This window comes from Xiphophorus hellerii, chromosome 12, assembly GCF_003331165.1.
Source record: "Xiphophorus hellerii strain 12219 chromosome 12, Xiphophorus_hellerii-4.1, whole genome shotgun sequence".
Classification (NCBI taxonomy): domain Eukaryota; kingdom Metazoa; phylum Chordata; class Actinopteri; order Cyprinodontiformes; family Poeciliidae; genus Xiphophorus; species Xiphophorus hellerii.
The window spans coordinates 34,403,200-34,475,288 of record NC_045683.1 but is presented as its reverse complement, the minus strand read 5'-3'; the positions used below and the strand labels follow the sequence as shown (position 1 = coordinate 34,475,288).

The window sequence follows — 72,089 nt, the reverse complement described above, 5'->3', positions numbered from 1 at the left end:
CCTATATCCTAACCCTTACCCTAACCCTAACCCTACCCTACCCTCACTCGGGACACTCCAAAACACACTCTGGTAAGGTTCCCACAAGTACCTATTTTCACAACACTTTGGGCAATTTTCAGGATTTTCACCAACACTGGCCGCACTCAGGGCTACGCCCTGAGCACGGACGAGGCACCTGCCGCACTCAGGGCTTCGCCCTGAGCACGGAAGACACTCCAACAACTCCAATTTTACTACACCCAGGAACACTCTCCAGGCACTCGGGACACTCCAAAACACACTCTGGTAAGGTTCCCCCAAGTACATATTTTCACAACACTTTGTGCAATTTTCAGGATTTTCACCAACACTGGCCGCACTCAGGGCTACGCCCTGAGCACGGACGAGGCACCTGCCGCACTCAGGGCTACGCCCTGAGCACGGACGAGGCACCTGCCGCACTCAGGGCTTCGCCCTGAGCACGGAAGACACTCCAACAACTCCAATTTTACTACACCCAGGAACACTCTCCAGGCACTCGGGACACTCCAAAACACACTCTGGTAAGGTTCCCCAAAGTACATATTTTCACAACACTTTGTGCAATTTTCAGGATTTTCACCAACACTGGCCGCACTCAGGGCTTCGCCCTGAGCACGGACAACGCACACTGGCCGCACTCAGGGCTTCGCCCTGAGCACGGACAACGCACGGACAATGCACCCTGGCCGCACTCAGGGCTACGCCCTGAGCACGGACGAGGCACCTGCCGCACTCAGGGCTTCGCCCTGAGCACGGAAGACACTCCAACAACTCCAATTTTACTTCACCCAGGAACACTCTCCACGCACTCGGGACACTCCAAAACACACTCTGGTAAGGTTCCCACAAGTACCTATTTTCACAACACTTAGTGCGATTTTCACCATTTTTCACACATCCACCAACCCTGGCATATCACACATCCCCGCACTCAGGGCTACGCCCTGAGCACGGAAAACCGACTCCCAGCTCGATCCGACGCTCCTAGCGAAACTTGAAAAATCAATGGGAGTCTATGGCAGCTATAGGAAGGGGAGGGGCCAGGGCCACCAAACTTTCAGGGAAGGTGGGTGGGGTCGAGACATGTATACACACCAAGTTTCAGCCCAAGAACCCTTACCGTTCGGGACTTACAGAGAGTGAACCGTTTTTTTTTTATATGGGTGTCAATGGCAGCTAGGTCAAGGGAATGAGCTACAGCCACCAAACTTACAGGGTACCTGGGTACCCTCCACGAGTACCTCGAGGCCAAGTATGGGCCCCATAAGTATTTTACTTTTTGACTTACAGAGAGTGAACCACTGACTTTTCTGGTTTTCATCCTATATCCTAACCCAAACACAAGATTCTTCACTTAACCTAACCAAACACAAGATTCTTCACTTAACCTAACCTCACAGGAGTAAGAACGTCTCACAAAAACCTCTCCCAGGACCACTCTCAATGCACTCAGGAGACTCCAAAACATACTCTGGTAAGGTTCCCACAAGTACCCCAAACTACAACACTTGGAGCAATTTTTACACTTTTTGCAAACTCCACCAACCATGGCAAATGACATGTCTGCGGACTCAGGGGGACCGGCTGAGCACGGAAAACACAACCCCACCTCGATCCGACGCTCCTATACAACCTGAAAAATCAATGGGAGTCTATGGCAGCTATAGGAAGGGGAGGGGCTAGGCCCACCAAACTTTCAGGGAAGGTGGGTGGGGGAAAGGGGTGTATACACACCGAGTTTGGTAACTGTACACCTTATGGTTCGGGAGTTATAGAGAGTGTACCCTTTTTTCAAATGCATGGGAGTCAATGGCAGCTATGTCAACGGAAGGGGCTACGGCCACCAAACTTACAGGGTACCTGGGTACCCTCCGTGAGTACCTCGAGGCCAACTATGGGCCCCATAAGTCTTTTACTTTTTCACTTACAGAGAGTGTACCATCGACTTTTCTGGTTTTCATCCTATATCCTAACCAAACACAAGATTCTTCACTTAACCTAACCTCACAGGAGTAAGAACGTCTCACAAAAACCTCTCCCAGGAACACTCTCCAGGCACTCGGGACACTCCAAAACACACTCTGGTAAGGTTCCCACAAGTACCTATTTTCACAACACTTAGTGCGATTTTCACCATTTTCACACATCCACCAACCCTGGCATATCACACATCCCCGCACTCAGGGCTACGCCCTGAGCACGGAAAACCGACTCCCAGCTCGATCCGACGCTCCTAGCGAAACTTGAAAAATCAATGGGAGTCTATGGCAGCTATAGGAAGGGGAGGGGCCAGGGCCACCAAACTCGGTGGAGACCTGGAGGGGGTCGAGACATGTATACACACCGAGTTTGGGGAGGATGGCACTTACGGCTTGGGAGCTAAATACGATGAGACGATTTTTCAAATGAATGGGAGTCAATGGCAGCTATGTCAAGGGAATGAGCTACAGCCACCAAACTTACAGGGTACCTGGGCACCCTCCATGGGTCTCTCGAGGCCAAGTATGGGCCCCATACCTCTTTTACTTTTTCAGCCAAATACGATGAGACGACGACTTTTCTGGTTTTCATCCTATATCCTAACCCTTACCCTAACCCTAACCCTACCCTCCCACAAGTACCTATTTTCACAACACTTAGTGCGATTTTCACCATTTTCACACATCCACCAACCCTGGCATATCACACATCCCCGCACTCAGGGCTACGCCCTGAGCACGGAAAACCGACTCCCAGCTCGATCCGACGCTCCTATCGAAACTTGAAAAATCAATGGGAGTCTATGGCAGCTATAGGAAGGGGAGGGGCCAGGGCCACCAAACTCGGTGGAGACCTGGAGGGGGTCGAGACATGTATACACACCGAGTTTGGGGAGGATGGCACTTACGGCTTGGGAGCTAAATACGATGAGACGATTTTTCAAATGAATGGGAGTCAATGGCAGCTATGTCAAGGGAATGAGCTACAGCCACCAAACTTACAGGGTACCTGGGCACCCTCCATGGGTCTCTCGAGGCCAAGTATGGGCCCCATACCTCTTTTACTTTTTCAGCCAAATACGATGAGACGACGACTTTTCTGGTTTTCATCCTATATCCTTACCCTAACCCTACCCTTACCCTAACACAAGATTCTTCACTTAACCTAACCTCACCCAAGATTCTTCACTTACCCTAACCAAACACAAGATTCTTCACTTAACCTAACCTCACAGGAGTAAGAACGTCTCACAAAAACCTCTCCCAGGAACACTCTCCAGGCACTCGGGACACTCCAAAACACACTCTGGTAAGGTTCCCACAAGTACCTATTTTCACAACACTTTGGGCAATTTTCAGGATTTTCACCAACACTGGCCGCACTCAGGGCTACGCCCTGAGCACGGACGAGGCACCTGCCGCACTCAGGGCTTCGCCCTGAGCACGGAAGACACTCCAACAACTCCAATTTTACTTCACCCAGGAACACTCTCCACGCACTCGGGACACTCCAAAACACACTCTGGTAAGGTTCCCACAAGTACCTATTTTCACAACACTTAGTGCGATTTTCACCATTTTCACACATCCACCAACCCTGGCATATCACACATCCCCGCACTCAGGGCTACGCCCTGAGCACGGAAAACCGACTCCCAGCTCGATCCGACGCTCCTAGCGAAACTTGAAAAATCAATGGGAGTCTATGGCAGCTATAGGAAGGGGAGGGGCCAGGGCCACCAAACTCGGTGGAGACCTGGAGGGGGTCGAGACATGTATACACACCGAGTTTGGTCAGCTTGCCGCTTATACTTTGGAAGTTATCGAGCTTGTCCGAACTCGTCCGATGAATGGGAGTCAATGGCAGCTATGTCTTAGGAAGGGGCCACAGCCACCAAACTTGCAGGGTACGTGGGTCCCCTCAGACGATCTCTCGAGGCCAAGTATGGGCCCCATACCTCAAATACTTTTTGAGTTATCGAGCTTGTCCGAACGCGTTTTCTGGTTTTCATCCTATATCCTAACCCTAACCCTAACCCCCTAACCCTTACCCTTACCCTAACCCTAACCCTAACCCTAACCCTAACCCTTAACCCTAACCCTAACCCTAACCCTAACCCTTACCCTAACCCTAACCCTAACCCTAACCCTAACCCTAACCCTAACCCTACCCTAACCCTAACCCTAACCCTAACCCTAACCCTAACCCTAACCCTTACCCTAACCCTAACCCTACCCTAACCCTTACCCTAACCCTAACCCTAACCCTAACCCCTAACCCTAACCCTAACCCTAACCCTAACCCTAACCCTAACCCTTACCCTAACCCTAACCCTTACCCTAACCCTAACCCTACCCTAACCCTAACCCTAACCCTAACCCTTACCCTAACCCTAACCCTAACCCTAACCCTAACCCTAACCCTAACCCTAACCCTAACCCTAACCCTTACCCTCTACCCTAACCCCTTACCCTTACCCTAACCCTAACCCTTACCCCTAACCCTAACCCTAACCCTAACCCTACCCCTACCCTAACCCTAACCCTAACCCTTACCCTAACCCTAACCCTTACCCTACCCTAACCCTTACCCTAACCCTTACCCTAACCCTAACCCTAACCCTTACCCTAACCCCTAACCCTTACCCTACCCTTACCCTAACCCTTACCCTTACCCTAACCCTAACCCTAACCCTAACCCTAACCCTTACCCTTACCCACAAGATTCTTCACTTAACCTAACCAAACACCACTTACAAAGTCTCCCAAAAAACTCTCCGAGGAACACTCTCCAGGCACTCGGGACACTACAAAACACACTCTGGTAAGGTTCCCCCAAGTACATATTTTCACAACACTTTGTGCAATTTTCAGGATTTTCACCAACACTGGCCGCACTCAGGGCTTCGCCCTGAGCACGGACAATGCACCCTGGCCGCACTCAGGGCTACGCCCTGAGCACGGACGAGGCACCTGCCGCACTCAGGGCTTCGCCCTGAGCACGGAAGACACTCCAACAACTCCAATTTTACTTCACCCAGGACCACTTTCCAAGCACTCAGGACACTCCAAAACACACTCTGGTAAGGTTCCCCAAAGTACATATTTTCACAACACTTTGTGCAATTTTCAGGATTTTCACCAACACTGGCCGCACTCAGGGCTTCGCCCTGAGCACGGACAAGGCACACTGGCCGCACTCAGGGCTTCGCCCTGAGCACGGACAACGCACCTCCCGCCCGCACTCAGGGCTTCGCCCTGAGCACGGACAATGCACCCTGGCCGCACTCAGGGCTTCGCCCTGAGCACGGACAACGCACCTGCCGCACTCAGGGCTTCGCCCTGAGCACGGAAGACACTACAACAACTCCAATTTTACTTCACCCAGGACCACTTTCCAAGCACTCAGGACACTCCAAAACACACTCTGGTAAGGTTCCCACAAGTACCTATTTTCACAACACTTAGTGCGATTTTCACCATTTTCACACATCCACCAACCCTGTCATATCACACATCCCCGCACTCAGGGCTACGCCCTGAGCACGGAAAACCGACTCCCAGCTCGATCCGACGCTCCTATCGAAACTTGAAAAATCAATGGGAGTCTATGGCAGCTATAGGAAGGGGAGGGGCCAGGGCCACCAAACTCGGTGGAGACCTGGAGGGGGTCGAGACATGTATACACACCGAGTTTGGTAACTGTACACCTTACGGTTCGGGAGTTATAGAGAGTGTACCCTTTTTTCAAATGTATGGGAGTCAATGGCAGCTATGTCAACGGAAGGAGCCACACCCACCAAACTTTAATAGAATGTGGGTCCCCCCCATGGGCCCCTCTGGGCCCAGTATGGGCCCCCTACCTCAAATACTTTTTGAGTTATTGAGAGTGTACCATCGACTTTTCTGGTTTTCATCCTATATCCTTACCCTAACCCTTACCCTAACCCCTAACCCTTACCCTAACCCTAACCCTTACCCTAACCCTAACCCTAACCCTAAGCGACAGCATCTCCCTCAGAGCTCGGCTTTTTCTTTTTATAACTTTTTACTGCGCCCAGCCTGAAGAAGACCCGTTTCAGGGTCGAAACGTCGCGAAGGGCGCTTCCTTTTCTTCTTCTTTTTTTTGAAAAAAAATTTTTTTCTTAAAAATATTTTGGAAAAAAAATTAAAAATTTAAAAACTCCAAAAAAAAAAAAAAAAAAAAAAAAAAAAAAAAAAAAAAAAAAAAAAAAAAAAAAATATATAAATAAAAAAAACTACAAAACAGAAAAGTACAAAAACAATAACTTTTAGATTTTATTTTTTGGAAGTTTTCTCCTTTTTGAAAAGGAAATTTTATTTGTTTAATTTTTATCATTTTTATTTTTCCTTTTATGTTTTATTTTTTATTTTTAAGTATTGTTTCCACAATTGGAAACCCTCCCTTAGTTTTGTATTGTATTTTATTTAATTAAAAGCACAAAAAAACAGATTTTACACCACACATTACAAATAACACAGACACCACACCCAAAACAAAGGACACACAACAACATGGAAGACGGATGGACGATGGTGGGACGACGCCGTCGCCGTCCGGGACTTCGCCGTCCTTTCCGGGACTGGGACCGGGGTGGCTCTCCGGATTGGAGGGCCAGTGCACCTCCCTCCTATAGGAGGAATCAGTTCCCCTACCCTAACCCTACCCTTACCCTAACCCTGAGTTATCGAGCTTGTCCGAACGCGTTTTCTGGTTTTCATCCTATATCCCTAACCCTAACCCTAACCCTCTAACCCTAACCCTAACCCTTACCCTAACCCTTTCCATCCTATATCCCTAGTGTAACCCTAGCCGATTTTGCAAACTCCAACAAGCATGACATATCATAGCTTTTCTGACTCGGGGGGACCGGCTGAGCACGGGAAACCCACTCCCAGCTCGATCCCACCTTCCTGGCCAAACCTGAAAATGAATGGGAGTCTATGGCAGCTACAAGAAGGGAAGGGGCCAGGGACACCAAACTTGCAGGGAACGTGGGGGACCTCGAGGGGTGTCTACACACCGAGTTTAGGAAGGATGGCACTTACGGCTCGGGAGCTAAAGACGATGAGACGATTTTTCAAATGAATGGGAGTCTATGGCAGCTATGTCAAGGGAAGGAGCCACACCGACCAAACTTTAACAGAATGTGGGCACCCTCCATAGGTCTCTCGAGGCCGAGTATGGGCCCCATAAGTCTTTTACTTTTTCCGCTATATACGATGAGACCACCACTTTTCTGGTTTTCATCCTATATCATCTATAAGACAGGGTCCAGTCATTCAGGCTAGCTGTATGATCTCGAGTGAGAGTGCACTACCTTGTATGAGTCAAGATGACCGTGGGCCGGATTATGGGCGTAAGAGATCGGTTCAGACAAGGGTCAAACGCCATCCTATATCCCTCCCAAGGAATGAGAACCTGAACCAGCCACAGCAAGCTGCTGCCTTCCAGGTCTCCACACACTTCATGGGATTCAAACCATCACTCCTGAAATGAGAGCAAAGAGCCATTCTAGTGCCATCATACACCGCAAGACCTCTAGAAAGCTCAGTATATGTGGTCCAAGAATGCATGACCACATTAACAAAGTGATGAGACTTACCCAAAGCTCCCAGCAGGAGAGTTTTCTATGATCAAGCAGGCAGCAGTTCAACAATTGACACCTCATTCTGACTCATGGTGCCGATTTTCTACATGTTTAAAAGCTCATTCTAATTCATCTGGTTAAACAGAGGAGCTCATGCTGATCGCAACAGTATATGGTTTTGTAGAGTTTGCAGCACAAACAGAAAAACTAGAAGCTACAATCTGAAACCTCACCATGCAATGCATTCTGGGAAATGCATTTTAAGGTCAATTTCTGACTTCTGAATGACATTAACACACATTTCTGGCACCTAGCAGAAGCTCAGAGATTACATTTGAATCTGAGCTGTGGTTTATGTCTTAAAAACGGAGTTTGAAGAAAAATCAAATCAAATAAAACATGGTTAAAAGAGTAGACGCTTAAAACCAAAGTCCAGTCGTCCGAGCAGCAACTCCTTCATCCAACAGAGGCTCAGAGATGGCATTTTAAAAGTGTGATTTATTTACAAAAGAAAGCTCAAAATAAATAAAAATGGAATAAAATCTGGTGAAGTTGAAGTAAGAGGCAACTGTGGTTAGGGTTAAATCCCAGCTTGATGGGATGTTCCTAGCCATACTGACTAGGCAGATAAATGAATGGGAGTCACTGTCATAACAGGAGTAGGCTCGGACCACCAAACGTGGTAGGCACCTGCAGAGGGTTGGAGAGAGCATACACACCAAGTTTGGTTAAAACAACTTATACTTTTGGAGTTGTTTTGAGTGAGCAATTCTTCAAATGAATGGAGGTCAATGGCCGCTATGTCAAAGGAATGAGCCACACCCACCAAACTTGGAGGGTATGTGAGGCCCCTTCCACATATTCTCTGTGCCAAGATTGTCTCCCCTACCACTTTTAGTTTACTTTGTTTGCTCAAATGTGCAAGTGGGTTTCATACTATATCCCTAACCCTCCACTAGATGGCAGCATAGGACTGTCATTGAAAATGGAGCTCTCCAAACAAGCCCAACCCAGATCAAAACCTAATCAAATGAAACTGACAAATATTCATAATTTTAAAAAAAGACATTTATTTTATAACAAATTAAAAATTTTATTATATTACAACACTGTGCATGACATTAAGAAAACAAGATATTAATATATATATATATATATATATATATATATATATATATATATATATATATATATATATATATATATATACATATATATATATATATATATATATATATATATATATCATGTTATTGGAATACACTGTAAGGCCAATCACAGCAAATCTTTTTTTAGAAATATTTTTCATTTCTTTATTCACGTATTTATATATTTTCTAAGTGTATCGTTCCATGTTGTTTTATGGTGCTATGCATGGGGCTGCCAGTAGGGGGAGTGCCACTCTGAACCCTAAAACCCTTTCACTCACCCCTCTGCCCTCTCTCTCCTCTGGGATGCGCCTGGCACGCCTTCCAGGATCCATCTGTCTTTTTCTGTTTGTTTATAATCTTTATTGAGGTACAAAATATATAATATTACAAAAACAGCATACAGTGTGGCATTATGATGTGGCAGTTACAATCATTGAGGAAGTACATCAGCCTTGTATTACATAAATACATTACAGAGAACATAAAGTGCAAATTTTAATAGCTTTAGTATTGGTGGAATTTCCAATAGTTTGACCTCATTGCAAATAATGGAAAGAATTTTTTTTTTTTTATTAGTGTACCGGCGTTTGTGCATGTGCCATTTGGCTAAGAATATAATAAGATTAATAATATAAAAATGTTTTCTTAGCTATTGGATAGTTAATGAAGCAAAACAATACATGTCAAAACAAATGGAGACATACAAATCAATAGAAGCAGAAATCACAATGAAAATACTTTTCCAAAATTGAACAGAGAAGAGGCCAAAATAAATCAAACATCTTCTGTTTCCTTCACAAAAGAGCAAATAATATCCATGTTATTGTTGAAACATTGCAGAAAGTGTTTCTGTGAATAATTTTAAGACACTCCTTTTACTTTATTAGTTATATATTTGTCAAAGTAAAAAATCCTTTTCCAGTTAAAGTTATGAATAAAGATGTTCCAATAAAATATCACATATGGAGTTGACACGTCTTTCTGAAATAATGAGCGTTTATTATTCTTATATGTTTGTTCCTTTTACAGGTTGAGCAGAAACAGATTTGGAAAAATTTCAAGTTTGGTTGGATAAAAATGAAACAGTATTGGATTCAGTCCTATTAAACTTTTAAATAAAAATAACTACTCCAGCAGGGATTGCATTTATTACAATAAGTTAATTACTAGGAATTATAGCACCGTATTTTGTAGCAAAATCTTGATATGTCATTAAAGATCAATCGCGGTTGAGCAACTCATGAACTAAAACTGTTCTGAGTGACCAAGGGGAGTAAAATAAAGATTTATTTAAATCAGACCAAAAGTTTGGACACACTTTCTCAATGAGAAAGTGTGTCCAAACTTTTGGTCTGAACTGAGTACAGACCAAAGGTTTGGACACACAGCTGTGTCCAAACTTTTGGTCTGTACTGTACGTGCTGCAGCTGTAATTACACTAGGTGAGCGTGAGTCTGTAGATGTGGTATGTATGTAGGGGTGTATTGTCAGGTTCAGTGTATGTGTCATGTGCTTTTGGGGTTGGGCTGTTAAAATTTGTGCCCGCACCCCGCTGCGGTGCCATCCCCTTTGCCGCACGATCCCCTGTTAGTGAGTGTATCACAACAGGTGATGTAAAAGTGCCCCTGTTGGATAGGTACGCCAGTGCAGAGAAGTCTTTTTTAATGTAGAGTGGCTGTACTGTCAGCTCAAGCATATCACATCGTTTCCGTTGGTGTAGTCGAGGAGGTGAATCCAGATGGTGTCGGATGGAGCAACCTAGGTGCTGCGGCTATGATTACACAAACATGTTGTTCGACACCTGTGAAGAGACTCGCGGTGAGATGGCCTGTTTTCATTTCACACTTCGCCACAAACTCTCCCACTCCGGTGCGCAACGATGAAGACATATGGTTTCTTGATGCAGCTTGAGGAACATAGGGACAAAAACACAAAACAAAAATAAAAATAGTTGGCCAAAGATATAACATGTAGGTTGCAGCAAGTTTGTTGACGGACATCGTCGGCCTGTTGTGAGGCAACATTGTTGATAATCCACCAGAGACTACTAGTCTACCGAGCATGAATTGCATCTTACAATTGCAAGCAATCTACTGTATCTATATGTATATGTGTGTGTATTCTTCCTTACATATGAATAAAGATTTATTTTTTACCTCCCCACCAACCAAGAGCATTTGTGTTTTGTACAATTGCATATTTCTAAGAGCCACACTATGATATCCTGCATATGTGAAAAAAACAAAAGAATAAACACTGGGTCTATTTCACATCACTAGGTTTATTTCATGCTAAGTGATATATAGTGTCATGTTGCTGATCATCAGCGTCATCTTTCGACTTCATGTCATGCTACCGAGCCTCGATGGCACCTTCATCTACACCCCAACATGTTGAGGAACCGTACAATGTAGACAGAGCATCGATGTGTATGCGAGCAAGACGCTCCATCGTTTCCTTGAACGCAGAATACAATTCATCTACGCCATGGCAAAATATTGAACTCTAAATTTTCATACACTTGGTCAGACATCCGTTCCTGACCGGCATGTCTACTTGAAATAGGTGACAAATAGTCATAGTGCTGTTTGGTGACATGTTGTGTATCACACTGAATAACACTTGTTCTTCTCCCAACGGTCTGTTACGGAGAACACACGTGAAGAGAGTGGTGTTTGACATGTGAAGCTTTGCAGAGATTCAACCATAGTGACTGGTAGAATCAGCAGCTTTTTTACAAGCTACGTGACTTCGGTCACGATGGTATAACATCACTTGATAATTCATATCATGAAAATGTAGAATGTGTGGCTGTTGGTGTCATGTTCACTAACTGTTGCATCATACGTTGTGCCACGAGTTTGTTATGGTCCAATAAATGAGGATCTCGCACATCATCATTGTTCTTTGTTGTATCCTTCCTACCACCACACATCTCACAGCGTGCCGTCGTGACCTGAGTACTTATGGCTAATGCCTTAGCATTAGCAATAATGCTAAGTATGGCTAATGCTTAGCATTAGCCATACTTAGCATTATTGCTAAATAGAACTAGCAATGGAAAAACACAAGTTTACTTTGGTGCAGATGTGTCAGACCTAATCCTGTTTTTATGTACAGGATAAGTAATTTACAGAATATCTGTGTGACAAAAGGAGGCTTTATTATGGTTTTTATGCACGCACACAGACACACTAGGTGCCGTACGAAATGGTAAACGAGACGCACAATAACTCATGGCGATACTCGCACGTGCATAAAAGCATGCCCAGCAGGCCGTGTTGCACAAAGCGAGGTCTCACAGACCCCATCGTCCTAGGCCGTGTTGCACCAAGCGGGATATGAAAGACCCCATCGTTACACACAAGGGCTAGACTAATGAGCGATACAGCTTACCTTTTCAAAATGGGATGAGCTCCCAGATTGTCATCTTCCAGAATTCTGGAAACTTACCGTGAACCCATGTTGGCCCGCATAATTCGATATGACAGGATCCATAGAGGCAGGCATGTTGTCGAACTCCACAAATACAGTGGGCCTTGGCATGTTGTATGTCTTTCTGGCTCTGTTCACAACACGGGCTCGTCAAATTCCACATCAACAAGCCCATTTGGTCCTTTTAGTTGTCCTGACAATGTTCCTTTTTCACCCATACGGCTGTGCTGAGAAGGTGGAGTTGGGTAGCTCCATATAAATCTGTCCATGTTCCACTTTGGTCCAATTGGCTGATTGGAAGGTGTGTGTTTCCCCATCTGGGCGGGCACAAGTCTTCCCACACTTTGATCTTCCCATCTCAGTGGGCACACGTCTTCCCACTTTAGCTTTCAAAGTAAAAAAATGTCCCTTCCTATTCTGAGGGAGCAGGGATTGAATGACATCGGCTTGAAAATTGGAACTTCCATCCGAAATGTCCGACTTCCTATTTGGTGTACACCATGACATTAATAGACTTTACTGTGCATCTTGGGGAGATCTATAAATGTGCCAAGTTACATGTTTCTAGAATGAAGTAAGGTCAATGTGGAGGGTGTTTCAAAAGTTGCCAGGTGGTGCTGCGGAGCCGTTTCTTGTGCGATTTTTGCGACAACTTTAAAATACGTAATTTTCATACAGACTTCATGCGTCCGCCAAGTTTGGTTAGTTTTTGAATATGTTAAAGCCTCCAAAAACCCAATCAATTTGGCTGAAGCATAATAATAAACGGAGCAATTACAATAGGCCTTGACAATAGGCCTTCAAAGTGCTTTGCTACTCGGGCTTAATCTCATGTTTTAATATGTTTTTCTGGAATAAAGGAGCGTAGAATGTCTTGAAAACGTCTATACTTTTCCTATAGAGTTTCATGTAATATCTAATTAGGCATGATCTCAACCTTTTAAACTGGATGTTTGCTTTTTTTGTTCATCAGTGTGAATGTCTGAATAGAGAATATATAATACAAAATGTGTGATTGAAATTTCAAATGCATTGGCATATTATTTGTAGTAATATAAACAGGTTACACAGTTACCAAACTGTTGACAAAGCATTAGCTTGCTGGATATTTCCATGTAATCTCTCATTTTTGATAAACACCCTTGAAGCAGTTTCAGTGTGGCACAAAGCACAGCTGGATTTTACATGTGTTACAGTAGAAGTGCGTTTTTCCTGTGTATTATGGCTTCTTGCATCCGGTGGGCATTGACTTTTTTCCCAGATTTTTGGGTGGTACATACTGACAATTTCATCTAGTACTCCACCCACTGAATCAGTGGCTTGAACTCCTCTGGATGAGACAATTTGAAAAACTAGGACTGCTTCACTTCTCAATTTACCATCTAATTCCTATTCTCAGATGGCTTATTTCCCATATCCAAGTACTCAAGATCACATATCTCTCGATGTAAAATCAGTCCAAGAAAATCTGAGAGTTTATACTACATCATTGAAAAAATAAAACATAAAATCATTAACAAATCAATTGTTATAAAATGCTGGCTATAAAATGCTCATACGTGCTTCTTCTTTGCACGGTAACATTGAATAATTAGGCGTTGTACAACATACACAAAATCCTGATGTCCACTGGGATGGAAATTCAACTTTTAAAAAATCCTACGATTTTATGATAGAAAAGAAAATTCAAAATGCCTTCAAATATTATTACTGGAAATATTTAAAATTATACTGAGTATTTTTTTAGGCTGCTATGAACGTAAATTTATATTTTTGTTGGAAAACAGATGCTTACTCCTCCCCGTCTCTCGTTTCATACACATGCTCGTCTTGTCTGATGTCTGAAACTCACTAGTATCAAGTTAAGAGTATAATCTTCGTTGTTTTTGTTTAATAAGAAACCAATCTGTAAGATTCATCATGCAAATAAATTCCTTAAATTTTTTTATTGGTTTAACCCCAGAAAAATGTCATGTCCATTCCAGTGGACCAGGGGTCTGAATGAGTCTAAATTCAATGATTAATAAATTTCTATCTGACTGGGGGGTTTTGTGTGTGTGTGTGTGTGTGTGTATTTTTGTTTTGTCTATCAACTGATCACAGCCAAAACTAGGCAGGAATTTTTAGGCTAATGTGAGAGGGCTCTAGGAGAACTCTGAGAATGTTAGTTAAAATATAGTTTTGGGCCCGTATTTAGTTTTAAAGCTGCACACAGAGAAAATTAAACTGCTGCACTCCTTGCAAAACACAGACCAGATAAAATTAGCTCCTGCTTACATTATTTTTCTTATAGCTGAATATAAGTGTTAATAATTGAAATGTCTACTAAAAAATGCTCATTTATTTGGTAGAAATACATTTATTCTTCAAAAAAAAAGAGAACTCCAGGTTTTAGTTATGATCCTTTATCCATTGCTCAGTCCACTGAATTAGTTGCTGGAGGTTTTTCTCAAGGTCCTCAGGGGTGTTACTTGGTAACTGGTGGACAATCTCCTCAGAGTAGGCCTCCATGGCTTCCTCATAAATAGTTTGGAAGATCTCACACTGCACATTGTCCTGTAGTTTCTTTCCAGTATAACCCCTGTAAGCAAATGAAAAGACAAGAACATATCCAGTTTTAGAGGGTATATTTGGCATCTGTTGTAAAAAAAAATATTGGACTGATAATGTTGACTGACATCAACATTATCAGTGAATATGTCTATGGGTATGCAGTTTCATAGAGTGATATAAAAGCATCCAGACAGTGGTGCAGAAAATACTTTCAACAATAGGTAAAGGTAATTTTATTTATATAGCACATTTTCAGCAACAAGGAAGCTCAAAGTGCTTTAGGTGAATTAGACGAAAATACAAACAAAATAACAAACCTAAAAGAAAGAGAAAAAGGCAAGGGAAATAACAAAAAACTAAAGTGCTCCACAATTTATAAACTAATATTTTCTGTTTCCATGTTTGATTCTTGTTCTGGATTGCTATTAGTAAGTATTAGTAAGTTGGATGCGATCTTTCCTGAACTGCAAATCTCAGCAAGAATTGCATCCAACTTGCAGCTCTGATCCTACAGCATGTTAGTCTGAGCAGTAGCTAGTTGGCCCAATCCATCACACTGATCAGGCAGCTTGACAAGGGAGAAAATAGCTGCCGACGTCTTTTTATATTTGTTGACAAACGAGGTATCCCGCCAACTCCAAACAGCAGAAATCTTGTTATGAATCTAAATAAATATAGATCCTCCATGTCTTCCAGGTATAATGTGAACAGACAAGAATTTTTGTAAACATCCCAAGATTCCAAACTGTATCCTGCCGAATATGTCCTCACAGAACACTTTGCTCAGTCGTCTTGTTGAGAAAATTTGATCAATTGCATTGAGAGACCAGTTGACCAGATCCATAATTTGTAGATTCGGATGATGTGGAAAAAGAGGTTCTAAAGAGCAGTACAGAAACAGAGCAAGCAGAGCAAAGATGGGTATGGAGGGAGCAGAGGAAAAAAGCCCAATAAAAGCCTTTAACCTTTTGAGAGGGCATTGCAAGTGCCTCAGTGAGAAGTCGCATGGCATTTTCAGACTGTGTCCAGCAACCCTGAATACACACATGCAAGTCATTTTCCTGTCCCTTCCATCACCTTTCTGGGATATGTTTTCAAGAATGGTCGCTTGAAGACTGGTCCAGAACAAAATTCGATCTATTCGTAACTGGCCGGTCCCTTCTTCTCACAAACAGCTTCAGAGCTTTTTGGGCTTCGCCACCATTTCATTAAGAATTTCAGTCAGATTGTGTCCCCTGTCGCCCAACTGACCTCCCCCAAGAGAGAGTTCATTTGGTGCCCCCAAGCAGAACAGACCTTTTAACTTCTCAAAAGCAGATTCTCTGAGGCCCCCATTGACCTGACGCCTCGACCCAGTTTATATCGAAAGTGGATGCCTCCGATTCTGGTGTGGGTGCTGTGCTTTCCCAGATCTCTTCCATTGACAAGAAACTTCACCCATGTGCCTTCTCCAGACGACTCGCCTCCTTGGAGAAAAACTACGATGTCGGAGATAAGGAACCGCTAGAATTCAAGTTGGCCCTTGAAGAGTGGCGACACTAGCTAGACAGAGCTGAACATCCAGTGGAAGTCTGGATCAATCACAAGAATCTAGCGTATCTGCAACAAGCCAAACATCTCAATCCACATCAGTCCAGATGGTCCCCTTTCTTCTCACCATTTAATTTAGTCATTTCTTAGAGACCAGGCTCCAAATATACCAAACCTGATGCGCTGTCTCGCCAGTTTTCCCAAGACGATGATAGCCAGTACAATTGCCCCTTCCACATGTTTTGGGGGGGCCCTCCCCTGGAAGTTCATGGACTAGGTTGTAGCCACCCAACATGAACACAGAGGATGAAACAAGAACTTCAATCTACATTACGTTGTCTGTGTGCTTCCAACCCGTCGTACTGTAGTTCACATTTCATGTGGGTAGAATATGCACACAATGCTCACGCCTACTCAGCCATTGGCTCATCTTCTTTTGGCGCTTCTTTGGTGTATCTTTTTCATCAGCTTCCCGCTGATGAAAAAGTGTTGTCTGTCACCTCTGTTTGTCATTGCATCTGCAAATATAGGCACACCTGGAAGAACGTCTCTGCTGCCCTGGACTGCACTTCTGTTCAGAATCACTTTCTGGCTGACCACAAAAGGGCTCCTGCACCTGTGTATCAACCTGGACAAAAGGTTTGGCTCTCCATCAGGGACATTTATCTAAAGATGTCTTCTAGCAAGTTTTTTCTCAGGTTTATTGGTCCCTTTGAAATTCAATCTCTTCTCAGCCCCATCTCTGTTCACCTTAAATCTTAAACAACATATTCATATTGCATGTAATATGAAGATTGCAAATTAACCAAAGTACTCTAATGTGGTATAGATTTTGTTTATTAGTTACTTAACATCTAGCTACATGTAGTTTTTTTTTACTATGTACCGCATTAACCATTTTGTGAAATTTAATACATGTGATCTCTTGTAACTATATAAAATACTTGCAAGACACTGAAGATGCATGTGCTAACTTATTTAACAGCAGATGTATGAGGCCATGCAACTCCCTAAATTTGTGATAAGCACCGTTTAATACATAAAGTTTCAAACAGCAGCCCTCACAAACAGGTTGGCCAAATAATTTGAGATGATGGGGCATTCAGACTGAGAAACAACTACCTGAATGGTTTCAGTTTGACAGTACAGACTGACTAATGCAGTCTACTAATCCAAATTGCCCACACTGGCACCTGACTAACATACTGAAGAATAAGAACTACCCGCAAAGAGCAAGCTACGGTACCGAAGCGATTTTATTGACAGCTGACCGCATTCGTTGATTGGCTTGTGATTTATAACACTGAAAACTCCAGACAACATTGGAACATGCTGAGGACGGAGGAGCATAATTATGAGTTTAATCAGGAGAAGCGCCAGGAACGCATGCATTAAGTTTTGCAGAGAATGACCGTATCTTAGCAGGCCATTCTGCTGCTGCTAGCAGCACATCAATTTGAAGAATGGACAGCAGTAAAAGGAGAAATGGTCCAACTGTGGTCAGCTTTCTGACGGAGTAGTTGCAGTTTTGCACCAACAGTGTAAAACACCGGAACTACATAATATTAGCTTGTGATGTGAATTTTATTTTTCCTTTGGATGTAAAAAAAATACATAGTTCATGGGTGGCTATGTGGCTACATCCTTTAACTGTATTACCTAAACCGAAAAAGTGGCACAGTGTAATTATATTTATATGTATAGCAAAACAATCTACTGATCTGAGTCTTTATGTTTGGGACAGCAATGAATTTCTACGAGACATAATTAAATATCTGGGTTTATTTTAGTCCATCAGAACCTTGAGGTTCTCCATTGTTGAGTGTCTCTGCAAACATCAGCAGAGAGTTGACCACAGCTGTTGCTCACGGCCTGTCCACAATACTGAGGAACAAAGAGAATAATGGAAAAGCTCACTACCTGGGGTAAAACCGAACTGCACATTAACCTGCTAGTGTGCCACCTGCCAGTGGAAAACTACCTTAAAAAGAGCTGTGTTGGCACTGGAAATTTGCATTAAAATAAAATAACCAAGAAAAAAAACATCCAAAACATGCTTCAAAACAAAACAAAACTAATGACATGCTTGTCTGAATCCTCAAAAGGTTTTACAATGTTAAAAGGTTAACATAGGGGGAAAAAACTTTACCTGTCTTCAAGTCGGGTGTACAACTGGGTGTTGTCCGTGCGAAGTACAAAAACAATGTGGAACCATCGTTCAGGAAACAGGTCACAGCCATGATAATCTATGATTACACCACCTTCCACCATCTTTTGATCCAGTTCATCCACCACCTGTGCAATCCAGGAATCCAGATTATATTCATTAGCACCTATTCATCAAAGGTACCAATGTGGCCAATTTGGATTAATAGACAGCATTAGTCAGTCTGTACAGTCAAACTGAAACCACTCAGGCAGTTGTTTCTCAGTCTGAACACCCCCCATCTCAAATTATGTGGTCATCCTGGATGTGAGGGCTGATGTTTGAATCTTTATGTATTAAGGTGGCTTATCACAATCTGCTGGCATGGAGCAAAGCTCTAACTGAAAGACATCATTTCAAAAAGTGAAAATACAACAATTTGGATTTTAGATAAATTAGGTGTAAAGTTAGAGGACATGCTCATCTCAGCCTCCTGGTGGCGTTCAGTTTGTCACCTGAGGGTGCTACGAGGAAGCAGTGGCGTATCTAGGCCTGTTTTAGGGTGCTATATCACCCCTAAAACTGTATCTCAGCACCCCTGAATCAAGTTGCCACCCTTCCCGTAAAATACGGAGTCGTCCCATATTTGGCCGTTAAATGTGCGTCCTGTATTGAACCGATACATAACTGTCCGATAGAAACGCCTATCATACACACATCAACACTAAGTTTAACAATAATGACCAAAATAAAACACAGGAAATATTAAGGTCAGCTAAATTGTCGTGGCGGAGCTAAAGGACCCCAGGATGCTACGGACCAACGCTGAACGTCACCGTTGCCTAGAGACGGACACTACGCAGTTGCGGTGAGCTGCTATCAACCTGTGTCTTTTTAAAAAGTCCTCGACCTGATTCCATGTCCTTAGAAGCAAAAACTTTTTTAAAAATACAGACGTGAGTGAAAAGACGCGCATTACAAGTTGAACAATTTCAGAGAGGATGGATACTGTGGACATCAAAAGACAAAAAAAAAAAGTGTCTGTCGTGGCACAGTGTGCTGCTGTATATCGGACAGAATGGATCAGGAGAGGAACTGCAGACCCATCAGAACCTTAAGAACCAGAAATCTGCGTCTCTTCATCCTCAATCATCTCCTGAGGCTGACATGGTACAGAACATTTAGTTATAATTGATTAAGTTTTTTATTGTGATTTTAGCTGACTATTGTGGTTTGATTCTTTGCTTAGGATGTTGAGTTTGGATGATATTTAATAAATTATAGCATTAGCCAAAATAAGTGGCCATTTAATGAACAAATCATACGAATAGATTAATAGTAAATACATAAATATTTCCTACATTACATTACTTTCTGTGTTTTATGAAAAAATTTTGATATATTTTATGAATAATTGTCCAGTGGTCATTTAATGTGTTATTTCACTAATATTTTATTAATGTGGTTTGCCAGTTTGGATAATCTGACTTCCTATCAATGAAGAAAAAACATGCTAAGCAAAAATGCACCAGACCTGCAGGCCAGGGCCGGTTCTAGACGGGGCTGAGAGGGGTGCCAAAGAAATTATACTAAATAAATGTCTTTTTTAAATATTCAGTGGTAGATATTTTTGATTCACAATTTTCTTTTTAAGGTATTATTAAAAATACATGAAAATTATTTTTAATAAAAATTAATTTAATGAATTAAAAATTATGGTGCTGCTCTTTTAACTGCTGTATTGAGATAGGATCACACTTTCCATCTACTAAATCAGAGATCTGCAACCTGAATCTCTGGAGACACAAGTGGCTCTTTGGCTCCCATTATTAAATGATGAAATATTGCTCTGTTTTTGTTTAATTCTTTCTTTAAGTGTCTCCATAAAAACACTGTCTGCACGGGCCCCTGTGGTAAATTTGGTCTAGAACCAGCCTCTAAAAAAACATTAAAGACCATTATATATATTTTTTTAACCAGCTATAAGGGGGAAACTTGTATCACCAGCGCCTTTATTCAGATGACAATTTGTAATGCAAAATATTATGCTTAGTGATTTTTGCAATGGGCAATGCAGTACTTAATTAATTTAGAATTATTTTTATATTTCTGAATGAAATTGTGTACAGCATTGGCTTTATTTATTTGAAGAATATTTTATTGTTCTGTACAAAATGTTGTATGTGTGCAAAATATTTGGATAAATAATGGGTTAGTTTGATCCCGGTCCTTAACCTTGTTAATTACTCTTATTGGTCTTTTTTGAAGTTTGATTAGTGACTGTTGTGTTGTTTTGTAATTAATTTCTCAAATCTCTCTGGAGTCACTTAAATAAGGTCAAACTAAAGAACAGTGTAGAATGTTAGGCTGTTTCTGTGTGAACAGAAATGTGTTTGGTAGTGAAACTATAATTGACCCACTTCATGAACTGTGAACTGAAACAGTAAAACCCGACTCATCATGTCTAATTTTCCATAAATGGACATTCATTCTTGTTTAAAGAAAAAAGGCCAACAGCCGCAAAAAGTTCAGATAAAAATAAGGGTAATGCAATTTCTAAGTATGATTTTCAAATAAAGTTCAGGTTAAGGACTCATTTTCAATAGTCATTAACCTAGCTTGTCTAGCTTGATAATAAACTGGTTTTAGGTTTATTAATCCTATGCATTTAGCAAAATGTTCTTTAAATGACTGAAAATGCATAGTTTTAAGTAGATTTTATTTTAATTTCCGGGAGAGCAGACAACACTAGGACTGTGTCACTCTACAGCTGCTTGTGTCTCATTAATGTTAGCAGATGTTGGCAGGTATGATGTGGTCTTGAGATTCTGTTTCAAACTGAGTTTATACAGCTCTGGGAAAAATTGAAAGTTTCTCTGATGTTACTCTTTATAAATATATGTTTGAGTAAAATGAACATTGTTCTTTTGTTCTGTGAATTACTGACAACATGTCTCTTAATTTTGTTTGTGAATGTATGTTAATAAGCAGTTAGATCTAGAAAACCACACCAACGAATATCTTCTCATGGGTCTTAGCCCTGCTGGGGGCTAAGCACCCCTAAAAATCAGATCCTAGAATCGCCCCTGCTAGGAAGATCAAAAAACCTTCCTGAGATCGATTGGTAGATCGCAAACAATGTACTGGACACCCAATGTTGTAGGGTATCCATTCCGTACAATCAAGCATCAGTGGTTACAAATAGAGGAAGAAAATCATATTTGTCAAAGGATATGGTACAACTGATTTGTCACAACTGATTTGTTATATATATATATACATATATATAAATCAGTGACGTGCGGTCAGGGGAAGCAGAACCTCACCTGTCAACATGGAAAAATAATATATAATGACAAAATAATTTATATTGCTATTTTCACCCTGTGGTTTGTACTATAAAGTATTTATTTTCTATTTAGCTTAACCAATTCTGATTATTTTTTCTTCAAAATCGCTGAATTTTCCCATTTTCCCATTCAAATGCGCAGAAGCGAAGCCGGTGAGGCAGCAGCGAGTTGAGCCTCACCTGGGATTGATCAGCCTCTCACTAACTGCACTGGCTGCCATTCTATGGTAGAGTGCGGCAGAGAACAGATTGGAGGTGAGGCAGGCAGTACTCCTGCCTCATGGCAGGGGGCGCTCATGATCCCAGCCACTGTGACTCCACAACTGCAGAGTAAGAGACAGTAACAGCGAGCTAGTCATACAGTAAAGTGCAGCAATATATTTATAGTTTTCTCCTCGTATCACAGCAATCACTTATAAATAATCGCAAAATAAACATTAAACCTAAAACCATACTACTGCAACAGACTGAATGTTCCTTTCTTTGTGTGGGAAATATTTAAGTGCTTTTTTTTTGTGGTGTTGTTGTCCGTTGCTATGGCAACGAGTCTGCGCGTAGAAAGAAGTGGTTTTGACTTGTACTTTAACAGTTTCTCCCTTTGCTGTGAAGCATAGCACGATATTAATAATACCTAAATTTCCATGTTTTATTGACTTAATGGAATTATTCTACCGTGGCTATGGATGACATGTAAAAGAATTATCTTTTTACCCTCCAGCGTTGTCCGCATGCGCAAAATTTCCTTATGTTAACAATAACCTGCAGGGGTTTTTTATTTGTATATCTGATTATGATTAAGCAAGTGCCTCACCAGCTATGAACCTCACCGCTCATCACTGTTATATATATATAGATACAATATATTACTATTTACTGCCAAATCAGCACAAAAGTATAACTATCCTAGGTGATGTAATAAGAATGGGACAAAAAACAGTGGTTTGAAAAGGTTAGAAAAAATTTAACTCACCCGGTCCTCATCCAAAACAGGGCACTGGTACTCCTCATCATACCCGTCATAATATTGGCCTGGGGAAAGATTTAGAAAGTATTTCACTCATAAATAAATTGGTAAAAGATGGTGCTGACAACTTTTGCTTTAATTAAAAATACTCATGCCTGACACTGTCATTGGACCATTTTATAACATGCATTATTTCAATTTAGTTTTCATTTCACAACAAATGACATCTTAAAGCACTTACAAAATTGATTCAATCAAATGATTCCAAATAGATTCCAAGTGAAGTAAATAGACTGCAAATTGATTAAAATTTTCAATGTAGTTGAGATCAGTTTATTATTCAAATTGGTTAAAAAAGAAAATGGTATTGTTACGCCCGCCGCAGTTGAACGAGGGAGGAAGGGATAACATGATGACCACAATAAAATAAGCCTTTATAAATCAATCAATCAATTTTACTTATAAAGCACCCTTCATACTAAAAGCAGCTCAAAGTGCTCTACAGATCAATAAAAGCAACTACCCACCCCAACCCCACATGGAAAAACACACAACTGTATGGAAAATGCACAGATTAAGCAGAAATGATTCAATTCAGGAAATGCAGTTAAAAAGATGGGTCTTAAAGCATGCTCTTAAAGACAGCAAAGTTTTCTGCAGCCCTCAGGTTCTCTGGCAGATCATCCCACAAACAGGGCCAAACAGGAAAGAAGCCTCACTATCAGTGTGAGTTCTGACTCTTGGAACCAGGGGCGCCATATCCACCTTATTTCTGGGTGGTTTACTGTGGAAACGATTATGGGTCTTACTTCCGGCGCCCACTGGAAGTAGCAGTATTTCATTGTAATTTGTAGGGTTTTTTGCTAATCTATATTCATGATAGAACTTACATCTCTCTTTTCGGTTATAATACAATATTTAGCTGAACTTGTTCACGGACACACCGTCTGCTATCAGAGAGCTGCTCTATCAGAGAGCTGCTCAGTACAGAGGATCGTAATTGTGAGTTTAATCACGGGGAGTGACAGGAACACCATCATTACGTTTTGTTACGGAATGACCGTGAATTAGCAGCGCTGCTAGCAGCTCGTTTTTCTGAAGAACTGACAGTAATAAAGAAGAGAAAAGCAGAGAAGCTGGTCAGAGATCTGAGCTGACGTTCTGCGCCGACAGTGTAAAACACCAGAACTACATAATATTAGCTTGGTGTGATGTGAATTTTATCTTTCGTTTGTATTTAAAAAATAATAAAGTTCATGATCTGAGTCTTTATCATTATGTTTGGGCCAGGAAAAATTTTTATAAGACAAAATATCTGGGTTCATTTAGTCCATCACAACCAGAACCTGGAGGTTCTCCGTTGCTGAGTTCTTTAATAATCAGACCAAGTTTAATTTGTGGCAGCAACAGGTGAGTCTTGAAAGTGCTCCCAAAACAAAAGCGGTAGTTTTCATTGCCTACCGAAAGATGTGGAAACAAGAAAAATATAATTATAAAAATAAAATTAAAAAATTATTAAAAAAATAAAATAAAATTATACATTTTTTATAAAATTATAAAAGAATATAATTTCAGATTTTTGTATAACTTTTCTTCAGGTTAACTTAGAAAGTGGGCTACTATTGTTACAGGTTAATTATCTAAACTACAGAAAAGTTATTGCTAGGGATGCTCAACTGTGAAAAATTGGACTGATGTTAATATGCGATAGTAATACTGCTGTAATGTTAGATTCACCAATATTTTGTCTTTTTTTCATTCAATTACTCAATTAATCGTAAGAATAATTGTTAAGATTACTCGATTACTAAAATATTTGTTTACAACAGCCCTACTCACAACTATGCTATGAAGATGCTACAAGCCAATAACCCAATATGCTGAAAATATGTGTATTTTCAGAATGTGAAGAAATCAGGGATGAATTTTCTGTTGTCTTTTATCCTTGGCTTTAGCCTGCGTCTACCAGTATGTCTCAGAAGTCAATGGACTGCTTCCCGTTTGACCAGCAGACTGAGCCCCTCCCTGTGTCCTGGGTTGGCAGTATAATAAGTCTCTATAGAGCTGTGCGTTTTAAATGTTGAATATATATTTAGCAATATACTGAGTGATATGTGTGTGTTCTTAAGACTATCACTGTTAACTGTTATTTATAGTTGTAAGTTTATTTTTAGTATTTTTACTTTATTTACTCATTTTTAATTTTTAATGTCTGCTATGCTGGGACAAACAACCTCCCACACCCCCGGTCAATAGGGGAACAATAAAGTATTATATTAATACTACCTTGTTATGATATAACAAGTTATTATATAAAAAATGTATTGTAATGTACAATTGAAATACAAATAAACAAAATTCAGACTCAACGGTGTAAAACTGTCCCTTCTTTAAGATTTCCAGTGTATATGTAAATGTGGTGTTTCAGGGAGCTGAAATAACACCCAGGTCCAGGCTATCCTCTGACTTCTGATTTTGGGATGTTGACAAAAAATGACTTGTCAACTTTCCTAACTCTAACCCAACACCCCATTACTGTTATTCTAACCGGGCTAATGGAGAGTTTAAAAACAATATTGCAATGAGACCTTTTAAAATACAATTTTTCTTCAAAAATTTATATCCAAGAATATAACTCTATTACTATGTGGCTCTTTCTCTTTAAATTTGTGGGATTACCTCCCACTGATGAATAAATAAAAACATAAATACATACATCTTACTGATTAAGTTGCAATAGTGTTCAATACAATCTACATTTTTACTTTACACTAATAATTTTATTGGCACACTTTATACGCAAAAAAATTATAGATTTTAATGAGTTTTATTAAGAAATATTTGCTCCTAGAGGGAAGAACTATGCTGCTTTCGTGATAACTTCTCCACCAACATGAAGAGTGATTTAACCAATTTTAAAGAATAGATTTGTGCTACGTTATACATTTAGAAAATTTGGGTTTCAGCACTCTTTTTTAGAAATAATCAAAATTATCTACACACTCAAGTGTGACTAACAACTAACGGAACAAGATCAACTTGCGGGACTAAACAGGGAGACCCATTGTCACTCCTGCTCTTTATTATTGCACATGAAGTAATTGCTCCATTTAAAGTTTTTAATTATCTATCCCAACATCCAAATGGCGGAGTTAAATCCAATTCAATTGTGACTCTCACTAGAAATGTTTGGCAGCATCTACATAGAAAAGTAGACACCTGTCCCTTCACTCAGGGAACAGCCTCAGTGTAGAATAATCCAAAACTAAAAATTAAGGGAAAAATTGTTTGAAGGAGCTGGCATACAAAAGGGATTGACAGTATAAATTTCTTCTTCCAAAATGATACCTATGGTCATTTCAACAATCTCAAGAATTATATAATCAAAATAACAAAGATTTCTGGAAGTTCTTGCAACTGATTATCTATGAGGCAGCCTGCCTCACAAAATTAAAGAAACCTGAGGTAATCATACCCACTGAGTCACCAATATACACTTTGTTTAATAAATTGAAAGATTCTCCAAGACGAGTAAATTGTATTTATAACTATTTGATTGAGAGCATTTGCAACATTAATTTAAAGACTTTAAAAAGGTATGGAAATCAGAACTAAACAAAAAGTTCAGCAAGGACGAGTGGGGTGCAATACTCAAATAAATGTTAGCCCATGAGGGATGCACGCTCCAAATTGATACAGTTCAAAATTCTGAACAGACTATATTGGATGCTAGCTAAATTATTTAGAGCTAGAATGAGTAATTCCAATATTTGCAGGCGATGTAAACAAAGTCCAGGAGACATGCTTCATATGTTCCTCACGTGTCCGAGTCCAATGTCTTATTGGCAGGAGGTCATGAGAAGAATTACAGCACCATTAACTCCAACTTAGTCTTGACACCTACACTGAGACTTTATAACTTCTTGGATTATAAAGTCAAAATAGGAACAAAAAAAAAAGCACAATGGTTAAAAATAGCTCTCACCATGGCAAGGCGGGTCATATTAAGACACTGGAAGGGACAAAATAACCCTATTTAAATAAACACCTGTACAGAATGTTCAAGTGCAACAACTTGCTGGAGTTTAAAGCTTAGCTGTCACTACAGGATATCGATGTAGCTATAAAATGCTGCCACCATGTTTTGGTCCCAAACCACCGCAAAATGTCAACCCCAGCTCCGTGGTGATTTACTTTTTGGCATTCAGAACCAAGGATTTGATGCTTTGCTTTGCATTAAAGAAAGGAGAGATCTGCCTCAATTAGCAGTGGGTTTATATTGGCCAGGACTATCTGGCAGAGACCCAAAAGAAGAGGAAAGCTTATCCCCCTATCAAAAAACTCCTGAAAGAAAAGGGTCTCCACTTTCAAACCCGCTGCCAGCTAAGCTCTGTGTTGTTTGGCCACATATAACAGCGCAGCTGAAGTCATGAAGGATGTGCAGATGACGGGGCTTGCACCTGATTACAGAGATAACAATGGTCCCCCACAGCACCGCTGATGGAGTGACTGGACAGACTGTCCTCGAAGATGGTGGAGGAAAAGCGACGGAATCCAGACACACATGGAGAACATGGGGAAAAAATCTGGATTTTGTCACGATGCCTCCTTGCCAAGATAATTCATTTAACACCCATGTGGTATGATTTGCAATCATATTGATTTGATCCAGCATATGGAATAAGAATGGAACATTTTCAGAGACATTGTGAGACATTATTATAACCATCTCTCATTTAGCCTTCACCAATGTTAACAATATTAACATTACTTTACTGATTGCTATAAATAGATTAGATATTAGGTTTAAAGGATCTAATTGTGCACTGAGCTGATAGTCATACTGAGCTATGTTGGTTTCCACTTGAGAGAGGCCCCATACTCTGGGTATTTTTTCTCTCCAACCTGGACTCCCTAATGAGTCATTTTGTTTTGGAAGTCATTCCTTTACTATCTTCATTTGTATGTTTGAAAGTTACAAGTTTTTTTATTTCGGATTTTTACTCATGTTCAAATGTTAAGGTCACCCTGGATGTAAGAGGGATCAATTTAATTGGTGAAAAGATCTATGTCTCGGGGCGTGCTGTGGTGGCGCAGGGGGTTAGCATGCCCCACGTTTGGCCTTAGTCCTCGACGCGGACGTCGCGGGTTCGACTCCCGGTCCCGACGACCTTTGCCGCATGTCTTCCCCCTCTCCTCACCCTCCTTCCTGTCTGCCTACTATAGAAAAAATACGAGCCACTAGCGCCGCAAAAACTCTTCGGAGAAAAAAAAAAAAAAAGATCTATGTCTCAACAGCAATATAAAATTATAACTGAATGTTCACAGGAGATAAAATCCAAAGAAAAGAGGTCATAGCTAAGACCTCACTTAAAAGAAAACCATAAAAAACATTTAAAATTGGGGTTTAAGAAGAAATTTTACTCTTCCATCCAAATGAACATATGAGAGGCTTTGCTATACTAATTGCAAAGTAACTAGATTTCCAGGTATCCAAACAGGTTATAGACCAGGAAGGCCGTTTGGGTTTGATGAGGGAAACATTAGACTCAAATGACTTCAAAAGTGCTCAAAATAGAGTAAATGTTTCACTTTGTTTTATTGTGTCTGTATATTAATATGTATTTTATATTTAATCTTTTCTATTTTATAATTGCATTGTATTTTATGATTGTGTATAGCACTTTGGTCTTGTCAGTGTATAAAGTGCTTCATAAAGTTGGTATGGTGTGGTAATTTGAGATAACAGCTTGTAAACTTTTGATTTGGGGGATCAACATCAGGATGAAAGTCTCTCCCTCTCTATAATATTTGTACCAATGACATCTTTCTCTGTTGTGGGTCTTACCTTCATGTGCCAATTCACCAATGTTGACATATGTCAACCCTGTCTGTGCAGCCAACTCCTTTCCCAAAGTTGTCTTCCCTACTCCGGGTGTTCCTGTGGATGTGGATGAAACAAACATATTTCCACTATATTAGATTGAACACTCACAATTATATTCAGAGCAAACAAAGTGTCATTAAAATACAAATCATGCACTCTGTCAGATATTCTAGGTGAATGGGAGTGACCGATTTATTTATTTATTTTTTACATCTATGAGTGTCCTAATAAAGCCAGTAAATTTCAATTACAGCTAAAAAAACTATATCATAAAAAAGTTCTATATTTTTAGCCACCCATTTTAGAAAATGAAAGTGTTTAAACTGATTTAAATATTTGAAATATTTTAAGCCTTTATTTCTTGTATTTGTTTATGACTATAGCTTACAGAGAACACAGTCTCATTCATAGAAGGTTGAGTGGAAGGAAAAAGTGTGGTAGGAAAAATGTGCACCAGGTATTGAAGCGAGTGTAAGGAGGCGTTGCAAAGTACAAAATCCTGACCCACGGTGTTGTCGCAGCCCCTGGCGATACACTTCTGAATTTTTGTAAATCTGCACAGACTGAGCACACCACAGAGCAAAACCAGAAGACAAGAGATGTCTGAAAGGATGATACAACAACAACAGATCTTTAATATATTGTGGTGCTAAGCCGTTCAGTGATTTATAAACTAACAGTATTTTATAGTTTATTCTCTGAGCTACAGGGAGCCAGTGGAAGGACTTTAAAACTGGGGTGATGTGCTCCATCTTCCTGGTTTTAGTCAGAACAGCAGCTGCAGCATTCTGGATCAGCTGCAGCTGGAGGATTGATTTGTTGGACAGACCTGTGAAGACGCTGCTGCAGTAATCAATGCAACTAAAGATGAACACATGGATGAGTTTCTCTAGGTCTAGCTGAGACATTAGTCCTCTAATCCTGGAAATGTTCTTCAGGTGACAGAAGGCCGACTTTGTAACTGTTGTTATTCTGCAATAGCCAGCCCCACCCTAAACCTCACAACTCCCATGGACTAACTAGTGACCAGCTCTCTGTCTAACGGGTCCGGAAAATCTCTAAAACCCTCGAGTCTTACCCTGAGACAGGTCTAGGAGAAAATGGGGTATTACACTAACCCTAACTGCAGTGAAAGTCACAACACTAGACATAATGAAAATACAGACTAAAGTAATAAAAGTAAACAATAATAATAATACAAAATAAATTTGAAAGGTACACAAGCAAATAAATAAATAAATAAATAGAGGTGTCAAGGTTAGAATATGAATTTAGTTCTATATAGGTTTCCACTTTGTTTCAAAGTCTCCATCTTAAGTTGTAGTCTTGATGTTGTTTTTCCCATAATATAGACTTTTCTAATTCTATCTCTCCACTGTGTAATATTGGGAGGCCGTGGCCTCAACCAAGCATATGTTATACACTTCTTCGCAATCAGAAGCAAAACTCTGATCAAGTACTTATTGTCTTTGTCGATCATGTCCGAGGGGATTATTCCTAAAATATATACAGATGTATCCAGATCTAAATAAATGCCTAAAATACTTTATATACCTGTTTGCACATTTTTCCAAAACTTAACCATCTTCGGACAATCGCAAAATATATGAGTAAAATCCCCCACCTTTCCACAATTTCTCCAACAAAGCTGAGATGTTTTACCATATTTAAATGTGATAACTGGAGAGTTATAGTAACACATCTGCCGGTGAGGAAGCGAGTTGAGCCTCACCTGAGATTGATCAAACTCACTAACTGCACTGGCTGCCATTCTATGGGAGCATGCTCGTCCTGTCCTCCTGTCTGTATGTCGCCAATAAAATGGCTAAAAAACATTTAATGTATGAACTGATTTTCCATAATTTAGTTTATGTATATAATGTACAGTGTTTTTTGTCACCAACTGTGTGTGTAACGTGTTTCATGTGCGGAGGAGCGATCAGAAACCAGAGAACAGATTCGAGGTGAGGCAGGCAGTTCTCTTGTCTCAAGGCAGGGGGCGCTCATGATCCCAGACATTGTGACTCCACAACTGCAGAGTAAGAGACAGTAACAGCGAGCTAGCCATACAGTAAAGTGCAGCAATATATTTATAGTTTTCTCCTGGTAGCACAGCAATCACTTATAAATATTCGCAAAATAAACATTAAGCCTAAAACCATACTACTGCAACAGATTGAATGCTCTGCTCTTTGTGTGGGAAATAGCTGAGTGTTTTTTTAGGGGTGTTGTTGTTAGTTGCTATGGCAACAAGTCTGCGCGTAGTTGTGCTGATACAGAGAGCGAGAAAGACGTGTTTTTGAGTTGTACTTTAACGGTTTCTCCCTTTGCTGTGGAGCATAGAACAAAATTAATAATATCTACATGTCCAAGTTTGATTGAGTTAACGGAATTATTCTACCGCGGCAGCGCGGCTATGGATGACATGTAGAAGAATTGTCTTTTTGCCGACCAGCATGAGTCGCAAGTTGCGGTTTTGGGCTTGGAAATAAGCAGACATAAACCCCTGAATTTGTGTGACATCCAGGTAGTTTTAGTCAGACTGTTCCTGTCCATCATTTCCCAGATGATCCGTCCCGCTGCGTCTTTGTTAAAGTCAAGTTAATATATTACCTCTGAATTACGTCGAGCTTTGCGTTGCGCTCCAGATAATTGCAAACATGGAGACTAATATGAACAGCGCTATAAACGTGAAAACAGCCACGAATGAATGAGTTCGTAAATTTGTGCAATTAAACGCCATTATAATTATTAATATTAAGATAAGTGTCAAATCTGTGCAGCAGGACATCCAAGTCGTGGAGCCGCAGGAGGAGCTGCGTTACTCTGTGCCCTGCGCCGACAGCAAACACAAAACCAGGTAATGCAGAACCTGGACGCTGGGGCAGGGAGGAGGGACAGGTGTTCTACAATTCATTTATAATTTTTCAGACAATACAGGAACACACCAAAATACACACAAATTATAAACGTTTTTTTTGTACTGTTGTAACATGCCTACAGCATTCACAGTAATAAAGAGAAACAGGAACTCAAGATTGTGAATGCCTGCAGCATTCAAACTAATAATCGATCTCCTCTGCCTCCTCCTGGGATACTGCAGAATTACTCCGCTCAGTCAGAACCAGCGTTAATCAGCTAGCCAAGCTCTCAGGAAGTTTTGATTTAGTAACTCAGGATTGTTTATTTTGGTCCAACCTGCATTTGACTTTGAATGAATGTTTCCTTTTTTGTTGACATTATTCGATAGGCAGATTTATTTGACTCATGCATAGCTTAGGGCAGTGGTTCCCAAAGTGTGGGGCGCGCCCCCTAGGGGGGGCGAAGTGCCATTGCAGGGGGGGCGCGGGAAACGGTATGGATGGGAAAAAAAAAACAGTTACACAGAAGTGTTTCACTGTAAAGATGGTTTGTAGTGTGTTTTGTTGTAATCTGAAGTGTGAAATAAACTTAAGTGGAGTTTGAAAACAAATTATGTGTATAGGTTTATGTCTGGTTGAACGATGTGTGCCCAGTTGATTTTTTTTTCTTTTTTGGGGGGATTTTATTGTAATCCATAGGGAGGCCCAGAAAATCTTTGGGTACCACTGGCTTAGGGTATAGAAAGCCTTACTGTTAAATATTGTTTTACTGATTGCGGGTTTTTTTAGTTGTAATTTTGATTGAATAGCTTCTGTATTGTGCCTGCAAATATTTTGCATGTTTTTTGTCTAAATTAGGTAAATTTATTACCAGATAATTTTTTTTAATTTTGCCAGATCACGTAGTAGCATTTATACCTAAAGCAAAAAATTAACAGCCAATCCAGATGATCGGCAGTGATCGGCCCTCATGGGTGATTGGAATCGGCAGCAAAAAACCTGATCAGAGCCTCCATCCCTAGGTGAAACACCTGATGGCGGGACAGCAGGTGGCATGACGAGTAAAGATTACTGATGAGCGTCAATGAAAAACAGGAAGCAAATTAACAGGAGAGAAACTAAAGAAGACATAATAATAACACAAGAAAGGATAATACTAGTCAAAGGAAACTAAACAGAAATGCAGAAAGAACAAAATCCGAGAAAAAAAACTACGAACCTAACTAAATACAGAGGAATAAACCTGTATGGCAAGGCCTTTTGAGCAATAATTAATACAAGGGACTATGAATATGGCAAAAACAAACAGTGTTTTCAGATCAAAGGTAAGATAATATTGTTGAAGTGCCACGGCTTTGTTGATACCACATCTAATACTAAGAATTAAAATACATATTTTAAAATAATATAATAAAATATGTAAAATGCATATTTTACAGACCATAACAGTAATAAGGAACTTATTCATGTTTTAAATTAGATTTTATCCTGTATATTTAGTTCTTTAATATTGTTTCATGTCAGTTTTAATGTCATGATGCTGTAAGTGACTCCATTACATTTTCAATTTAACTCATTAGGATTTGATTAAGAGCCAGTTTTTTTCTTTGTAATTTCTGTACAGTAAAACTATAGATCTATAAATCAATAAGACAAGTCTATATAAAGATATAATACATGTTTCTGTCCAATATTTATGACATTAAAAGGATCAGGAACTTTTGTTTTTCCACTTAAAGCACTGGTTAGACAACCCTTGGAGCAGTGGTGCCCAACCCCCGGGCCGCGGACCGGTACCGGGCTGCGCAAAAAATAATTAAATATATCCGTTTTATGTATTATTGGTAGGCCTGTCACGATAGCAAATTTTGCTGAACGATTAATTGTCTCAAAAATTATTGCGATAAACGATAATATTGTTTGAAGACCTTTTTACACTGAAAATGACGTAATAATGCATGCGATTTCTCGCCAAAGATAGATACACTTTATTTTCAAAAGAACACTAAACACTTGAACTGATAAACAAAATAAACAAAACAACCACAAACAAAAATAAAATGGATTCTCAGTCTCCATTAACAAAAAATGTACTTGAAAAGAAACTAAACAACATAAAGCCAAAGTGGAAATAAATACTGCATTCAACCAAAAGAGTGCAGATTATGAAGTCTGTATATTATGTTGCCCTTCAGTAATAATTAGTTTTAAATAGAGAAGACGGGCACATCGACTACCTGATGCAATAGTTCACACTACATGAATTTTTGCTCCTATTTTTCCCCTTACAACAATCTTAAAACGTTGGTCTTTCTAAGATTGTGTGGTGTGTTATGGTAGATCTCGTTGCCGCTCTGATCTAAATCAGGGGTTTTCCCCGACTGGGATCGTTAACGCAGCCTGTTGAATGTGACAGGTAGCCAATCAGAAAGCGTGGATTGCTTTCTGAGGGGAAATTGAGGGGAATCCCAAACCCGAAGTCCAGCGGACATTGGAGATATGTGGAAACAACATTGTTTATTCAACATGCAAAGAATATAGAAATGACAAGGGGAGGAGTTGGAGCGAAATTACTACCGCAGTTGATAAACCCGGTAACTTTTCAGCTGTTCTTCGTTAACGTGGCGTAAATAGGTTCTAATGATTTTCATTCAGTCAGGACTTTACGCTGACACTAGCAACATGCATTGCAGGTAGATTGTAGTAAAGCGTTGATTAATGACTGGTTGATTAACTTGTAGCCATTATTTTGTGCCAATTGTTGGACACCACACGGCAGGAACGAACCATTATACCTAGGATCTCTGTCGGCTAATGTGTGGTCTGTCAGGTTTTGAAAATGGGCCGACAATCGGCCGACAGCTCTAAGATCGTGTCGTGTGCGCTGGGCTTTACACTAAGGAAATGAGGAAGGGAGGAGTCAGTGGAGAGCACTGGAGTTGAGCCTTTTTTCATTCGGTGTCATTAACAGAAAGAGAAAAAGGCCGGAAGAGACGATAATGCCGATAATTAAAATGACGTCGATAGTTTTAATTTATCGTACGATTAATTGATTTATCGTTTATCGCGACAGGCCTAATTATTGGAGTCTGAATGAGCTTTTATTTTGAAAAACCTTTAACCGGATTCTGTCGGTTGTCTTGCGAGCCAACAGGGAGTAAGAAACAGGCAAAATGAGTAATAAACAGTTATCTTTAGAAAGTTTTTTTACGAAGGGGAAAGGGCCCAGTGAAGAGGCTGAAGAGCCCACTTGCAAGAAAAAAAAAACATTTAACAGACAATACCAGGAGTCCTACTTGAGATATGGATTTGTCCCGGTAGGTGATTCTCATATTCCAAGCCCGCTCTGTGTCATATGTGGTGACTGGCTTGCTAATGAGGCAATGAAGCCGTCAAAACTGCTTCAGCACTTAGAGTCAAAACATCCCGGATTAAAAGACAAGCCCCTGGAGTATTTTGAAAGAAAAAAACAAGAACATGATGGACAGAAGAAATTACTGAGGGCCACCACAACAGTAAATGCAAATGCACTGAAAGCATCGTACTTGGTCGCTAATCGTATTGCTAAGGCTAAAAAGCCATTTACTGTTGGTGAAGAATTGATTTTGCCCTCCGCTAAAGACATTTGCCGTGAACTACTAGGAGAGGCTGCTGTTAAAAAGATCGAGCAGGTGCCTCTGTCGGCTAGCACCGTGACTCGCCGCATTGAAGAAATAGCTGAAGACATTGAGACACAATTGTTGGAGAGGATTAATGCATCACCGCGGTACGCCCTCCAGGTAGACAACTCTACAGATGCTGACAACAAGGCAACACTACTTGTGTATGTGCGATATATTTATCAGGAGGATGTGCATGAGGATATGTTATGTGCATTATTGTTGCCAACAAACACCACTGCCGCAGAACTGTTCAAGTCGCTGGATGGTTATATATCAGAAAAACTGAAATGGTCCTCTTGTGTCGGCATATGCACAGACGGAGCTGCTGCTATGACCGGACGGCTGTCTGGTTTAACTACTCGGATTAAGGAAGTTGCACCTGAATGTGAATCTACACATTGTATCATTCACAGGGAAATGCTGGCAAGCCAAAAAATGCCAGCAGAATTGAACAGCATATTGAATGATGTTGTTAAAGTTATTAATCATGTCAAAGCACAAGCCCTTAACTCTCGCCTGTTTGAGCAACTTTGTGAGGAGATGGACACAGAGCACAGACGCCTTCTCTTATACACCGAAATAAGATGGTTGTCCCGAGGAAAATCGCTGGCCAGAGTGTTTGAATTACGAGAAACACTGCAAAGATTTCTCTCAGAAAAGAAGTCACCGCTGGCAGCACATTTCAGTGACAAAGAATGGGTCGCAAAATTGGCTTACTTGTGCGACATATTCAACCTGCTCAATGAACGCAATCTGTCACTTCAAGGAAAAATGACAACTGTCTTCAAGTTGGCAGATAAAGTAGCTGCATTTAAAGCCAAATTGGATTTGTGGGGACGGCGAGTGAACAAAGGCATATTGGACATGTTTCAAACACTAGCGGGGATTTTGGGTGAGACTGAGCCTGAGCCTTCATTCTCTCAGCTGGTGCAGGATCACCTGTCTTTGCTTTTAAAGGAGTTCGAAAGCTACTTCCCAACCACAAAAGACCCACGAACTGGCAAGGAATGGATCCGCAACCCATTTGTCAACAAACCAGGTGAATCTAGCATGTCTGTGCAAGAAGAAGATCAGCTGCTGGAGATCGCAAATGACGGAGGCCTTAAAAATATGTTTGAGAAAGCAACTCTGCTGGTGTTCTGGATTAAAGTCATGGCAGAATACCCTGACATCGCCACCACAGCACTGAAAACCCTGTTGCTATTTCCGACATCATATCTATGTGAAGCGGGGTTTTCTGCAGTGACAGCAACCAAAACAAAACAACGGAGTAGACTGGGCATAAGCAACACACTTCGAGTGTCGTTATCCCCCATCAATCCCAGATGGGACCGTCTACTTGGAGAGAAACAACCTCAGGGCTCTCATTAATATATCGTTGTCATGAGTTAAAATTTTCATAAAAATAAAATGTTCTTTATATTCGTTTTTGAGGCGTATCTGTATTTTATTTTGAAGGGATGTTTAAACGTTACCATAGCTACCAGAGTCAGCGAGCGTTAGGGCAGTGGTCCACACGAGAAGAGGAGTAGAGCTTGTGAGTCTATTTAAAATATATTTATATTAATCTATTTCCAATTCAAAAATCGTGCGGCGTTCACGTGGCACAATTTTAGAGTTGTCGCCGATTTTCAAAACCTGAGAGACCACACACACAAAACGGTAAAATAAACAAAACAAAACCAAAAACTTAAGTATAACAGTTTCGATCATGCAGTGTGTGGTACGTGTCAGGAGCAACACACCACACCCGAACCAATTTCACTCACTGACATTCAGATTCCAGATAGAAACATTTGTAAAAACCCACTATTCATGAATTTAGAGTAAACAAACACGGCTGACAACGTAGTTTGTCAGCTTATTTTAAGTGATAAAAGATGTATAAAAAAGAAAAGGCGTTGGATAAGAGTAGAAAGAGCGCGAGTAGCGACTCTATTTGCTGCACTATATGGAGGTAAATTCTGTTGTTTCGTAGTTACACTACGAAAACCATCAATAGATGGTTTTCTGTTCTGTCGTTTCTTTAAACGTCTTCGGTTAATGACTGAGGTAGTAAATTGTTATTACAGTATTTGCTGTTTTAATGTTTACAATTACATTGAGAACAATGGGCACAAAATAACGAATACAAGTCCAGTTAACTAATTTTAAAACCAGGCATTAATCAATGTTTTACTAGTCACAATCTACCTGCAATGCATGTTACTAGTGTCAGCATCAAGCCCTGACTGAATAAATAACCTTATCATTATAATCTAATTATGTTACCTTAATAATAAATAGCTGAAAAGCTAACGGGTTTATCAATTGCGGTCGCAATTTCGCTCCAACTCCTCTCCTTATCATTTCTATGGATATTCCTTTACGAAATATTTAATAAACAGTCACGTTGTTTCCACATATAATCTCCGAAGTCCACCGGACTCTGTCAGCTGTTGTTTGTTTGGGATTCCCCTCTGTGCTTACGTCACTGCGCTTTCTGATTGGCTACCTGTCACATTCAACAGGCTGCGTTCTCGCTCCCACTCAGGGAAAACCCCACAGGCTGAGACAGGCCCGATTTTAGATCACGTTTTATGTAACACACCACACAGCAGGATTATTAGGATTATCGCATTGTAAATAGAACTCGAAACATTCTAGGATTGTCATGACGGGAAAATCAGGGCAGAAAATTAAAAATGATGCCATGCGACACCCCTCTCCCACCCCCGGGCCGCAGAAAACTGTCCAAACCTTGACCGGTCCGCGGTGACAAAAAGGTTGGGGACCACTGCCTTGGAGGACACAGATTGCAGAAAAGACTAAAAGGCTAAACATGCGCTACAGTCTTTGCCTCACTTGGTTTCATCCATAAGGTGTGCTAAGTGTGGCCCAACGCTGCGACGGTGAAAGTTACTCTGTATCTGTTCCTATTGTACGATTGTAACACATTTGATCATTTTGTCATTAAATCCTGTTAAACTTTTAACAAACTCTCATCATTTGTCCAAAGGTGAAACTTAAGGGGTTCATGGTCGGGACTCGGAACTGGTAAAAATGCACCTGGTTGTTGCACAAAGAGCAAAACGGTTGACCCACAACATTGGCATAAGGGAAACTGCTATGTGCTACAAGCAACAGACCATTTTAGTAACAGGTCTCAAACCACATGTTTACAGAATTTCAATTAGGCATGAACGCAATTCCTTACCTGCGAAGAGGTTCTTATCAGTTGTTGTAATAAACTGAATAACACAACAAAACTATTTATTAACCGCAGAGACTACTCTGGTAACGTCATGCTAAGCCATGCATGTAAAAGGCATGGTATAGCAATGTTTCTTGGACTGACCCCTTACTTGAACCAACACTTCCTATAAATTACGGATAAAATAAGGATTTCGAGTCAGTGTGAAACCCCTAGTCTAAAACATTTTAGAATCACTTTATGAATTGGAACCATGCCTTGTTAAGGAAACGTTACAGGAGATGTTCTCCTTCCCACTTTTCTACATAAACATCCACTGAGTGTTGAGTACTGCTAACACTAACACGAAACATATTTCAAATTACACTCGTCCAGCGTAGTTAGATCACAAACGTTATTAGGAAATGGGACATCAAAGTCGTAAACAACACCGTACCTGTTAACAGTATATTTGGTCGTTTAGTCATCATTGCTGAGCGTTAGGTTTCTGAAACGTGTCTTCTCCTTGTTCTTCTTCTTGTGTTTTATTGACGGATGGGAACCAACTTAAAGTGCATTTACCGCCACCTACCGGACTGGAGTATGACCATCAATGATATTCAGAAGAATATCTCATACAAAAAACTCATACAGATCTCAATGGTGTGTGCAAATTCACACACATAAATACATATATGTATGCATATACATACACACATATAGATATATACTTTTAAATACAATTAAATAACCTAGTGCTTTTTAAAAATGTAAGTAATTGATTTTTAGCAGATATTGATTCATTTCCTAAAACATTTATCATAGAAAATCCTTTTTCCTCTCTGTTTAATATTGACTTTAAATGCCGACGTTCCTATAAATACTTATTACATTCTAATAAGACATGTTCCACTATTTCCATCTGATTATAATAATTACAAGTCCCAGTTTCATGTTTCCCTTTTCTGAAAAGAGAACTAGCAAGTCCAGTATGACCAATTCTAAGTCTAGATATGACTACCTCTTCTTTCCACCTTCCATTAATACAACTATTACCCCCCACAGTCTTTTGAATTTTATATAAATCTCTACCAGTGTCATGATTAGCCCATTGTTCCTGCCAAACCTTAAGGATTTTATTTTGAATAATAGATTTACCCTCACTTTTGCTTAAAGGAATAGTAAAATATCTGATTTCAGGGCCTGTTTAGCTAATATAGCTACTTCCTCATCTCCTTCTATACCTACATGAGAAGGAATCCAGACAAATCGAACAAGACATTTTTTATTATGTAGCTGAACTAATAAGTGACATATACCTAATAATAAATCTAATCTACACGATTTGCCAGATTTTATACTTAATAATGCAGCTCCACTATCTGATGCAATTATATATTTACTTTCTTCCCTAATGTTATCATCAAGCAACCATTCTAAAGCTAATATAATGGCAGATAATTCAACTGTAAAAACTGCTAGATGATCTGTTGTTCTCCTTTTAATCATGACTTTATGGTGTGGAATATTCACAGCTGCTCCTGTTCTGCCACTATTTGGATCTTTAGATCCATCTGTATATATAATTATACTGTCTTTAAATCTTCCAAAATAATTATTAACTATAACCCATTCTGGACTCTTTCCCTTTTTAAGAAATTCCCCCAATTGCAGATCAACTTCTGGTGTGATAAATAACCCTGGTGGAATTGGTGACTGTGGAACTGTAAAACTATACTGGAACTGAGTCAAACCCAAATGTTGAGCTTTTATGTCCCCAACCCATCCAAAGCTATTACAATCAGATTTATGGTGTTCCCAAGAGTCCTGCAGCACAGCCTTAGTTGGATGTTCATATTTATGTCCCTGTAGATTTACCCAATACACATACATTAGCTTTAATCTTAATCTTAAAGGAAGCTCACCAGTTTCAACTTGCAAAGCAGCTATAGGAGATGATCTGAAAGCTCCACGACATATTCATAATCCTTGTGTTTGTTCACTATCAAGTTTTCTCAAATGACTGTCAGCAGCTGCCATATATGCTATACACCCATAATCCAAAGAAGATCTCATGAGAACCTGATAAACTCCCAACAGCGCACTTCTTGAAGCTCCCATTCCTGTCCAGAGAGACATCTCAACAAATGATTCACTTTTTTTACATTTATTTTGAACTGATTCTATGTGCTGTTTCCAAGTTAATTTTTCATCAAAGATGACACCTAAAAACCTCCCTGTATTCACTTGTTCAAGCTTCTGATTATAAAGATTTAAAATATTTTCCTTATGTCTTCTATAAAAACACATAACTTGCACTGTAAAAAAAAACTGTAAAAAAACGGTAAAATGTACAGTAGAAATTTGAAGGAATTTTCCGTTTTTACATTTTACAGGTATTTTTCCCGTATTTTCAATTTGGCGCATTGCATCATGGGAACAAGAACCTGCACGAAGCGCAAAATCTTGTTCTGTAGCCATTCAAAGCTCTCTCTCCGACACTGAATGTGTATCCTGGACCCAGGTTGGACTTAGAAGTTGGAGTAATCGGTTTTTGGCACCTCTGGGGTAATGTAAAGTAAATCAATAAACATTTTTTAAATTAAAAAAACAAAACATAGTATTAGTATAGATCAGGGGTGGCGAACAAGTTAGACACAAAGAGCCGAAATCTTTAACTGTGAAAGTCCAAGAGCCACACCACGCGCTGACCTGCCAAGACAGACACACACACATGCGCACACAAACACACATAATTAAAACCATATATTTTTCTAATAACACACTCCTCTTCTTACAACATAACCCTCAAGTGTCCACCCTCAACACACACATCAAATGCAGCTTAGCCAGAGGTAATACAGCAACTACCCTGGAGGTCAGACACCCCCCTCTCCACACACACACAGGCACTGCTCTCTCTATCCCTCGCTCTGACACACACAACTAATGAACACACTTCAGATACATAGATAGGGCCTGTATAATGTAAATTGATCAATATTGAAATATTCACACAGGCATGTTTAGTCAGATGGTATTTTTTTCAAACTACATCACAGAGTTTCTTACCTTGCTGGAGGTGATGGGGTGATAATCTCAGTGGGATTTCTGGCATCTCTTGTTTCTAGTAATCCTCTGCAAATCAGGTTGGTATTCAGTTGTAGCCACTCGGAGCAGTTCCTTTACGTGAGTGTCAGTCAGAACGGACCGATGCTTGGACTTCACGTGTTTCAAGGTAGAAAACAGGGATTCGCAGACATATGTTGAGGAGAACATCGACAGCAGTTTGAGGGCGGCTCTTTTTACACACGGGTATTTTTCAGTTGGCACAACTCTCCAAAACGCAACAGGGCCTTCTTTCAAAAGAGATTTCAGTCTGTCATCCTCGCGTAGCTCAACCATCTCCAGTTCACTCGCTGCCTCATCAGTGACAAGCGGGGATTTGAGGCAGTCTGCCTCTGCATTAAAAGGGTCGATGAGAAGAGCGATCTGTGGTCTTTTCTGCTGCAGGTCCTCAAAACGCGAAGTAATGCTCCCGTACAGTTGCGCAAGCATTTTCACGTACTGACCCATATTCATTCTAATGCCAGACTTCTGCTGGGCGCTGCGCAATGAAGGAAAATGGGACAGATTGCCATTTTGAATGTGCACTTTGAACAGCTTCACCTTGTTAACAAAGGAGAATACACTTTGTGTCAGATCAGGAAGAGTTTTTAATTTCCCCTGCAGGTCCAGGTTTAGTTTGTCCAAGTGTGAAAGCATGTCCACTAAGAAAGCCAAATCCATAAGCCATTTGGGGTCTGAGAGCTGAGGGTAACTTTTGTTCTTTTCTGCCATAAACAATTTTACTGGTTCCAAAAGCTCCAAAAAGCGTGAAACCACTTTACCTCTTGAGAGCCATCTTACAGCGCAGTGCAGTGGCAAGTCACCTGGCAAGTCTCCGTCTAGGTCAGCAATGAGATTTTTGAACTGTCGGTGAGTAAGGGCATGCGTGCGGATGTAGTTCACAATCTCCATCATAGGTTTCATGACGTGGTCTAAATTCAGTGTTTTAGACACGAGTTGCTCCCGGTGGATGATGCAGTGAAAATTCCAAAAATCGGGGAAGAGGTCATCACCCTTACAAAGGCCCACAAGGCCGTTCACAGAACCAATCATCGATGGCGCTCCATCCGTGGCTATTGCGGTGAGTTTTTCTAAAGACATATTCGCTGTTTTGAATACTTCCATCATTGCTTCTTTTACGTCAGTGCCGCGAGTTCTGTCTTTTAATGGGACAATATCGAGAAGCTCTTCTTTCACCACGCAGTCCTCAGAAATCATTCGTACAAATATTGCCAACTGTGGCTTGTCCTGTATGTCGCATGACTCGTCTAATGCTACACTAAAATAAGCACATGCGTTCAGGTCTGCATGTAGATCAGATTCAAGCGCATTATTTATGTCTGATATTCTGGTTTCAACTGTGTGTCGTGACATCTGGAGATCAGTGATGGAATCTTTGAGTTGTTTGTTATCTGGAGCCAAAATGTCAATTAAATCTACAAAACACTGTTTTAAAAACTCGCCTTCGTTGTATGGTTTTTTAGCACGGGCAATATTCCATGCCACTTTATAGGATGCAAGTGTCACAGCTTCTCCACGCTTGGTCAATTGCTGAAACATTTGAGACTGTCTTTTTACCTGGCTTTTCAATGTGCTCAATTTTTGCTTCCGTAGTTCAGTACCTTTGGGGAAATCCTTGTCAATATTAGCATGGAGTGTGCTAAAATGACGCTGAAGGTTTGAAGCCTTGTAATGTGATATCGTGGTATCGCATAATAAACAGAGCGATTTGCCATTCCGTTCAATAAAAAAGTAAGCATCTTCCCATTCTTCCAGAAATGTCCTGTGTTCATCGTCATATTTTCGTTTAGCTTTGCATTTTGCCATTTTTACAAAGAAGGCAAGTCTGCGGTCTGCATGCATATAAAATGTTTACCTAATTTCCCGGCATGAGACGTAATCCGCGCATATGATTGGCGGTCACTTACGTCTCTTACGTCTTACGTCTCATAAAAAAACACCCAATCTGTCAAATTAATTTATTAATTTTAAAATATTATTATTTGTTTTTAATAACCCCTGATGGATTTAAGTGTGTTTAAGATATAAAAAAAAAGAAGAAAAGAAACATGAAACGAGGAAAGAGCCACAGTATATAGAAAATATGGTAACAGGCAAAGAGCCGCATTCTTATTGGTCGAGAGCCGCATGCGGCTCGAGAGCCGCGTGTTCGCCACCCCTGGTATAGATAATATTTCAGACTGGCGAACCGCTATCTTCTTGTAAATACGGTATAATTTTGCATTCGTTTTACTAAAAATGTTTTTACTCATATTTTTTAAATACCGTTTTTGGTTCTGAAATGTAAAAGTAAGACGAGGTTATTTATAACGGTCACCGCTTTTCTCTTTTTTTTCCCACACTCCAAGTACGGCGCCCATTTTTGCATTTATCTCTTGAGGAACTTGCTAGCTTGATTTTTTCGACCATCTTAATAAGAATGTGTCTCACATAGCCCCCCAAATTATTGATATATATGACAGTCGTCGTCTGCTGTGAGTTTTCTTGATTTAGCCTTTGGTGTTATGCGTTTTTTTCTTTTCAATATCCAAACTGTTGATAAATGGCGCGTGAAAGTTAGCAGTTCATGGCGTCATACTGCTTGTGCTTATTCTTAAATGTCAGGCTGTAGTTATTTTAATTGTTAAGCACAATTTGATAACCTGGGTGTGAGACGCAGGTGGATTTTTTTTTTTTCTTACTTTGACAGGATAGTTTTTACGTCCAGACTCCAGCTTTGTTATATATATATATATATATATATATATATATATATATATATATATATATATATATATATATATATATATATAATTTAGGTTTAATCTTGTGTTCATATAAATATAATTAACATGTTTTTTGTTTGTTTGTTTTTGTTCTATTGATTCTATTTAGAATTGCAAGCTGATTCTGCCCCCACTACTGAACCTTTGCAGCTGAATAGCCACCAGCTGCAACTATCACCTGTGACTTCCGGTTCCTGTGAGGCATATCCTGTGCCATGGCACAAAATGCCACCCCAACTTATGATTGCTGTTGAAGAAAAGAAAAGACCAAAACCTAAAGACAGAAGGGAACTTGTTCGCATCATCATTGATGATGTTCTTGGGAAGGACCAAAAAAGGCCTGGAAGAGCTAAGTTGAGGAACATTGCACAGCAGATCATAGAGCAATATCCCTGCTCTTTCCAAGACAGAGAGGTCAATGGATTAAAAGTTGTTGGAACAGGATATGATTCTCTGTTTATACAGCTTGAAAACAGAGTTGAAAATGTTATGAGACCATTGAGCTTTGGTTCAACAAAGAGACAATGCGAAGATGAAATGGCATCACAGAAAAAGTCTTTGCCTTCAAATCGCTATGGTTGTGTGCAGTGGCAGCCAACTGCTGAGAATGTGACAAACCTAAAATTCACACAGGAACAACTGAAAACTGCCTTCCAAACAAATCATTTTCCAGAGTCTGATGTTCGAAGAATGATGGCTGAAACCTATAGCATCCAGCGAGCAGCAATCAACAGAGGAAACTCCATCAGCAAGTTATTAGAAGACTGGCCTTTTCTCTTTGAAGCAATCCACCTGTTTGATCACACAACCACCCTTCTTGGCTTCCCAGTACAAACCAGACTGGCAGAGGAATTGTCAAAGAAAGAAAAGACAATAAAGGACTTCCTTGGGTCCAGAGGGGTGGATATTCCAGGAAGTGATGCTGTCCAGGTGATTAGTGGAATCGCAAAATTCTTCAAGGAGAAACCAGCCCAACTATTTTGTCAAAATGAGGTAAATTTACACTGTAAACATTTCTTTTTGTCCAAAAATATTAACAATTATTTTTTGTAAACATTAGCTGTTTAGTTCCGTCCATTATTAGAAGATTTACATGCTTTGGTGTTTACATTTCTCTATTTTGTGTATATTTTCTTTTCTCTCCTTAGCTGCTGCATCCAGAGAGTCCTGATCTTGACCTGCCAAGCACCCCATGCATCTTTATAATGGGTGTGCAATTATTATTATTTTGCTTTCCTCAGTCTGTTAAACTTTTGATTCAAAATTCTATATGTACTATGTTTTCTAGAATAACCTTCAAATAATGTTAAAGTTTGCTAATATACATTTTGATGCAATATCATACACATTGTTGGAACTGAATACCAGTGGTCCCCAAAGTCGGTCCTGGAGGCCCGACATCCTGCATGTTTTATTCTCTCCCTGGTGGTAGTAACAACCTTTCAGCAAGTCAATGTTCCTCTTAGGCCTCTAATGAGCCATCATTTGATCCACGTGCGTTAAACCAGGGAGAACTAAAACATGCAGGATGCCGGCCCTTGAGGACCGACTTTGGACACCCATGGATTATACAGTATTTTGAATAAATGTAAGGACAGAGAAAAATATGTTGACAGGTACGTGAAAAAAAAGTCATATGAAAATTAATATAATAAAACATTTTCTATATAATTACTGCGCGTATTTAGAACATATTATGGACATGTTCTGGTCACCTGTGGTGGATCTTAAACTCTTGTATTAATGATTTGTTTCTTTAGGTGAACAGCTTTTTAAAGTTGCTGTTGACCAAATGATTGTGAATGACCACATCAAGTCACCCATCGCTGCCCTAAGCTACGCCTTCTCCATGTTTTATGTCTTGAACATAAAATATCCAAAAGACATGTCCCTGACACTGGAATTTATACAAAGGTTGGTATATTTTTGTTGATATTTTGAATTATTTGGTCTGAGCAATAATAATTGATTAATTCTGTGCTTTTGAAACACAGTTCAGAAGCATTGTCTTATTTTCATTGTTTAATTTTCAGTCAATCTTTTTTTCCCCTTTTTTTTACAATTTTATCAGTTTCAAGTAACTTCAGTGATTGTTATGGGTTTGCCTTCATTAAAAGAAGTGTACCAACAATTTTGTTGTTTCAGTGATTGTTCATTCAAATTAGTCATAGTTGAGGATTGTCAAGGAGTTATTTGCAACTGTTGAGACAGTCCAGTTGCATGACTGCAACTGGACTGGTGATCAGCTGCACTAATTGGATTGCCTGGCAGATCCAGAAAGCCGCTGTATGACAGCGAAAGTCCCAAAGGAGTTACAATTACATGGAGAAATCTGCATTTCAAATCAGTGAACATGAAAATGGGCTTTACATACATTTAGCAAATACGCATTGGCCTCTGCAATTAGTGAAAGAGCAGATTTGACAATGGCTTATATTGACAATATTTTAAGCTCTGGTAGGTTTAAAATAAATTAACCTCTCATGACTGTAGCACAGTTGCACAACATTGAATTGAGTACATTTAATGTCAAATGGATGGTTCTGCAGCAACAAGGTACTGTGATCAATTCCTGGTTGGAGCTCTTCAGTCCGGACCTTGCATAATTTCTATGCATTGGTGGAGCAATGTTTAGTTAACTAGAGGTTGTAAACTACTTTAAACTTTAAGTGGACGTTTATAAAGGTTCCTCTTGTTTGTCATTTGTTGCTCTGTAGTGGATTGGTGAAAATCTTTCTCGACCACATTCAGATTGAGACCTTGCCTATTCTTTATAGACTGTCTAGACTCTTGTGTCATCTCTCATTCTGTCCTCTCTTCAGCTCAGGTGTTCAATAGGAGGAATGTTGACTTTATTTTGAATCACTATCATTCTTTTCTTGCATAGTTCAAAAGATCTTGATTTAAAATGGTGTGTTTCGAAGTGTTCCCAGCAACCTTCCGACCAAAAATGGCATAACAGCACAAGTATTCGTCTCCAAAATATCCAGTATGGCCTTGTTGGGCTGATATGCACAAGTGCCAAATGAATACACCGCTGTTTTGTTTAAACAGCAGTGTATTTATATCCTTTACACAAATTTAGGAAATCAAAACAGACACAGGCAAATAATATTCCTAACTCCAAAGTCAATGGATAAAACACAAGATCAATTTCAGAGTTAAAAACACCAAAATAAACATTATTAAAACTTTCCTATATATATAAAAACTGCAGCAGGTACAATTTCTAAAAAAACAATTGGTCTCTCTAAATTGTCCAAAGTGTGAATGTGTGTGCGCAAGGATAAATGTGTTAGATGATGATGGATGAATATTTGTTAAAAGTGTCTGACAGTAAAATATGAAACAGAGGATCTGTGAAAATTCCTCTGACTCTGCTGCTGTCCAGAAACAACCAATCAGAACCAAAAGACAAACTTTGGTTCTGATTGGTTTCTAATGCGTTGAATGTGTCTCAGCACATTCAACACATTAGACTACTAATGTACTGCAGCCATGCAATTGGCAGAAATACAACCTAACATTATATAATCATTATTTATAGAATGATTTAGAAAACAAAATGCTATACAGATTTGTCAAAACAATTTCGACCCATATTAGAACTTTGCATTCATTTCCCTTCATTTTAGTTGCTGTGATTTTGCTTAACACAGACATTTTCCCTAACCCTATCTAAAACTTAATTCACATTTTACCTCTAAATGTTACCCCTGACTCAAAGCAATGACTCCATCATATTAGGACCAGGCTTTGGTCCTAATATGATAGAACCAATATGACACAGGACATATAATGGTGCGTTCACACCAAACACGTTTTGAGAGTCAGGCGCATCTGATTTACATTCAACATCTATGTGGAGGCGCGTTTGGAGCGCCTAGCGGCCGTTGGGAGCATTTGACATCAAACGAGTCCATGGCATCCAACACTCCACATAGACTTTGAATGTAAACTGGACTCACCTGACCCTCTATAGGAGTTTGATATTAAAGCATTATTAGAATATTCAGTTCCATTGGTAACAATGACATCCGCAGTGATGTCATAACTATGATATCACAAAGGAATCTCTCTCTTGACTGTAGCTCACAGACAGTGTTTTCTCAGACCTGTTCCACAGTTCTATCGCGACAGATCACTCTTTAGAGCACGTTCGAAATTAATCCTTTCAGAGAAGAAATAATTTACCAGAATATAGATATGAAGCAACAACAGAATACTTGTGAACATGAAGCTTTTCCAGCTGAGCTTTCATGGATTGAAATGATGGAGCAAAACATCCAAGTCGACTACGACGAAATCCTTGTTTTTGACGATGACAGCGAGCCGGAAGATGAATCATCGGAGATCCAGGGTGAACCAAGTCCTTCCGGCGACTTTGAGAGCCCAAGATCATTGGAAGTCGAGCAGAAAACAACTCCTTCTGCTGGCTTCGAGATCACCCCCTTAGTGGAAGACGAGGAAGAGTCTAGCCAACACGTCATCAATCTCACAAAGCAGGTAGACGATCTTAAAGAAGAACTGCAGAGTAAGATTTTTGAACTCCGTGAGGAAAGAGACAAAAGGATTGCATGTCAGGCTGAAGTGAAATCACAGCAGGAGGAGATTCATAAGCTGCAAAAAATGTTGGAAAGAGAACGTCATCTGCAAGTCAAACGTGAAGGTGAATCAAAGAGCATTCTTCAACAGCTGGATCACTTCAAGAGGGAGGCAGAAAAATATGAATCCCGCAATAAAGGTCTGATTGAAGTAATGATTGAAGGATACAAAGAGAGACTTAAATTTGAGGAACAGATCAAAACTCACACTGAGCAAGCTTCCAAAATCAAAGAACAGGAGGAAAAAGTGAAATCATTGCAGGGTCAGGTTGCAGACCTGAAGATAAAGTTGAAACTTGCTCTGGAAAACAACCATCCGAGAGTCTCCACCCAACCAGAGGTCCCCCTGCAAAAAGAAGACTCCCTGCAAACAGAAGAGACCAAGGAAAGACAGACCTCCAATCCATCAGGGAGGTCCGAGGAAAGATGGACCTCCAATCCATCAGGGAGGTCCGAGGAAAGACGGACCTCCAATCCATCAGGGAGGTCCGAGGAAAGACGGACCTCCAATCAACCAGGGAGGTCCGAGGAAAGACGGACCTCCAATCAACCAGGGAGGTCCGAGGAGAAGCAGACCTCCAATCAACCGGGGAGGTTCGAGGAGAAGCAGACCTCCTATCAACTGGGGAGGTCCGAGGAAAGACGGACCTCCAATCCATCAGGGAGGTCGGAGGAAAGATGGACCTCCAATCAACCAGGGAGGTCCGAGGAGAAGCAGACCTCCAATCAACCGGGGAGGTCCGAGGAAAGATGGACCTCCAATCAAACGGGGAGGTCCGAGGTAAGATGGACCTCCAATCAAACGGGGAGGTCCGAGGAAAGATGGACCTCCAATCAAACGGGGAGGTCCGAGGAAAGATGGACCTCCAATCAACCAGGGAGGTCAGAGGAAAGACGGACCTCCAATCAACCAGGGAGGTCCGAGGAGAAGCAGACCTCCAATCAACTGGGGAGGTCCGAGGAGAAGCAGACCTCCAATCCATCAGGGAGGTCCGAGGAAAGATGGACCTCCAATCAACCAGGGAGGTCCGAGGAGAAGCAGACCTCCAATCAACCGGGGAGGTCCGAGGAAAGATGGACCTCCAATCAAACGGGGAGGTCCGAGGAAAGATGGACCTCCAATCAAACGGGGAGGTCCGAGGAAAAATGGACCTCCAATCAAACGGGGAGGTCCGAGGAAAGACGGACCTCCAATCAACCAGGGAGGTCCGAGGAAAGATGGACCTCCAATACAACAGGGAGGTCTGAGGAAAGATGGACCTCCAATCCAACAGGGAGGTCCGAGGAAAGATGGACCTCCAATCAATCAGGGAGGTCCGAGGAAACATGGACCTCCAATCCAACAGGGACATCCGAGGAAAGATGGACCTCCAATCAAACATCGAGGTCCATGCGACCAACCTCCACTGGTTGCATGGAGGGGCTTCGTGTTGGCGTTGGCCTGAAGGCCAGTCTAAGCCCAGCTCGGCCTTTACGCCGACCCACACCCAGGTGGTACTAACCTGGATAACAATCCAAACCCAGGTTTTGCCAACACTGGGCATTATGAAAATTCAATGTTTTACACAAATTTAGGAAATCAAAACAGACACAGGCAAATAATAATCCTAACTCCAAAGTCAATGGAGAAAACACAAGGTCAATTTCAGAGTTAAAAACACCAAAATAACCATTATTAAAACTTTCCTATCTATAAAAACTGCAGCTGGTAGAATTTCTAAAAAATTAATTGGTCTCTTTAAATTGTCCTAAGGCAGCGCTTCTCAATTCCAGTCCTCAGGCCCCCCTGCTCTGCATGTTTTAGATGTGCCTCTATACCAGAACAGCTGATTCAAATGATTGCGTGACCATCAAGTACTGCAGAAGCCTGTTAATCACCCATTATTCAATCCAGGCGTGTGGCAGAAGGGAAACACCTAAAACATGCAGGCAGGGAGGGCGTGAGGACTGGAATTGAGAAACACTGTCCTAAGGTGTGAATGTGTGTGCGCAAGGATAAATGTGTTCGTCTCCAAAATATCCAGTATGGCCTTGTTGGGCTGATATGCACAAGTGCCAAATGAATACACCGCTGTTTTGTTTAAACAGCAGTGTATTTATATCCTTTACACAAATTTAGGAAATCAAAACAGACACAGGCAAATAATATTCCTAACTCCAAAGCCAATGGATAAAACACAAGATCAATTTCAGAGTTAAAAACACCAAAATTAACATTATTAAAACTTTCCTATATATATAAAAACTGCAGCAGGTACAATTTCTAAAAAAACAATTGGTCTCTCTAAATTGTCCTAAGTGTGAATGTGTGTGCGCAAGGATAAGTGTGTTAGATGAATATTTGTTAAAAGTGTCTGACAGTAAAATATGAAACTGAGAATCTGAAAATTCCTCTGACTCTGCTGCTGTCCAGAAACAACCAATCAGAACCAAAAGACAAACTTTTGGTTCTGATTGGTTTCTAATGCGTTGAATGTGTCTCAGCATATTCAACACATTAGACTACTAATGTACTGCAGCTATGCAATTGGCAGAAATACAACCTAACATTATATCATCATTATTTATAGAATGATTTAGAAAACAAAATGCTATACAGATTTATCAAAACTATTTCGACCCATATTAGAACTTTGCATTCATTTCCCTTCATTTTAGTTGCTGTGATTTTGCTTAACACAGACATTTTCCCTAACCCTATCTAAAACTTAATTCACATTTTACCTCTAAATGTTACCCCTGACTCAAAGCAATGACTCCATCATATTAGGACCAGGCTTTGGTCCTAATATGATGGAACCTATATGACACAGGACATATAATGGTGCGTTCACACCAAACACGTTTTGAGAGTCAGGCGCATCTGATTTACATTCAACGTCTATGTGGAGGCGCGTTGAGGGCCGATGTGGCCGTTTGACGCGTCAAGAGAGTCCATGGCGTCCAACACTCCACATAGACTTTGAATGTAAACCAGACTCGCCTGACGCTCAAAACGTGTTTGATGTGAATGAACTATTAGAATGTTCAGTTCCATTGGTAACAATGACATCAGCAGTGATGACATCACTCTTTGATGCATCAAAAGAATCTATTTGCTAGAGAAGTCTACCAGCGACACACCTTGTTTTTGTATTAAAAAAAATTTAGATGTAAAAAAAATTCGGAGGTGAACAAGCAGGCATCATAATTTGGAAATGGTGTTTGAAGCCAACAGGCAGGTTTAAGGACGGAGCAATTGGTGCGCACCCCGTCGTGCCCAGTACAACGCTTCAACTACAAACTATAAACCTAGCTTAATTCCTCTTTACAGTCATTGTTACTGGTGCATAAAAAAACTTTATTTACAATAAGGAAACAATGTTTAGCCTGGTGGGGGGCAAGTAAAGCATGGTGGCCCGCCAGGGTTATAGTACACTGAGTACACTGCATTGGCTATGCGCCCTTATAGTTGCCAATTTATTCATAGAAACAATCAAATTAATTTGATTATAAATTAATTTATAATTATGCACCTTTATTTATTATACCAGAATACTCAGCAAACCTTGGTTGTTGTGGCTGTTTCCCCCAAATTTACTCTTGGTTGGTATTTTTAAAGTGTTTAATGATCTTTACAGAATCTTGGTGACCCTCATAACACCAATCCTTGCTACAGTTCCCGATGTTTAAAACGTTTCAGCTTTTCTGACTGTTTGTCGGGCGAGTTTAGGCAAATATCTTTCATAAGTTATTTATTGACTTATGAAGAGCATTTGCTTTACTTGAAGGTTGTATTTTCTTGTTTTTCTCATTTTGAAAAGTGGATGAGGGACATTGTACTGAGGGTCATAGCTATATTTCAGGAAATAACTAAATGATTAATTACAAGAACGGTTGCATTGATTTATTTTACCATTAGGGATGCCAATATCCGAGACATTTTTGTAGACGTGATTCCTTTTTAATTTTTACTGTGAGCTAATACAGCTGTGATAAAGATGAATTTTATGCCTTTTTGCACATCTTTACCAGCCGTCGCTGTTATTGTGAGGAACGCTATATTCAAAGAAACATCAGGTTGTGTAGAAGTCCAATATGTTTCCTCCACTCTGCATTTCATTTGCTTTATCTGCTGAAAGCTCCATTGACAAACTGCTCTGAATGTGCAATTTCATGCTGCAGTTTACCAGGTAGCTGCAGGTGTTAAATCAGAGAGGGTTTCAAATCCTTTCCATTAATATTCAACTTATACCCTTTATGTTCTGATTTCTTTCATTGTTCTACGTCTTCACCTTGCAGCAAGAACAGCATGACTCAGAATGAAGAACCTCCTGTGGCTGAAAAGCTTGTTTGACCCAACCCTTGAGAAAAGCCATTTAGCAGTGGAATTAACAGTTTTCTTCTTTAAAAGGCTAAACTGAGCTTTGCTCTGCTATGTTATGGACATTAATTTGGCTTAGAAGCTCAGTGTGAGTGATGTAAGTCAACTTTCTATGGCTATCTCTAGGGTGTCAATTGTTTGAAAAATTGATTTGTTTTGAGAGGCATTAGTATTCAGCCTAAAGACACACTCAGCTACACAATTTTTGAAAAAAAGAAAAGGAATCCTGAAGGAAAACGTGTAGCCAGGTGTTACAACATGAATTCTGTGCAGATTTTTGAAAATGTATTAGTATTTTAAGACACAGCATGTTTGCTGCGAGGGTCATTCATCTATGTGAGAAACATTAAGGATTTCAGTGCATGTAGACGGATGTAGGGAAGTCCAATTAACTTTGTTGACTTTTTGCTTTGATTGGGATTCCAATTGGATTATAAAACTATTTAAGGGAAAAACCCAGAGCTGAGAAATTAGGACAAGACACTGACATATCTCATGCATGGATAAAACAGCCAGATCACTAAGCTAGCAATTGGTGTTGTTTGTAAGCATAAAGTTAATCCAGTACGAAAATGCTCTCTGACAATGTATATAGCTAATGTGTCCTACCAACCTCAATAGAGTAAGAAGTCACATTACAGAAAAACCCCCATTGATATGCCCTTCAAGAACCTTTACATTTTTCAATGATATGAAAAATTTATTTGTCTTTTAACACTAGGACTACCAGGATTTTGAGAAATTCCTATCTCTACCAAGAGGGGCCAGATTGGGTATCTTCCTAGAGCTACCGAGAGAGGGCCAAACTGGGTTATTAGCATCCAAATGTGGCCAAACTGACGACTCTGAATGGTCTAATTAGCATCCCTGTAGATGAGCAAGGGGGAGGAGAGCCAAACTCACTACATCAACTTTCACGCTGATTGTCCTTGGAACAGGATAGTAATGGCCTTATTTACATAACAAAGGCGCCTCTTCACACCCTCTCTTGGAGGGCCAAACTGGCCCCTCTCTGGTAGCTCTAGGGACAGGGCCAAACTGGCCCCTCTCTGGTACCTGGACGAAGATTCCCATTTTGGGAATCTTTGGTAGTCCTAGTGATAATGTAATTTGGACGCATCTGTCTGTATGTTAAACTCAAGTATCCATTCCCTTTTTTTTTTAGAGTCTTTCTGGGCTTAAACCCCAAACGAGGGTCAAAGGCTGAAATGAAGGGGAAGAAGCATCATCACATTCCACCCCGACTGCTCAAGTTTGTAAATGAACTGTATGACTTTGACAGTCCATGGAAAATTTGATTCTTGTAAAAGGTGATGCTTCATAATGTTCTCTGTTATGTTGACAGCAGTTCAGAAAATAGTAGTTGGATGTTGGTCCTTGTTTACACCTGTGATTTTAATCTTGTAATGCAAATTGCAAGATTAAAATTGTATTTTTTTAATGTTAGTGTTGGATTGTGTTAATTAAATTAAACTTAACAAAATTATTAAATTGACTTCAAAGTCTGGACTCAAGAATGAACTTTACATTGACCTTAACAACTTTAAAAATATGTTTGACTGAATATATAATTGAGAATGCAATTTGTAATTATATTGTAATGATGTGTTGATATGGTATTGAAAAACCATGAACTGCAAAATAAAATTTGCAAATGGATTGTTTATGGTTTCATTGTTAACCCATCTGCATGAGCTATTTTAACACTAAATTTCATGGTCTAAATGTCCTTTTGAATAAGAAGTTGAGTTTTGCTTAAATTTATGTTTATTTAAAATGTAGTGCTTTATATTTATTACTTAGTCAATGTCTAACACAGACTTGAATGGTTTGAATGTCAAAAATACAAGTTTTTAAGTAACAGAAATGCTTGTGAATATACTACAGATTTACTGGAAAAATACGGAAAATTTTAGTTAGGGATTAACAGAAATGCAAGTTAATTAACATTGAAAAACTGTGAAAATACTGTAAGAAAACAGAAAATGTACTGCCTGAAAATTACCAGGATGTTTTCCTGTTTTTTTACGGAATGTTTTAATACATATTGTAAAAAAACGGAAAATTTCAATTCATTATTTACAGAAGTGTTTGTGAATATACAGGACATGTACTGTAAAAATACGGAAAATTTCAATTATGGATTAACAGAAGTGCTGGTAAATTTAACATAAAAAAATGCTGTTAAATTACGGAAAACTTATGACCAGAATTTCCGTAAAAAAACAGAAAATGTGCTGGCAGAAAATTACCAGGACATTTTCCTGTTTTTTTACGGAATTTTTTTTTACTGTGTGGGACTTTGCAACTGACATTCTAAATCCCCATTTAGAATGGGGATTCTAAATCTTCCACTTTCAAAATGGCATCCTGCATCTTTTTCTGTAAATATATAAGTTTACAGTATGTCCACCGCACCCACAGAGCCCCATCATCTGCAAATAAAGATTTCCCAATACTACTATCTATTTCTCCCTTTACGAAAACCACTTAGAAAAGGACAAAATAAATTTTTACTTTCAAGAAAATATGACAGTCTATCTGTTACAATTCTCTACATTATTTTCCCTAATTGAGATGTAAGAGCTATTAATCCATAATTTGAAGGGTCAGTTGCATTTTTACCTGGCTTCAACACATTAATTATAACTGACTCCTTCCATGCCGCAGGAATTATCCCTGTCTCCCAAATCAGATTCAAAAGTTTAAAAATAACAGTAAGAGATACATCATTGTATATCATTTAAATGTTTAAGCATTATATAACAAACTTCATCTTTTCCCAATGTTGACTGTTTTGCATTAAAAATAGTTTTTTTCAGCTCATACATAGTAAAAGAAATATCTAGATCTTGATTTGAAACTGTTATCTTCTTTTCCTCCTTTTAATGATGTTTACTGACAGTTTACAGGCTTAATGTATTACTGCCATCAACTGGACGGAGGTGTAATCCAGAAATTCAATTTATCCCATATCTTTAAAAACCCTAAAATAATTGTATTATATACATACACACACACACACAGTACATACTAAATCCTCCCAGCTAATTTTGTGTCTTTTAAATAAGTGCTTGAATTATATCTTGTGAATGATGCTTCCCTAATAAATTAGCCATAGTTTATTATGGTGAAAAATAAATATACAAACCATATTAGTATATTGGTTATAATGCAGCTTGACTATCTGATGCAATTATATATTTATATATAATTTGGATGATTAATCCATACTTGAAGATGGACTAATCATCAGTGTGCTTGAAGTGTTTTATTTTGGAACAACTAATTTTGTGCTGTATTTTAATAGTGATTAAATTGTATTTGAAACGCAATCAATTACAAATTTATTGATGGAACTTGACTTAATGTCGTGTTTTGATTGTTGATTCTATGTTGCCTTGTGTTTCTGTGTTTGATATGATGTAACGCACTTTGAAATGCCTTGCTGCTGAAATGTGCTATACAAATAAAATTTGATTGATTGATTGATTGATTGATTGGCTGTGAGGGACCAGACTCAAACGAGGACAAAAAAGTGTTCAAAGTAGAAAAAGTTCAATTTAATTCTTCCAAAAATAGCAAGCAAAAAATTGCTTAAAAAAGATTTAATGCAAAAATAAGTCAAAGACTAAATAACAATTTTGGGCCCAATTTAACTGAGGTCAACTGAACTCTAACTGAACACAAACAAAACTGACCTGCAAACAAAGAACAAAAGGCTTAAATAGGGGTGGAGTAATCTAAATCTACCACATGAGGGAGGCACGACATAACAAAAGAACAAATAAATACAAAATTAACTAAAGCATTCTATGAAACAAATAAAGCAAAACTAACTTTTACTTAGCAGAAACAATAATAAGTGAATATTTAAGTGACAAAATTAACTAATTAAGATCAACTTGAAACAACAAAGTCTCCCCCTTCAGTCTTTTAGAAAAACAAATGGTTTGTTTCAGGTTTCCTCCTCCAGCTGGTTTGAATCAGCAGCACCTCACACAAACAAACAAGTGTAAATAAACCATTCAGACAGACATTAACTTAAGTGTGCACCCATTAGAAAATATACATCTAAATGAAATAACTAACTTAAACAGACTATAAGCTGTAACTAATATAAAGAAAAAATACTAACAAGATGTGGTGGTGGGAGGAACGTCCACCACATTGGCATTACATATTTTATATATTAGTAGTGTGATTACAGTATGCTACAATTACACTATTGGTTTATTATAATTGCTAATGAAGTACACTTCTCAGTTACTTATCAATATCTTTTATTAAGGCCACTTTGTACATTACATGCTTCATACACACTACAGTACTGCAAACATATTAGGCTAAAAGAAAACAGAAGGATCAACTACAACACACTTTCCGACTAAAACAAATTACATTGTGCTTTCAATATATTACCATTTTTCAAGAGTACATTGGCAATAAACTATCAGAGAATTGTACAAACTGTCAATATATTAAAAGTTTATAAACAACATGCTTATGAAAATTAGCACAATAAAACAACACAACAAACACACCCGTTTTTGCTGTTAAAAATGTGGCCAGCTGCTCAGTGTAAAAAAACAAAGAGCCTTCCACCATGAAGACGATGTGGAGGTTCATCCTCAGAACTGGTTGGTGATCTGGTGGAGCCAGAGCCTCTTCTGAGACAGGAAAGTCTTTAGGTTTTCTAATTCTTGTTCACTGGCTTCCTCTTTCATCTTAATTTGCTTAGACTGCAAAAATATGTTGAAGATAAAAACAATGATGAGTTATAACAGCCTCACAATATCAAAGTCTCTTTCGCATAATGAGCTTAATTAAAACCAGGTTGAGTTTATGAAGAAGACTATATCAAGTCGCAACAAACAGCCTCCATGCAGTTATAACATGAAGCTGAATGACTGTTATAGTAATAATCATAAAAATCCCAATACAAATGATAAAATAATTATTGCTGAAACCAACGTAAGTTTCTTTATATCTTTACCGCATTGTTTATAATTAAACAAAGATAATTAGCATTTTGAAGCAAACTTACCACCAGCTAGCAACATGTTAGCAGCCTTCGGGTTTTTTACAGCCATAAATTTTGTTTATATGTTTTATTTTATATTTTGCATATTTTTTGTTATTATGACTTTTGTCATAATAACAAGAACAACTTTAAAGATTTGCATTAAAGCTGACTTCACACCAGCAGTTCAAAAAACTCTTTATTGATGTTCAGAAGAGGTGGAAGTGATAGTCGAACTCAAGGCTGCGTGATTCCCGGCCCCCTGGTGGCTACATCGCGTCATTGCACCAAAGACCAAGCTACTGCAAATGTAGGATACATTTATTGACCAACTGATTTATCGACCAGTTGATTTCTGGGGGACGATTTCCTTAATTTTGGGGGATCATGATCGGCTGATACTTACATACGAGCACAGCTGATCTTATCCCCTAATCTTATCTTCGTCAGCAATGGTTTAAAAATCATTCTCTGTCCTCTTCTGCTCTGCAGTGAGAGGTTTGACTGACAGACCGACCCACCAGGTCAAGTCTGAACATTTACAATTAACAACATTCACCCCACTATTGCCAACTCAGTGACTTTCTTGCTAGATTTAGCAACAGTCCAGACAAAACATTTTTTATGTCAGCCAAAATCAAAATCAGCAGGTCAGGCTTTTTAAAGATAAGTAACCAGGGATTGGCCAGAAAACTGCAATTGGTGCAGCTCTACACACATATTCATGTCATTTTTTGATTAAATAAATTTCTCTTAAGCGTTACTCCAATAACTAAAAATTTAACCCGGTGAGTCTTTCTCCCCTGAGAATGTGGACCGGTACCGGTACTGGACTGATTCTGAGCCTTCAAATGATTTTAACAGAAGTTTCTCATAACTTAGAAGTTGATGTAAAGATAATGTTTGTTTTAGCCACAAAATGATTATGCTCAGCAGCAAACAACACGTCCCCAACTACAGCATAGAGCAGCTCATCGATGTAGCAGCTATGTAGCCTGACGTAAAAACATTTTGCTAGAAAATGTCAAACATTGAGAAGTTTTAATTATTGTTATCAAATGTTATCAAACACGCCGTTTTAAAGCCAAAAATACCTCAGAAATATCCAGAGCCAACCATGAGAATCAACTCATTTAAAGTTTAAACTCAGTTTCACATAAACACAAAGACCCTAGCATAAATGTTTGGCTGTTTCACGTTCCAGGTCGCTATCAAGCTAATATTCTATTAGCAGTTTTATAAATCTTTTACATTACATTACCAAGACACATTAAATCAAACCTTTATCTTGGCTTTTTCTATTCTTCCTCTTTCTTTCCTCCCTCCCTGAAGTATAAGTCCTTTTTTGAGACATTGTTTTGCTTACTTAACTTCTGACCGGAGCTTTGGACGTTTGGATGCACTGGTGTTACCGTCAAAGCCCCTGGTGACCAGTGGCCTCCAAGAGAAATTTATTTTTCTTTTTATCCATAAAATAATAATTCCTACATACATTATCAAATATATATTATTGTAAAAACAAATCACTTAATATTGAAATTGTGTGTTTTTGATATTATAATGACATAGAAATTATTACTAAAAAAATAAATAAAATGCTCCTCTGAGGCGGCCCCTTGATGGCCCTGGGGCCCTAAGCGGCTGCTTAGTTTGCTTATGCCTTGGGCCAACCCTGGCTTCTTCATGAAGACGTCCAGAAGCCAGATATTTAAATTCATGTTTGGAAAGTGACAACAAGGAACTGTGTGAAGCCTGACAACAACAGCACAAGAAGGGAAGTAATGCAAAAAGCTCATAATTAATTTAAATCAAGTTAAAAGGAGATTTTCACCAACTAAAAAGTCCATAACATTTCAAGTAAAACAAAATGTCAGAAACAAATGACACAGAAATAGTTGCCAGTGCAGAACACGTTGCAGAAGCAGAGCAACTAGATGAAACCTCTTTAGTGCAACCTGGGCAATAAGAGCTGCATAGAAGTGAAAGACCTCGCATGCTAACAGGAAAAGGAAGAGAATTCCATATAGAAAAACTACAGGGGCTGCAACATCACTTTGAAAGTACTTATGACAGATGGAAAGCATTAATTAAAGTTGCTAAAAAAATCTGTTAATAAAGGAGATCCAGTTGACATTCTTGAAGCTCACATGGACATTGTGCAAAGAGAACTAGCCGCTCTTAACAATATTTATGATCAATACAGAGCAATGGATGGACCACCTCATGATATGCATTCCAAGTTAGACAAATGTACATCAGTGACTAAGGTAGTTTCGCAAAATATCCAATGCCATGTTGAGGGAACAAATAAGGAGGAGATTGTTTGGCCTGATGCTAGTTCTATATTTACATCTTCTAGCTCAGCTAGTGTCTCAGTTCATAGTCATTTTAAAGCCAGTACAGTTATCTCTAATGGCTCCTCCGCCAAAAGACAAGAAGCTGCAGCAGAGTATGAAGCCACAAAGGCTGTGCTTAAGATAATGGCTGAACAAGAGAAATTTAGAGGAAAAAATGCAAACCATAGAAGAAGACAAACGCATAACAAGAAGCTGCTGCGATGTCACAACGCCATCTAGAGGAAACAGAACGCAAGTTAAAAAGAGAAAAGGAGAAGGCGGCTGTGATAAAGAGACAAGAGGAAAGTACTGCAAAGAGAAAGTCAGTTGAGGACTTAAAAAGGGAAATTGAAAGATTGGAAAATCTGAAAGGACTCAAAGCAGCAAAGACAAAATTACAAGTTTATGAAGAAGACTACTTTTCAGTAAAGCAAGAAAGCATCACTCCGAATCCTGCAAACATACAGGTAACTGAGTTCAAGAACACTGCTAATCAACCCACACAACCACCACAACAGTTAAATGTCGTTCACGAGAGCACAGGTGAGCTTGTAAGGGTTTTGGCAGAAGCTATGTCAGCTAATAGGCTACCGATTCCAGAGCCCTCAGTATTTAGTGGGGATCCACTTAAGTTTAAACATTGGAAAGCATCTTTTCAGACTCTAATAGAGAGAAAGAACATTCCCATTGCAGAAAAGATATTTTTCTTATAGAAGTATGTAGGTGGGTGTGTTAAAGAAGCCTTAGATGGCTATTTTCTGATTGGCTCTGAAGATTCCTATATGGCAGCATGGAATATTCTCAATGAACTTTATGGAGAGCCTTTTGTCATTGCTAAGGCCTTTAGAGACAAGTTGTACACATGGCCAAAGCTCCAACGTAAAGACAGTGCAGAGTTAAGAAAGTTTGTGGATTTCTTACAAAGCTCCTAATCTGCAATGACTACCAATGAGAATCTGCACATCCTCAATGGTGGAATTGAGAATCAAAGACTTGCTGCTAAACTGCCAGACTGGTTAAGCAACAGATGGAACCGAAAGGCTACAGAGTACCAGCTGGAGCACAGACAATTCCCATGTTTCAGTTACTTTGTAACATTTCTGTCAATTGAGGCAAGTATTGCATGTAATCCCATTACATTGTATCAAGCTATAAGACAAAGTTACTTTGACAAACCAAAGACAAAACTTCAACTTACACCCATTCATAAGAAGCAAGATACAACAAAAATCTTCACAACTAATTCTACGGAAAGAAGCATGATCTCTTGTGTGTTTTGTAAAAGAACAGGACACAGCTTACACAAATGTCCTAAGTTCAGAGAGAAACCAGTTACTGAGAGAGTCAAGTTCATTCAAGGTGAAAACCTATATTTTGGCTGTTTAAATAGTGGTAATTTCTCCAAGAACTGCAGCAACCGGATGACATGCAACAAATGCTCAAAACAACATCCCACATGTCTGCATGAAGAAAGAGAAACTGAATGGAAGGAAACCCAGCAACAGGTAACACAGTCACAAGACACAGTTAACAAAAGTACATCTAACAGAGTGACTCATGAAAGTAAAAACACACAGTCATCTGCAATAGTACCTGTCTATGTATCCACACAAAATGAGCCAAGCAAAGAAATACTTACCTACGCTCTGCTGGACACAGAGTGATTCGTCCTTTATTCTCAATGACGTAGCAAACAATCTGGACACAGCTAAAACCCAGGTTAAACTCAAATTATCTACAATGTCATCCAAGAAAACGAAAGTTACGTAGGTAACTATGGTTCTATGAATCCCAGATGACCGCCAGAGGGCAGTGCTGAAAGCACTGAATGTTCCCTTTGTGCATGCGCTGTTTGAGCAATAATATCAACAGAGTCACACCTGTGACATATCAGATGATCAATCAGAGGCTATATAGCATGACGTCATCCGAGGCTCTGTTTCTACAGAATCTTCTCACGAAATGCAAGGATTCTGAGTGACAGAGAATCTCTGGCGGTCATCCAGAATTCATAGAACCGTACGTACATACATAGCTTTCGTTCTATTTCATCCCTACTGACCGCCAGAGGGCGGTGCTGAAAGCACTGAATGACTAATACCAGCGATGTCACAAGGAATCCTGAGCACACACCTCACTGTGAAGGCCCAAAGGATCCTTGTAAAAGAACCTGGTCCAGAGGATGAGAGGAGGCCACATTCACATTGTAAAATCTAGTGAACGTGCTTGGAGAAGCCCATGATGCAGCAGCACATATAGCTTCCAGTGGAACTCCTCTCCAGGCTGACCAGGAAGTGGAAATGCTCCTGGTAGAGTGTGCCTTCACGTTGACTGGCTGGGGGTGGCGCCCTGCAGCGTAGGTGTGGCAGATGACATCCACATTCCAATGGGAAAGATGCTGTTGGACAGAGGACAACCTAGTCTAGGGCCCCCATAACACAACAGCTGGTCTGAGCATCTTGTAGCAGCAGTGGCTGCAATATATGCCTCCAGTCCTCTCACTGGGCACAGTAACTCAGAACTATCATCAGCTTCCCCTGACGTAGGCTGAAAACTCGCCAATCTCAATGGTTGGTGAGAATGAGAATACAATTTAGGGACAAACGCCGGGTTTGGCCACAAGGTAACCCCAGAGCCATCTGAACTCCCTCTGAGACATGATGGGCTAACAGAAAGGGCATGTACAGGGGTTGGACAATGAAACTGAACACCTCTCATTTTAGTGTGGGAGGTTTCATGGCTAAATTGGACCAGCCTGGTGGCCAATCTTCATTAATTGCACATTGAACCAATAAGAGCAGAGTGTGAAGGTCCAATTAGCAGGGTAAGAGCCCAGTTTTGCTCAAAATATTGCAATGCACACATCATTATGGGTGACATACCAGAGTTCAAAAGAGGACAAATTGTTGGTGCACGTCTTGCTGGCGCATCTGTGACCAAGACAGCAAGTCTTTGTGATGTATCAAGAGCCACGGTATCCAGGGTAATGTCAGCATACCACCAAGAAGGACGAACCACATCCAACAGGATTAACTGTGGACGCAAGAGGAAGCTGTCTGAAAGGGATGTTCGGGTGCTAACCCGGATTGTATCCAAAAAACATAAAACCACGGCTGCCCAAATCACGGCAGAATTAAATGTGCACCTCAACTCTCCTGTTTCCACCAAAACTGTCCGTCAGGAGCTCCACAGGGTCAATATACACAGCCGGGCTGCTATAGCCAAACCTTTGGTCACTCGTGCCAATGCCAAACGTCGGTTTCAATGGTGCAAGGAGCGCAAATCTTGGGCTGTGGACAATGTGAAACGTATTGTTCTCTGATGAGTCCACCTTTACTGTTTTCCCCACATCCGGGAGAGTTACGGTGTGGAGAAGCCCCAAAGAAGCGTACCACCCAGACTGTTGCATGCCCAGAGTGAAGCATGGGGGTGGATCAGTGATGGTTTGTGATAGGTATTTTTTCCTTTCAAACCTACATAAAAGAAAGAACCACAGACAACGTATATGAATTTTACGTTGAGCTTTTGCAAAAGGAGAAGGCTCTGCCAACTTTTCCTCCGAGCAATTCACAGAGCATTCTGGTCTGCTTTCACATGAGCTCCTGTTTTTATTGTCAAAGAAGAACAGGCAAGGGGGCAGTCAGGAAAAACAACAGAGGTCGTAAAGCTTCTAACCCAAATATCTAACAACCCAGTTCCAGATGTGATATCTGATCAAAGGTCTGAGCCCGGTTCAAATCTCGGTCAGTACTGTCAATAAAACAAAATACGACTGCTCACAGGTAGTTACTAAATTAGGAGGTGTTCTTGCAAAAGGATTTAAGGTCTGAGAAACTTAGTGTTATCTATTTCTCGTAAAGTTGAACAGACAGTAGTGACCTCCATACACACATAAGGAAGAGAACACTTTAAACAGAAAATCACAATAATCTATAGGCTGAATGTGAACTAAAGTAAGAATAAAATGATAATACCAAAAAATCTCTAACAGTTTGGGCTGCCATATCATGGCATTCCCTTGGCCCCATACTTGTGCTAGATGGGCGCGTCACTGCCAAGGACTACCGAACCATTCTGGTTCAAACATTGTATCCTGAAGGAGGTGCCGTGTATCAGGATGACAATGCACCAATACACACAGCAAGACTGGTGAAAGATTGGTTTGATGAACATGAAAGTGAAGTTGAACATCTCCCATGGCCTGCACAGTCACCAGATCTAAATATTATTGAGCCACTTTGGGGTGTTTTGGAGGAGCGAGTCAGGAAACATTTTCCTCCACCAGCATAACGTCGTGACCTGGCCACTATCCTGCAAGAAGAATGGCTTAAAATCCCTCTGACCACTGTGCAGGACTTGTATATGTCATTCCCAAGACGAATTGACGCTGTATTGGCCGCAAAAGGAGGCCCTACACCATACTAATAAGTTATTGTGGTCTAAAACCAGGTGTTTCAGTTTCATTGTCCAACCCCTGTAGTTCACTGACCCTCTTAACTGAGACAATAGCCAACAAAAAAGCAGTCTTACATGACAACCATTTGAGGTCTGCCTGAACCAAAAGCTCAAATGGAGGATGGCACAGAGCACTAAGGACCAAGGGCAAGTCCCAAACTGGTGCTCGCGGAACCATTGGCAGGTGCAGTCTATGAGCACCATGCAAAAAAGAAAAACCAGATTATGGCTCCCCACTGTACAGTCATCAATGTCAGCATGACTAGATGATATAGCCGCTACATATACCTTAAATGTCGAAGGAGAGCTGCCCTTATCAAGAAGAGACTGGAGAAACTCCAAAATAGTGGGTACTGCACAGGTCACCGGATCGTCATTACGGGCAGAACACCATGGGGAAAACAGACGCCATCTGTTTTCATATTGCTGATGAGTGGAGAATGCCCTGGCACTCAAAACAGTGTGCCTGACGAGACCTGAATACCCAGTCAGCTGCTGACTCCCAGTGGCCACACCCACAGCCAGAGGCGTTGAGGATCGGGGTGCCATATCTGACCCCCCAACTGAGACAGTAAATCCCTCCTGGTCGGAAGACACCATAAGACCCCGTGACACAGACTCCATAGAAGTAGGAACCATGGCCTTGCCGGCCAATACGGAGCTACCAGCAACATCCTGTGGCCTTCCTCAAGAACTCTCTGAAGAGTCGGCCAAATCAGGGAAAGGGGCAGAAAGGCATATAGGAGGACCCTGGGCCAATGATGGGCCAAGGCGTCCTGGCCCAGTGAACCTGCGGCCCCTGTAAGGGAAAACCATAGAGGGTTAGGGGAGTCGACTCCTCTGTGGCAAACAGGTCGACCTCTGCCTGACCAAAAAGGTCCCAGATCAGGCAGACTATGTCGCTGTGGAGGGACCACTCTCCCGGAGCTGCCACCTGTCGGGAAAGGGAGTCTGCTACCTGGTTGTGCAGCCCTGGCAAGTACACCGCCTGCAGGGTGGATAGGTGAACAGACGCCCATTCCAGGAGATCCCATGACTCCTTCAGAAGCTGTGCTGACCTGGTGCCACCTTGGTGGTTGATGTGGTAGACAACAGAGGTGTTGTCTGACCGAATCACGACATCTCCCCTCCGGGTGGGGCAAAAAGTGCCTGAGAACCAAATGCACAGCATGCAGCTCCAGCACATTTATATGCTTGGAGCAATCCAGTGGCCCAGAACCACCCTGGGTTGCCATACAGCACCCCATCCCATGGAGCTGGCATCTCTCATGACCACTTCTCTGCGACACACTACCACCCCCATGGACACACCCCTGGACAAATAGGCCCCGTCTCTCCATGGACTCAGGGCATGAAGACATGGCCACGTTACCACAAGTTTACGATGCCTGTGTAGCTTGGCATCCAGGTGCCAGCTGTTGATTCAGCTCTGCAAAGGGCGCAGTGACAGCAGACCTCAGGGCACAACCCGAGTAACCGATGTTAGTTTGCCCAACAGCTGCAGAAAGGTGATGTAAGGAAGCTGCCTGCCCAGCCTGAATCAACTCACCAGCTGGAGAATGTCGTTCACCCTCTGGACAGATGGGTAGGCTGTCATGGAGGGAGAATCCAAAAACACCCCAAGAAAAGTGGTTGTTTGCGATGGAATCAGACAGCTCTTCTCCAAGTTCACCTTGAGGCCCAACCGGGACACATGAGCTAGCAGGCGACTCGCGAGATGCATGCTCTCGAGACGGGGTGCAGAGAAGCCAATTGTCGTGGTATGGCAGAACCTTCATGCCGTGGGCCTGCAGAGGAGAGAGGGCTGCACTTACGCACCGAGTGAACACCCTTAGGGAAAGGGAGAGGCCGAACGAGAGCACACGGAACTGGCAGTGGCGACCCAGATAGGCAAACCTGAGAAACAGGCAATGTTCCGCCACAATAGGTACATGAAAGTATGCATCTGTAAGGTCGATTGATGTAAACCATTCTCCCTTTGTCACAGCCCGAAGACAAAGCCATCTGCCATCGTGAGCATGTGAAATGGCAGGACCTTTAAATACTGATTGAGTCCCCTGAGATCCAAAATGGGACGAAATTCGTCTGTCTTTTTTGGCACGAGGAAATACATTGAATAGTAGCCTCTGGGTTTCTGCAGAGGATCCACTGCCTCGATTGCACCCTTTGCCAGGAGGCCAGAAAGCTCCTGGTCCAGGGCTTGAGTTTTCACTGGGTCGGTGATGACGGTCACCCTGACCTGGTGTGAGATGTGAGGCCGCCGTTGGAACTGTAGCCAGTAACCATGGGTCAGAGTGGCAACCACCCATGGATCCACAGCGAGAGCAGCCCAGTAACTGAGCTGCTGATGAGAAACATATCCGACTGCTAGCCTGGTAGCAGGGGGGGGGGGCAAAGTCTGTGGCCCGGGTATGCCTGGTTGGTTGACGGACCGGCACACAAAAGTCCCTGCTGGGTCTCTGCTGTACTGCACGAGGGTAAAACCCACCAGGCCGATCACAACCCCGAGGCTGTGGCCGAATGCTGGGGCCAGCCAATGGGCGCCTCGGATTATGAGGAGGAGGGGGCATATCTCTGCTGAGGCCTGAAAGCTGTTGTCTAGTCTGCTGTGCCTGAATAGTTTGTTGCAGCGCTTCCAAGGCAGCAGAACCGAATAACTCCCCTGGCACCACAGGAACACGCTTAGATTTGTGGTTTTATACTTGTGCCCTTCCTCGCCAAACCTCATATTTTAAAAGGAACTTGCACACTAAAGTCCCAAAAGTGTTAAAAATATTTTTAAAAACAAGATTAATCATAATAAAAATACAAGTGGATTATTTGTTTTAAGCACAATGGATACACGCAAAGCAATGTGGCAGTGAACTGCTTTACCTCACCCATTGGAGGCACATTATTCTCAAGCAAATCCAGACTCAAAACGCCAATCTGTATAAACAGGCCTACCTGGTTTCCCAATAGAAACACTACGAACCCAATTTCTAACCTTTCAAGGTTAATTCAGCCCTAAAGAACATGCACCCCACCTTCACTGTCTGATGATTACACTGAGGGGTTCCTGGGGCCTCATGCATCAAAGAATGCACAGTTTTCACACTAAGACTTGGCATACAGACAAATTTAGAAAAGTGCAGCGCACAAGAAAATCGGGATGTATAAAGCCGTGCTCAGGCACTTGGCTGCGCATCTTTCCTTTATAAATCCTAATTTGTGGGAAATTGAGCGCAGCTGCTGGTTAGCCCTGTCACTACCCATAAATACATATGTAAATTAGTATAAATACCCGGAAATTAGTACAAATGCCCCACCACGTGGGGAAATAACCATGGCAACGTCCTTGTTTGTGGCAGTATAAGTATTTATAATAATAATAATGATATATTTTATTTAAAAGTGTCATGAGGTGTGGTGCGGGTTGGTGGTGAGGCAGACGCTATTGACCCAGATGAGATGAATAATGGATGTTTAATAGAAAATAAGTCCAGGAACAAGCAGCAGGCACAAGGAAACACTGACGAAACATAGACGCTAACATTGACGAGGACCCGACGAGGAACAAGGAACACAGGTGGAGTTAAATACATGGGAGGGTAATGACAGAACGAGACACACCTGGGAACAATCAAGGGGAGGACAGGACAACGAAGAGACGCAAGGACACAAAAAACTCTAAATGAACACAGAAAACACAGATCCTGACAAAAAGGTGCTTTCAGGGAACATAAGGTCACCTCAAAAAAACAAAAATAATAAATTTTAAAGAAAAAAAATCCAAATAAAATAAATAAATAAGTAAAGAGATCCAAGTGCAAATGGCTGTTGGAACAGCAGAGCGTTCAGCCGAGATTTAGACAGACAGCGCGTCAGAGAGTCCTTTGAGTCGGGAAAGTGGACGTTTATTCTAAATAGTAGAATCGTGCAGAAGTTGTATATTTACAGAATAGAGATGCTTTCTGCCCAGAAAGGCGCATTCACAAACTGAAGGATTACTGCAGCTAACCACTCAGACTATTTGCTGAATTTTTTGACCTGGGTGGGTGTCAGCTTCACTCAGCTCAGCTGAACCGGTACCGGTACCGCGGCTCCTTTTTAAAGTTTTGCTCAGAGATCCAGGATGATCAGTCTGGATTAATCTAAACACTAATAAACTATCATCAACATTTCCCAGCAGATCAATATGATCTCTGATCAATCGCTCCCTCTGAATCCTTCCATTGGCGATGTTCTCCATCAGAGCCAAAGAGCTCCATATTTACGCGGCTCACCTTTATGCAGCTACTGATATGCGTGTGATTGTCTCCACACCTGATCACCTTAAAAAATAATCCAACATGACCTGCCTGGAGTTAATCTGCTGATCCAACCCTGTTTTCTTTTTCAGTCAGAATAAAATGACCCCATAGATGCATTTCATGCGCTTCGGCGCACAGACCGATGAGTTACATCTTTATGAGACAAAAACTGAGGAAAAGTACTATTTACATTGGAGTGAGGTTCTCACATCTTTTTATTTTTATTTTCTTTATTTTTTGTGCGTGTTTGGTTATTGTCTGAGGACCAATGCGGCTCAGTTTCATCGTTTACATTTAAACATGAGATGTTTGAGATGTTTTATTCATTTCCAAGATGGCGCCAGTGTATTCGGCACGCTGTCCGACTCGCTCTCTCTACTTTGTTATTTTTACTCTTTTTGCACATTTATGCTGTTATGGTTCTGGTGGCTTAATTGTTTACGACCGTCAAGCACTTCTGGACATTAAAACTTCGGTAGATCTACAATTTGGATATGGTCTGGGACTGAGAAACCGAGGCTTCCAGTTCCTCACTGACATCCCTAATGAGCTGCTGAGTTTTCCACATTTGATTCCGGAAAGGCGTTTCCGTCGAAGACGTGGTAAACGTGGAGGACTGGCGGTGAGGATTAAAGCCTATTTGGCATTTCTTCGCCGTCGAGGCGGCTCTCCTCGACTGGGACGGTGTCCTCGTTTCCTGAACGTAGGACGCCGCTGGATTCGCCCCGTTGTTCCGGGGCTGTGCTGCTCTCGAAAGGACGCGGTGGAGTTTTTCTATCATCGACGGTTTCGGGATCAAAAGAGGAATGTGGATTATGGAAACCTCAGGCGGTTCAACTATGTTACGTCTTCAACTTGTGTTTCTGCACCATCAACCATCCGCCTGGCTTTGCTTAATGCTAGGTCTTTAGCTAATAAGACCTTCGTGCTACACGACCTGTTTACTTCTCGGGATTTGAATTCTTTATTCATCACAGAAACTTGGCTACAAGAAGGTCAGTTGTTCCCGTTTTCTGAACTTCTACCTCTGAACTGCGCTTTTATAAATTCTCCCCGGTTGACTGGCAAAGGTGGAGGTCTGGCTACAATTTTTAAATCCAGTTTCCACTGTCAACAATCATCTATAAATTCATTTTCCAGTTTTGAGCTCCAAGTCTTTGAAATGAAATTGACTGAACCAGTTCTGTGTGTGGTGGTCTACCGTCCTCCAAAGTTCAACAAGGATTTTCTTCATGAATTCTCAGAACTTATGGCATGGATTACATTAGAATATGATCATATTTTAATTACAGGTGATTTTAATATACATGTATGCTGCCCAGATAAACCTCTGGTGAAGGACTTTTTGGACTTGATTGATTCATTCGATTTTACACAATCTGTGGTTGGGCCAACGCATTTAAAGGGACATACTCTGGATTTGGTGCTATCACATGGGCTTTGTTTGGATATCATTGAAATCCTTCAGACATGTATTTCTGATCATTTGCCTGTTTTATTTTCTATCAATATTTCATCTTCTGTGGATACAAACAATAGTAAACCCATACTTTCTCGTACTATAAATTCTGATACTGCACTTCAACTAAATGCAGTCCTTGCTAATACTACATTCCCTACTGATAGCAATCTTGATATTGAAACCCTTGTTCTAAATTTTAACAATGCATGTTTAAATGCTCTAAACACAGTAGCTCCCTTGAAAACTATAAAAACTACAAAAAAGAAACTTTTAGAGCCGTGGCTTAATGAAACCAGGTTTCATTTGAAATATTGAAAAACAGTTTATTTAATAATCAGAACAATGTCAAATTAGCTAAATCTAAATATTTCATCAATCTTGTAGCTTCAAATAGGCACAGGCCTCAAGTCCTTTTTAATGTCCGTCCTGGATAGGATTGTTAATCCCTCGATGACATCTGGGCTTTTAGCCTCTGCTGAACTTTGTGAGGCTTTCTCTAATTTTTTTCACTGAAAAAATTGTAGCTCTTAGAGCATAGGTGTCAAACTCTGGCCCGCGGGCCAAATTTGGACCGCAGTGTAATTATATTTGGCCCGCGAGGCAATTTCAAATTAATATTAGAGCCGGCCCGCCGGTATTATAGGGTGGCAACACTGTGACGCCGCATTCACCGCGTATACTACAAATCCCATAATGCTCTGCTGTTTTTTGGCGGGTCAATCAGGACAGAGGCAGACACGCCTCCTCCTCTGTGTCAGTAGCACTTATGGTAGCGGACATGGATGTATTAGGAAGGTGGTGATCCGTCTTCTTGCGCAGTCCTTGGGTTGAAAGCCCCGGCGCACCCCGCATCCCCGTGCCTCTCCCCCAAACCTCACTGCGACCTCAAACTACAGCTGTCACTGTGTTACCCTACCAAAACATGGCAAAAAGAAAGACAGAAAATAGAACTTTTCTGGACAGGTGGGAGACAGAATATCTGTATCTCATATGTATGTGAGCAACTTTTCTCCTCAGTGAAGATGATGAAAACGTCTCACAGGAGACCTCTGACTGACGAACACCTTTGTTCGATAATGAAGGTTTCCTCAGCTCAAACTCTGAGCCCCGACATTGATGAACTGGCATCCAAGAAAAGATGCCAGGTATCTGACTTGGCCGCATCAGAGTAGATCAGTGTGTCGCAAAATGAGCAATAAATAAGTTTTCTATGCACCTTTTCTTGTTACTCCAAGGCCTGAATTGTTTATTCATAGTTTATTTAAGGATTTATTCATAGTTATGTTATTTTATTTTCAAATTTATTAGCCTGTGTACGAAGCAAATTTTGACATT

At 40.4% G+C, this 72,089-nt stretch overlaps 2 protein-coding genes across 5 annotated transcripts; one reads left to right on the top strand and one right to left on the bottom strand.

Annotated features, from left to right (window-relative positions):
• Positions 1 to 14,524: 14,524 nt before the first annotated feature.
• Positions 14,525 to 38,891, bottom strand: ak6 (adenylate kinase 6). The gene is made up of 5 exons (XM_032579376.1): positions 38,783 to 38,891; positions 28,592 to 28,684; positions 22,750 to 22,808; positions 18,434 to 18,579; positions 14,525 to 14,782 (listed from the first exon to the last, which is right to left on the bottom strand). Exons 1-5 carry the CDS (start codon positions 38,814 to 38,816, stop codon positions 14,593 to 14,595), a joined length of 522 nt encoding a protein of 173 aa, XP_032435267.1. The 5' UTR covers positions 38,817 to 38,891; the 3' UTR covers positions 14,525 to 14,592.
• Positions 38,892 to 40,645: 1,754 nt separating this feature from the next.
• Positions 40,646 to 54,845, top strand: LOC116729134 (uncharacterized). Of its 4 annotated transcripts, none has more exons than XM_032577490.1 (5): positions 40,646 to 40,893; positions 44,893 to 45,212; positions 45,368 to 45,428; positions 45,980 to 46,133; positions 54,352 to 54,845. In XM_032577490.1, the coding sequence occupies exons 2-5, from the start codon at positions 44,910 to 44,912 to the stop codon at positions 54,482 to 54,484; spliced, it is 651 nt and encodes a 216-aa protein (XP_032433381.1). In that variant the 5' UTR covers positions 40,646 to 40,893; positions 44,893 to 44,909; the 3' UTR covers positions 54,485 to 54,845. The 4 variants fall into 4 exon arrangements, with proteins under 4 accessions (XP_032433381.1, XP_032433380.1, XP_032433379.1 ...); XM_032577489.1 differs by having other exon boundaries at positions 44,853 to 45,212; XM_032577488.1 differs by lacking the exon at positions 40,646 to 40,893 and having other exon boundaries at positions 44,303 to 45,149.
• The last annotated feature ends 17,244 nt before the right edge of the window (positions 54,846 to 72,089 follow it).

What these genes read in the sequence shown, in the direction of transcription:
- ak6 (XM_032579376.1), bottom strand. Translation starts at nt 38,816, where the DNA reads ATGATGACTAAACGACCAAATATACTGTTAACAG. An exon ending in TGGTGAATTGGCACATGAAG is followed by an intron (nt 22,809 to 28,591) that starts GTAAGACCCACA and finishes ATCTTTCCCCAG; the next exon opens with GCCAATATTATGACGGGTAT. An exon ending in TACACCCGACTTGAAGACAG is followed by an intron (nt 14,783 to 18,433) that starts GTAAAGTTTTTT and finishes ATTTGCTTACAG; the next exon opens with GGGTTATACTGGAAAGAAAC.
- LOC116729134 (XM_032577487.1), top strand. Translation starts at nt 44,445, where the DNA reads ATGCCACCCCAACTTATGATTGCTGTTGAAGAAAAGAAAAGACCAAAA. An exon ending in CCCATGCATCTTTATAATGG is followed by an intron (nt 45,429 to 45,979) that starts GTGTGCAATTAT and finishes TTGTTTCTTTAG; the next exon opens with GTGAACAGCTTTTTAAAGTT. An exon ending in ACACTGGAATTTATACAAAG is followed by an intron (nt 46,134 to 54,351) that starts GTTGGTATATTT and finishes TTTTTTTTTTAG; the next exon opens with AGTCTTTCTGGGCTTAAACC.